This window comes from Tachyglossus aculeatus, chromosome 25, assembly GCF_015852505.1.
Source record: "Tachyglossus aculeatus isolate mTacAcu1 chromosome 25, mTacAcu1.pri, whole genome shotgun sequence".
In the NCBI taxonomy this organism is placed as follows: Eukaryota; Metazoa; Chordata; class Mammalia; order Monotremata; family Tachyglossidae; genus Tachyglossus; species Tachyglossus aculeatus.
In genome coordinates, this window is record NC_052090.1 from 25096173 (window position 1) to 25167932 (window position 71760).

Here is a 71760-nt window from a genome sequence, read left to right on the forward strand (position 1 = left end):
GTCCCAGCATGCACCGCCGCGCCCCGAGGAGGTGTACGGGGCGGGAACTACAAGTCCCGGCGTGCACCGCCGCTCCCCAAGGAGGTTTCCACGGCAGGAACTACAGGTCCCGGCGTGCACCGCAGCGGCCCCCCCAGGCGGGAACTACAAGTCCCGGCGTGCCTCGGGGGGTGGGAGGGGGCGTTTCCGGGGGCGTCCGCGGGTATAAATAGCGGTGGGGCGGGGAGCGGGCGGTCAGTCGGTGGCGGGGCGGGCCGGAGGAGGAGGTGGCGGAGGAGGAGGAGGAGCCGGAGCCGCCTTCGCCGCCCGAGCCCCGTCCCCCTCGGCCCCCCTCGGCCCCCTCGGCCCCCCGCCCCCCCCGGCGGGTCCGCCCCCGCGATGCACATCGCGCTGGAGCTGGTGTGGGTGGGCGTGAAGGTGCTGTGCTCGTTCGGCTGGTGCCTGTTCCGCTGGCTGTCGCGGGCCAAGGAGAAGAGCGTGGCGGGGGAGGTGTGCCTCATCACGGGCGCCGGCGGGGGCCTGGGCCGCCTCTTCGCGCTGGAGTTCGCGCGGCGCCGCGCCCTGCTCGTCCTCTGGGACATCAACAGCCGCAGCAACGAGGAGACGGCGGGGCTCGTCCGCCAGGTCTACCGGGACCTCGCGGGACCCGGGGCCCGGAGCCCAAACGGACGCGCGAGGGAAACCGCCGGTGAACCAGACCCGCAGGCGCGACCTCCTGCCCTCCTCCTCCCCCTCCTCCCCCTCCTCCCCCTCCTCCTCCTCCTCCCCCGGACCCCGACCGACCCCCTTCTCTCCTTTTCCTCCTTCTCCTCCGTCCTCTCCTCCCCCTCTTCTTTCTCGTCTTCCTCCTCCTCTCCCCCGCTCCTCCCCTTCTTCCTCCCCCTCCTCCTCCCCCGGACCCCCGACCCCCTTCTCTCCTTTTCCTCCTCTTCCTCCTCCTCCCTCTCTTTCTCCTCCTCCTCCTCCTCCTCTCTCTCGTCTTCCTCCTCCTCCCCCCTTGCACTCCCAAGTCCCCTTCTCCTCTTCCTCCTCCTCCTCCTCTTCCTCCCTCTCTTTCTTCTCCTCCTGCTCCTCCTCTTCTTTCTCGCCCTCCTTCTCCTCCTCCTCCCCCGGACCCCCGACCCCCTTCTCTCCTTTTCCTCCTCCTCCCTCCCTTTCTCCTCCTCCTCCCCCCTTGCACCCCCAAGCCCTCTTCTCCTCTTCCTCCTCCTCCTTCTCTTCCTATCTCTCTCTTTCTTCTCCTCCTGCTCCTCCTCTTCTTTCTCGCCTTCTTCCTCCTCCTCCTCCTCCTCCCCCGGACCCCCGACCCCCTTCTCTCCTTTTCCTCCTCCTCCCTCTCTTTCTCCTCCTCCTGCTCCTCCTCTTCTTTCTCGTCTTCCTCCTCCCCCTCTGCACCCCCAACCCCCCTTCTCCTCTTCCTCTCTTTCTTCTCCTCCTGCTCCTCTTCGTCTGTCTCACCTTCCTCCTCCTCCCCCGGACCCCCAAGCCCCCTTCTCTCCTCCTTCTCCTCTTTCCCTCCTCCTCCTCCTCCCTTTCTCCTCCTCCTCCTTTCTTGTCTTCCTGCACCCCCAGCCCCCCCATTCTCTCCTCTTCCTTCTCCTCCTCTTCCCTCTCTTTCTCCTCCTGCTCCTCCTCTTCTTTCTCGTCTCCCTCCTCCCCCCGGGCCCCCAAGCCCCCTTCTCGCCTCCTTTTCCTCCCCCTTCTTCCCCTCTTTCCCTCCTCCTCCTCCCTCTCCTCCTCCTCCTCCTCCTCCTCCTCTTTCTCGTCTTCCTCCTCCCCCCTGCACCCCACCCCCCCTTCTTTCCTCCTTTTCCTTCTCCTTCTCCTCTTCCTCCTCCTCCCTCGCTTTCTTCTCCTGCTCCTCCTCTTCTTTCTCGTCTTCCTCCTCCTCCTCCTCCCCCGGACCCCCAAGCCAAGCCCCCTTCTCTCCTTTTCCTCCTCCTTCTTCTCCTCTTTCCCTCCTCCTCTTCCCTCTGTTTCTCCTCCTGCTCCTCCTTTTTTCTCATCGTCCTCCTCCTCCCCAGACCCCCAAGCCCCCTTCTCTCCTCCTTTTCCTCCTCCTCTTTCCTTCCTCCCTCTCCTTCTTCTCCTCCTGTTCCTCCTCTTCTTTCCCGTCTTCCTCCTCCTCCTCCCACCCTGCACCCCCAACCCCCCATTCTCTCCTCCTTCTCCTCCTCCTCCTCTCCTCTTCCTCCGCCTCCTCTTCCCTCTCTTTCTCCTCCTGCTCCTCCTCTTCTTTCTCATCTTCCTCCTCCTCCTCCCCCGGACCCCCAAGCCCCCTTCTCTTTCTCCTCCTGCCCCTCCTTTTCCTCCTCCTCCTCCTCCCTCTCTTTCTCCTCCTGCTCCTCCTCTTCTTTCTCGTCTTCCTCCTCCTCCCCCGGACCCCCAAGCCCCCTTCTCCTCCTCTTCCTCCTCCCTCCCTTTTTCCTCCTGCTCCTCATCTTCCTCCTCCTCCGCCCCACCTGCACCCCCAAACCCCCTTCTCTCCTCCTTTCCTCTTCCTCCTCCTCCTCCTCCTCCTCCTCTCCCCCCCCGGACCCTCAAGCCCCTTTCTCTCCTCCTTCTCTCCTCCTTTTCCTCCTCTTTCTCCTCTTCCTCCTCCTCTCTCTCTTTCTCCTCTTTCTCGTCTTCCTCCTCCTCCCCACACCCTGCACCCTCAAGCCCCCTTCTCTCCCCCTTTCCTCCTCTTTCTCCTCTTCCTCCCCCGGACTCCCAAGCTACCTTCTCTTTCTCCTCCTCCCCCTCTCCTTCTCCTCCCCCCCCCTTTCTCATCCTGCTCTTCCTCTTCTTTCTCGTTTTCCTTATCCCCCTGCACCCCCAAGCTCCCTTCTCTCCTCCTTTCCTCCTCTTTCTCCTCCTCCTCCTCTCCCCCCCCACCCCCGGACCCTCAAGCCCCTTTCTCTCCTCCTTCTCTCCTCCTTTTCCTCTTCCTCCTCCGCCTCAACCGCCCCCCCCCTTATCCTTCCCCCACCATCCTTCTCCTCCTCCTCCTCCTCCTCCTCCTCCCCTGGACCCCCAAGCCCGTTCTCTTCCTCCTTTTCCTCCTCCTCCCTCCCTTTCTCCTCCTCCCTCTCCTCCTCCTCCGTTTTCCCTCCTCCTCCCTCTCTTCCTCCCCCTCCTTCTCCTCCCCCTCCTCCCCGTCTTCCTCCTCCTCCAGGCAGCTCCTCAACTCATCCCCTCTCACCCTGCCAGTTCTCCTCCTCCTCCTCATTCATTCAGTCGGATGTATTGAGCGCTTACCGTGTGCAGAGCACTGGACTAAGCGCTTGGGAAGTACAAATCGGCAACGGATAGAGACGGTCCCTACCCGACAACGGGCTCACAGTCTAGAAGGGGGAGACAGACAACAAAACGGAACACGTGGACGGGTGTCAGGTCATCAGAACAAACAGAAATAAAGCTAGATGCACCTCATTAGCAAATAGAGTAGTAAATCTGCACAAGCAAAATAGAGTAATAAATCTGTCCAAACGTATATACAGGTGCTGTGGGGAGGGGAAGGAGGTAGGGCGGGGGGATGGGGAGGAGGAGAGGAAAAAGGGGGCTCAGTGTGGGAAGGCCTCCTGGGGGAGGTGAGCTGGCAGCCCTCCTCCTTGCCCCCCCGGGGCTGTCTGCAGAACCCCCCCACCCCCGGAGTGGCCCCCCACTTTCCTCCAATAACCCGGAGCACCTTCATTCATTCTTTCACCCCACCGTATTTACGGAGCACTTCCGGTGTGCAGAGCACTGGACTATGCGCTGGGAAAGGACAATTCGGCAACAGAGACAGTCCCTGCCCAACAACGGGCTCCCTGGGCTGAACTGGGTGCCCTCCTGGCTGGGGGTGCTGAGCTGAGCGCCTCCCCGGGGCCCAGCTCTGAGCCGGCCCCCCCCCGCTGCCCTCCAGGAGCTTCCAGTCCAGTGGGTGCAGAGCACTGGGCTGAACATTCGGGAGAGGGCCTTAGAGCCGCTAGACGGGGTTCCTGCCAGAGGACCCCCTTCTTGGGGAGGCCTCCCTGCCTCAGTTTCTCCCCTGGTCACCGGTGGAGAATCTGCTCCTGAACCGACTTTGCAGCTCGGTGGGGGGAAGACTCAGGGATGAGGATGAGGTCCACTTGTTCTGTTTTGTCGTCTGTCTCCCCCCCCCCCCCCCCCCACTCCTAATAATAATAATAATGATGATGGCATTTGTTAAGCGCTTAGTACGTGCCAAACACTGTTCTAAGCACTAGAGGGGATACAAGGTGATCAGGTCGTCCCACGGGGGGGCTCACAGTCTTCATCCCCATTTGACAGATGAGGTCACTGAGGCCCAGAAAAGTGAAGTGACTTGCCCCAAGTCACCCAGCTGACAAGCGGCAGGGCCGGGATTAGAACCCACGGCCTCCGACTCCCAAGCCTGGGCTCCTTCCACCGGGCCACGCTGCTTCTAGACCGGGAGCCCGTTGTTGGGTTGGGACCGTCTCTGTATGGCGCCAAGCGCTCAGCCCAGTGCTCTGAGCTCAATAAATACGACGGAATGAACGAATGAAAGGTCAGCGCCGTCCGGGTGTCCATCCCGGCGCGCTCCTTCTGGGTCCGGCGGGATTCCCGCCGGGCGAGGGGGAAGGGGGCGGCCTCGGGAGGCATCTCCTTGGGGTCACTGACGTCCCCGTCCCCCCCACCCCGCTCCCCTCTCTTTCCTTCCCTTCGGCCGCGTCCGCAGACGGCGAGGAGGAGGGCTTGCCGCCGGGCGGCCTGCAGGTGTACACGTACACCTGCGACGTGGGCAAGAGGGAGAGCGTGTACCTGACGGCGGAGCGCGTGCGCCAGGAGGTGGGCGAGGTGTCGGTCCTGGTGAACAACGCCGGGGTGGTGTCCGGCCACCACCTGCTCGAGTGTCCCGACGAGCTCATCGAGAGGACCATGATGGTCAACTGCCACGCGCACTTCTGGGTGAGCCAGGCCGGCCGGCCGCGAGGGCCAGGGCGAGGCCGTCGCCCGCCGGAGGAACGGGGGTAGGAAGAAGGATGGCGAGCACGATAATAATCGCCGCGGTTTGGTAGGCGCTCACTACGCGCCCAGGCTGGGGTAATAATAATAATAATAATGATGATGATGGCATTTAGGAAGCGCTTACTCTGTGCCAAGCACCGTGCCAAGCGCTCATCGAGAGGACCACGATGGTCAACTGCCACGCGCACTTCTGGGTGAGCCTGGGCGGGCGAGGGCGAGGCTGTCGCCGGCCGGAGGAAGGGGGGTAGGAAGAAGAGTGGCGAGCACGATAATAATCGCGGCGGTTTGGTAGGCGCTCACTAAGCGCCCAGGCTGGGGTAATAATAATAATGATGATGATGGCATTTAGTAAGCGCTTACTCTGTGCCAAGCACCATGCTAAGCGCTCATCGAGGGGACCACGATGGTCAACTGCCACGCGCCCTTCTGGGTGAGCCAGGCCGGCCGGCAGGGCGAGGGCGAGACCTTCACCGGCCGGAGGAACGGGGGTGGGAAGAAGAGTGGTGAGCACGATAATAATCGCGGTGGTTTGGTAGGCGCTCACTACGCGCCCAGGCTGGGGTAATAATAATAATAATGAGGATGGCATTTAATAAGCGCTTACTCTGTGCCAAGCACCGTGCTAAGCGCTCGTCGAGAGGACCACGATGGTCAACTGCCACGCACACTTCTGGGTGAGCCAGGCCGGCCGGGAGGGCGAGGGCGAGACCTTCACCGGCTGGAGGAAGGGGGGTAGGAAGAAAAATGATGAGCATGATAATAATTGCGGTGGTTTGGTAAGCGCTCACTAAGCTCCCAGCGCCTTCCTGACGGCTGGGGTAATAATAATGATGGCATTTAGTAAGCGCTTACTCTGTGCCAAGCACCGTGCTAAGCGCTGGGGAGGTTACAAGGCGATCAGGTTGTCCCACGGGGGGCTCGCAGTTTTCATCCCCATTTTACAGATGAGGTCACTGAGGCCCGGAGAAGTGACTTGCCCCAAGTCACACAGCTGGCGGAGCCGGGATTTGAACCCGTGACCTCTGACTCCAAAGCCCGGGCTCTTTCCACTGAGCCACGCTGCTTCCGAACCCGGGCCCGGGAGGCCGAAGGTCCTGGGTTCTCATCCCGGCTCCGCCGCCTTTCTGCCGGGTGACCTTGGGCGAGCCGCTTTGCTTCTCCGGGCCTCAGTTCCCTCATCTGGAAAATGGGGATGGAGACCAGGAGCCCCACTGGGGACGGGGACTGTGTCCAACCCGGTTTGCTTGGCTCCACCCCAGCGCTTAGCACAGCGCCTGGCACATAGTAGGTTCTTAAATACCATTATTATTATTATTATCGTTAGAAGGTGATCGGGTCGGACGCAGTCCCTGTCCCACGTGGGGCTCACAGTCTTTATCCCCATTTGAAGGGTGAGGGAACCGAGGCCCAGAGAGTAATAATACATACATTCATTCATTCAGTTGTATTTATTGAGCACTTAACTGTGTGCAGAGCACTGTACTGAGCGCTTGGGAAGTACAAGTCGGCAACATCTAGAGACGGTCCCTAGCCGACAGCGGGCTCACAGTCTAGACGGGGGAGACGGACAACGAAACAAAACACGTAGACAGGTGATAATGATAATGATGGCATTTATTAAGCGCTTACTATGTGCCAAGCACTGTTCACAGTCTAGAAGGGGGAGACGGACAATGAAACAAAACACGTAGACAGGTGATAATGATAATGATGGCATTTATTAAGTGCTTACTATGTGCCAAGCACTGTTCTGAGCACTGGGGAGGTTAGAAGGTGATCGGGTTGTCCCACGGGGGGCTCACAGTCTTCATCCCCATTTTCCAGATGAGGTAGCAGGCCCAGAGAAGTGAAGTGACTTGCCCCAAATCACCCAGCTGACCATTGTGCCTCAGGTACCTCATCTGTAAAATGGGGATGAAGACTGTGAGCCCCCCGTGGGACAACCCGATCACCTGGTAACCTCCCCAGCGCTTACTTAAAACAGTACTTTGCACATAGGGAGCGCTTAACAAATGTCACCGTTTATTATTGCGTTGTAATAATAATCTTCATAAGGAGGGGATCTGTTAAGTACTTTGTGCCGCGGGATATCTGTCACTTCCTTTGTATCCATCTCTGCCTCCCGTCTAGACCGGGAGCTCGCTGTGGGCAGGGAACGTCACCGTTTATAATTGCATTGTAATAATAATCATCATAAGGAGGGGATCCGGTAAGCACTTACTCTGTGCCTCGAGGTATCTGTCACTTCCTTTGTATCCATCTCTGCCTCCCGTCTAGACCGGGAGCTCACTGTGGGCAGGGAATGTCACCGTTGATTATTGCATTGTAATAATAATCATCATAAGGAGGGGAATCTGTTAAGCACTTATTCTGTGCCGCGAGATATGTCACTTCCTTTGTATCCATCTCTGCCTCCCGTCTAGACCGGGAACTTGCTGTGGGCAGGGAATGGCACCGTTGATTATTGCGTTGTATTAATAATCGTCATAAGGAGGGGATCTGTTAAGCACTTATTCTGTGCCGCGGGATATCTGTCACTTCCCTTGTATCATCGATCTCTTCCTCCTCTCTAGACCGGGAGCTCACTGTGGGCAGGGAATGTCACCGTTGATTATTGCATTGTAATAATAATCATCATAAGGAGGGGAATCTGTTAAGCACTTATTCTGTGCCGCGAGATATGTCACTTCCTTTGTATCCATCACTGCCTCCCGTCTAGACTGGGAGCTTGCTGTGGGCAGGGAATGTCACCATTTATAATTGCATTGTAATAATAATCATCATAAGGAGGGGATCTGTTAAGCACTTACTCTGTGCCTCGAGGTATCTGTCACTTCCTTTGTATCATCGATCTCTGCCTCCCGTCTAGACCGGGAGCTCGCTGTGGGCAGGGAATGTCACCGGTGATTATTACGTTGTAATAATAATCTTCATAAGGAGGGGATCTGGTAAGCACTTTGTGCCGCGGGATATCTGTTACTTCCTCTGTACCATCCATCTCTGCCTCCCGTCTGGACCGGGAGCTCGCTGTGGGCAGGGAATGGCACCGTTGATTATTGCGTGGTAATAATAATCGTCATAAGGAGGGGATCTGGTGAGCACTTACTCTGTGCTAAGCGCTGGGATAGACAGAAGGTGATCAGGGCGGGGCTCGCAGCCCTCACCCCCGTTTTCCAGCTGAGGGAACCGAGAAATGAAGCGACTCGCCCAAGGTCACGCGGCAGACACGTGGCGGAGCCGGGGTTCGAACCCACGTCCTCCGACCCCCAAGCCTCCCGGGCTCTGGGGGAAGCTTGGGTCCGTGACGCTACCCGCTTGGAAAAATGGAACTGAGCTGGGAAACGGGATTTAGGCTTCAAGCGGGGGCACGTGGGCATTAGACAGTCGTAATAGTAGGAATAATAATGATAATGACGGTATTTGTGGCATTTGAAAACCCAACGGCACCCGGCCTTCTCCCCTCCATGGCCGCCGTCTCCCCCTTCTAGACTGTGAGCCCACTGTCGGGTAGGGACCGTCTCTGTATGTTGCCAACTTGGACTTCCCAAGCGCTTAGTCCAGGCTCTGAACACAGTAAGCGCTCAATAAATACGATTGATTGATTAATCTGCCTCACTCTCTCCAATCTCTCATCCCTCTCCTTCGTGCATTGGTAATAACGATAATCTTGGTATTTGTTAAGCGCTTACTATGTGCCAAGCACTGTTCTAAGCGCTGGGGAGGATACAAGGTGATAATAATATAATAATAGTAATTATAATAATAATCCCGGCTCCACCAGTTGTCAGCCTTGTGACTTTGGGCAAGTCACTTCACTTCTCTGGGCCTCGGTTCCCTCATCTGGAAAATGGGGATGAAGACGGGGAGCCCCCCCCCGTGGGACCACCTGATCACCTTGTAACCTCCCCAGTGCTTAGAACAGTGCTTGGCACATAGTAAGCGCTTAATAAATGCCATCATCATCAGTGTTGTTATTATTATTGTAATGATATTAAGCGCTTACTATGTGCCAAGCACTATTCTAAGCGCTGGAGGAGGAGGATGATGATGATGGCAGTTCTTGTACTTTCCAAACTGTTCTAAGCACTGGAGGATGATGATGGCATTTCTTGTACTTTCCAAGCGCTTAGTACAGTGCTTTGCACACAGTAAGCGGTCAGTAAATACGAAGGAATGAATAGGGACCGCCTCTATATGTTGCCAACTTGTACTTCCCAAGCGCTTAGTACAGTGCTCCGCACACAGTAAGTGGTCAATAAATACAATGGAATGAAGGAATGAATAGGGACCGTCTCTATATGTTGCCAACTTATACTTCCCAAGCGCTTAGTACAGTGCTCTGCACACAGTAAGCGCTCAATAAATACGATTGAATGAATGAATCTATTGAGCGCTTACTGTGTGCAGAGCACTGGACTAAGTGCTTGGGAAGTAACGACCGCCTGATGTGGTCAACTATCCCAGCGAGCGCTTAATGGACGCCCCAGTGAATTTTTCTGCCTTTAAATTGTTTGGCGGGGGGCTTCGGGGGAGGCGATCGGTGGGCCGGGCCCGCGGACAAATCCCCCTCTGAGAACGGGGGTCACACGGGGTTCCCGGGAGGCTCCCGGGAGCTCATCCCTTCCCGGAAAATCCCTTAATCCCCTCCCGGAAAATCCCTGATCCACTGCACGAGGCGGCCCCGTGGTACCCCTCTCCCCCGATCCCCGGGATGGGGGGCATCGGGGCGGGCAGGGAGCGCGTCTGCTTAGCGCTCTCCCAAGCGCTTAGTCCAGTGTTGTGCACACAGTAAGCGCTCCGGAAGTCCGGACGAGGCAACGCGGGGACGCGGGCCACCGGTTGCCCCTGGGGCGGGGGGCTGCCATCAGCCAGCCCTGCCCTGGAGGAGCTTCCATTTCGGGAAGCAGCGGGGCTCAGTGGAGAGAGCCCGGGCTTGGGAGTCAGAGGTCGTGGGTTCAAATCCCGCCCCGTCAATCAATCAATCGTATTTATTGAGCGCTTACTGTGTGCAGAGCACTGCACCACTTGTCAGCTGTGTGACTTTGGGCAAGTCGCTTCACTTCTCCGGGCCTCAGTTCCCTCATCTGGAAAATGGGGATGAAGACTGGGAGCCCCCCGTGGGACAACCTGATCACCCTGTGTCCTCCCCAGTGCTTAGAACAGTGCTTGGCACAGAGTAAGCGCTTAACAAATACCATCATTATTATTATTATTTGCTGCGTGGAGGGACTAGTTTTATTGTTCTCTCTCTCCCAAGTGCTTAGTCCAGTGCCCCGCGCACAGCGGTGCCCAAGAAGTACCACGGATTGATTGGTTGAGGGCAACCGAGTCAGCCCTCAAGGAGCATCCAGGCCACTGTGTGCGGGGCGCTGTACTGAGCGCTTGGGAGAGGAGAAGAGCAGCAGCAGATCTGGGCCTCAGTTCCCTCCTCTGTAAAATGGGGACTTGTACTTCCCAAGCGCTTAGTACAGTGCTCTGCACACAGTAAAAGCTCAATAATTACGATTGAATGAATGAATTGAGACTGTGAGCCCCACGTGGGACAGCCTTCATTCAGTCATTCATTCATTCAATTCAGTCGTATTTATTGAGCGCTTACTGTGTGCAGAACAGCGTACTAAGCGCTTGGAAAGTACAATTCGGCAACAGAGGGGGACAGTCCCTGCCCACAGTCTAGAAGGGGGGAGATGATCTTGCATCTCCCCCAGCGCTTAGAACAGTGCTTGGCACAGGGTAAGCGCTTCGCAAATACCATCATCATTATTATTATCTGTTCCTTGGGGGAGATTCCTTGATAACAACGATGGCATTTATTAAGCGCTTACTATGTGCAAAGCACTGTTCTAAGCGCTGGGGAGGATACAGGGTGATCAGGTTGTCCCGCAGGGGGCTCACAGTCTTCATCCCCATTTTCCAGATGAGGGAACTGAGGCCCAGAGAAGTGAAGTGACTTGCCCAGGGTCACACAGCTGACAGTTGGTGGAATCGGGATTTGAAATCATGGAAGGGGGTGGGGGGGTTACACAGTGACATGATGTTTGAGTTGGGGGAGGGGAGGGGGGGGTGATGGTGCTCAGGGGTGTGTGTGCGTTTATTAATAATAATAATAATAATAATGATGGTATTTGTTAAGCACTTACTATGTGCAAAGCACTGTTCTAAGTGCTGGGGAGATACAAGGTGATCAGGTTGTCCCACGGGGGGCTCACAGTCTTCATCCCCATTTTCCAGATGAGGGAACTGAGGCCCAGAGAAGTGAAGTGACTTGCCCAAAGTCACCCGGCTGACAGGTGGCAGAGCCGGAATTTGAACCCATGACCTCTGACTCCAAAGCCCGGGCTCTTTCCACTGAGCCACGCCGCTTCTTGTGTTTTTGTTCTCATGTGTTTGTGTGTGTCTCTGTGTGTTGTGGGGGACGGGTGGGGACTGGGGAAGTCCTGAGTTTGGACTCCGTCCCCACCCTCCCACCAGGAATGGACTGGACTGCCTCCTCCGCGTCCTCTCCCCACTGTAAACAACAGTAATGACGATGGCATTTGTTCAGCGCTCACTATGTGGCAGGCACTGTACTAAGCGCTGGGGTGGAAACGGGCCAGTCGAGTTGGACACAGCCCCCGTCCCACGTGGGGCTCAAGGCCTCCATCCCCATTTTCCAGTTGAGGCGGCCGAGGCCCGGAGAAGTGGAATGACCGGCCCGGGGGTCTCCCGGCAGGCCCGTGGCGGCGCCGGGATTAGAACCCACGACCTCCTGCTGCCCAGTGGGCTGGCCGCGTCAGACCCCCGGCTTGGTGCCGCCGCTGGAGCCGGGTTCCCTCGGCTCGGCTTGGCCTGACCTTTGGGCTGCCGTGGTTCCTGGGCGTGGGGAGGGTGCGCGTGCGCGGGCGCTCACTACAGCGTCCTCAGTGGCTCCGTTCGGGGCTAGTTGGGGGACTAGTGGGGGGGGGGGCGGGCGTCCAGCTGCACGGGAAGCAGCGTGGACTAGTGGGTAGAACCCGGGCTTGGGTTCCAATTCCACCTCTGCCACAGGTCTAGGCATGGCCTTGGGTATATATTTATATAAGGTGTGTGTATATATATATATAATATATATATAGTGTGTGTATATATATATATAATATATATATAGTGTGTGTATATATATATATATATATGGTATATATTAGGTGTGTATTTATGTGCGTTAGGTGTATATGTATATGTTAGGTGTGTGTATATGTATATATTAGGTGTATATATATATGTATTAGGTGTGTGTGTATATATATGTGTATGTATATATGTTAGGTGTATATGTATATTAGGTGTGTGTATATGTATATTAGGTGTGTATATGTATACTAGGTGTGTATATGTATATTAGGTGTGTATATATATATATATGTTAGGTGTATATGTATATTAGAGGTGTACATGTATATTAGGTGTGTAGATATAAGGTGTGTAGATATATATTAGGTGTGTAGATATATATTAGGTGTGTAGATATATATTAGGTGTGTGTGTATATATATATATATATATATTAGGTGTGTGTATATATATATATATATTAGGGGTGTGTGTGTGTATATATATATATATATATTAGGTGTTTGTATATATATATATATTAGGTGTGTGTGTATATATATATGTATATATATATATTAGGTGTGTGTATATATATATTAGGTGTGTGTATATATATTAAGTATATGTATATATATGTGTATATATATATATTAGGTGTATATATATCTATTAGGTGTGTGTATGTGTATATATATATATATATATATAAGGTGTTTGTGCATATATATATGTATATTAGGGATATATATGTATATTAGGTGTGTGTGTATATATATATGTATTAGGTGTGTGTATTTATATATTAGGGATATATATATATGTATATATTAGAGATATATATTAGGTGTGTGTAGATATATTAGGTATATATATATATATATGATGGCATTTACTAAGCGCTTACTATGTGCAAAGCACTGTTCTAAGCGCTGGGGAGGCTACAAGGTGACCAGGTTGTCCCAAAATCTTACCGTTTTACAGATGAAGGAACTGAGGCCCAGAGCAGTGAAGCGACTTGCCCAAAGTCACCCAGCTGACAAGTGTTGGAGCTGGGATTCGAACCCCTGACTCCAAGGCCCGGGCTCTTCCCACTGAGCCACGCTGCTTCTCTGGGCCTCGGTTCTCTCACCTGGAAAACGGGGATGGAGCCCGTGGGACAACCCGCCGACCTCGGATCTCCCCCTGCGCTTAGAACAGTGCCTGGCACAGAGTAAGCGCTTCACAGATCCCACGGTTTTCCTTATCAGTCTCCCGACCCCACTCGAAAGCGGGGCAGTCATCCACAAGTGAGTTGGGGGTGGAGGAGGGTGTTGTTTTTGACGTGGACGGGCAACCGGGTATTTATTGAGCGCCTACTGTGTGCGGAGCACTGGACTAGACGCTTGCCTGATGGCGTCAGCAGCCGCAACCCCCCACCTTAAGGCCAAGCTTACCTTCCCCTCAATCCTATTTCATTCGGTCGTATTTACTGAGCGCTCACCCCCAAAATTCCGGGTGACGTCCTGGTGCCGGCATGGCTCAGCGGATGGGGCACCTCAGCGGGATCCGGGTTCGGATCCTGGCCTCCGCCACACGTCCGCCGAGCAATTGTAACGTGATTTCTTGCACGAATGTGAATCTGAATACTTTGTAATTTAAACAAGCACGGTGCATAGGGACCGTCTCTACATGTTACCACCTTGTACTTCCCAAGCGCTTAGTACAGTGCTCTGCACACGGTAAGCGCTCAATAAATACGATTGATTGATTTCTTTGGAACCTGTCGAGCCCCACGAAATACCCTGGGAGATTCGTTTTTCAAAAATAAAAAGTGTCACCATCCTACAGTCTTTCAGGGTCATACTCTGGAAGTGACAACCGCAGTCGGGCCCCCTCTTGGGCTCTGGGACGAATAATTGCACCTGACAAAATTGGAAAGAGGTCACGGGTTCAAATCCCGGCTTCGCCACTCGTCAGCTGGGTGGCTTTGGGCCCGTCACTTCACTTCTCTGGGCCTCAGTGACCTCATCTGGAAAATGGGGATCAAGACCGCGAGCCCCCCCCCGGTGGGACAACCTGATCACCTTGTGACCTCCCCGGCGCTTAGAACAGTGCTTTGCACAGAGTAAGCGCTTAATAAATGCCATCATCATTATTGGACTTCCCAAGAGCTTAGTCCAGTGCTCTGCACACAGTAAGCGCTCAATAAATACGATTGAATGAATGAATTTATTTTACTTGTACATATTTACTATTCTATTTATTTTATTTTGTTAATATGTTTTGTTTAGTTGTCCATCTCCCCCTTCTAGACTGTGAGCCCGCTGTCGGGTAGGGACCGTATCTTTATGTTGCCAACTTGGACTTCCCAAGCGCTTAGTCCAGTGCTCTGCACACAGTAAGCGCTCAATAAATACCATTGAATGAATGAATGAATGATTATTATTATTAATGGTCTCGGTCTGTAATAATAGTAACTGGTTTTTGTTAAGTGCTTACTGGGTGCCAAGCGCTGGGGTAAATAGGTCCCACATGGGGCTCACAGTCTAAGTAGGAGTGAGAACAGGTATTAAATCTCCATTTTGCGGATGGAAAAACTGAGGCACAGAGAAGTTAAGTGACTTCGTTAGTAGCCGGTAGGACTCTAAACTCTTGGTGGGCAGGGATTGTGTTGCCAATTCTACTGCGTTGTATTTGGCCAAGCGCTTAGTATAGTGCTCTGCATAAAGTAAGTGATCAGTGAATGCCCCTTGTTGGGTAGGGACCCTCTCTATATGTCGCCGACTTGTACTTCCCAAGCGCTTAGTACAGTGCTCTGCATAAAGTAAGCGATCAGTAAATGCCCCTTGTTGGGTAGGGACCCTCTCTATATGTCGCCGACTTGTACTTCCCAAGCGCTTAGTACAGTGCTCTGCATAAAGTAAGCAATCAGTAAATGCCCCTTTTTGGGTAGGGACCCTCTCTATATGTCGCCAACTTGTACTTCCCAAGCGCTCAGTACAGTGCTCCGCACACAGTAAGCGCTCAGTAAATGCGATTGAATGAATGAGCGACCTCAGGTGAGTCACTTCCGCGCCCCACTTCCCTCCTCTGGGAAACGGGGATGAAGACGGTGAAGCCCCCCGTGGGACGGGGACCTTGCCCGCCCCGAATGACTTAGATTCGTTCATTCAGTCGTATTTATTGAGCGCTTACTGTGTGCAGAGCACTGGACTGAGCGCTTGGGAAGCACTTGTAGCTACATGAGAAGCGGCGTGGCTGAGTGGAAGCAGCCCGGGCTTTGGAGTCCGAGGTCGTGGGTTCAAATCCCGGCTCCGCCAGTTGTCAGCTGGGTGACTTTGGGCGAGGCACTTCACTTCTCTGGGCCTCAGCTCCCTCATCTGGAAAATGGGGATGAAGACTGGGAGCCCCCCCGTGGGACAACCTTTTAGACTGTGAGCCCACTGTTGGGTAGGGACTGTCTCTAGATGTTGCCAACTTGGACTTCCCAAGCGCTTAGTACAGTGCTCTGCACACAGTAAGCGCTCAATAAATACGAATGATGATGATGACAACCTGACCACTTTATATCTACCCTAGTGCTTAGAACAGTGCTTTGCACATAGTAAGCAATTAATAAATGCCATTATTATTATTATTATTATTATCACCCCAGCGCTTAGAACGGTGCTCAGTGAGCACTTAACGAGTACAGTGATAATAATAATAATTATCTGAGGACGGGGATCTGTCGGTGGCAAAGGCCAGGCGGCCCGGTCCTTCCTCTCTCCCACTTTTCTTTCCTTCCTTTCCTTCCTTTCCTTCCTTTCCTTCCTTTCCTTCCTTTCCTTCCTTTCCTTTCCTTCCTTCCCTCCCTCCCTCCTTCCTCCCCCCTCCATCCCCCCAAGGTTGCCCACCTGCCCCTGGGCCCCTGGCCACCAGAAACCCCGGTCAGCTCCACTGGCATCATCCAGTGGTCAACCAGCGCTTAGAACAGTGCTTTGCACATAGTAAGCGCTTAATAAATGCCATTATTATTATAACCTGACGGGAATCTCTGGGGCCTCACCCCCGGGCGCCCTCGCCCACTGAAGGGGGAGAGATGGGGCGACTTCTGGTCCTTCTAGACCGTGAGCCCGCTGTCGGGTAGGGACCGTCTCTAGATGTTGCCAACTTCGACTTCCCAAGCACTTAGTACAGTGCTCCGCACACAGTAAGCGCTCAATAAATACGGTTGAATGAATGAATGATCATTTTATAGACAGTGAGCCCGCTGTTGGGTAGGGACCGTCTGTAGATGTTGCCAACTTGGACTTCCCAAGAGCTTAGTCCAGTGCTCCGCACACAGTAAGCGCTCAATAAATACGGTTGAATGAATGAATTCTTATTTTCTAGACTGCGAGCCCGCTGTCGGGTAGGGACCGTCTCTATATGTTGCCAACCTGGACTTCCCAAGCGCTTGGTACAGTGCTCTGCACACAGTAAGCGCTCAATAAATACGATTGAATGAATGACGGCCCGGAGCCGGGGGGCCGCGCTGAGCCAGAGAGAGGCAGCGGGCTTTGGAGTCCAAGGTCGTGGGTTCAAATCCCGTCTCCGCCACTTGTCAGCTGGGTGACTTTGGGCAAGTCACCTCACTTTGCATGTAGTAAGCGCTTCATAAATGCCATCATTATTATTATTATTATTCTCTGGGCCTCAGTTCCCTCATCTGTCAAATGGGGATGAAGACTGGGAGCCCCCCGGGGGACAACCCGATCACCTTGTAACCTCCCCAGCACTTAAGAACAGTGCTTGGCATTCATTCATTCATTCAGTCGTATTTATTGAGCGCTTACTGTGTGCAGAGCACTGTACTAAGCACTTGGGAAGTCCAAGTTGGCAACATATAGTAGACGGTCCCTACCCAACAGTGGGCTCACAGTCTAGAACATATCTAGAACATATCTGGCACATAGTAAGCACTTCACAAATGCCATCATTATTATTATTCATTCATTCATTCAATCGTATTTATTGAGCGCTTCCTGTGTGCAGAGCACTGGACTAAGCACTTGGGAAGTCCAAGTCGGCAACATCGAGAGACGGTCCCTACCCAACAGTGGGCTTGCACTCTGGACCATATCTAGAACATACCTGGCACATAGTAAGCGTTTCACAAATGCCATCATTATTACTATTCATTCATTCATTCATTCAATTGTATTTATCGATGGAGAAGCAGCGTGGCTCAGTGGAAAGAGCCCGGGCTTTGGAGTCAGGGGTTGTGGGTTTGAATCCCGGCTCCACCAATTGTCAGCTGTGTGGCTTTGGGCAAGTCACTTCACTTCTCTGGGCCTCAGTTCCCTCATCTGGAAAATGGGGATTGAGTGTGAGCCCCCCGTGGGACAACCTGATCTCCTTGTAACCTCCCCAGTACTTAGAACAGTGCCTTGCACGTAGTAAGCGCTTAATAAATGCCACCATTATTATTATTATTATTATTATTCTCTGGGCCTCAGTGACCTCGTCTGTCAAATGGGGATGAAGACTGTGAGCCCCCCGTGGGACAACCTGATCACTTTGTAACCTCCCCAGCGCTTAGAACAGGGCTTGGCACGTAGTAAGCGCTTAATAAATGCCACCATTATTATTATTATTATTTTCTGGGCCTCAGTGACCTCGTCTGTCAAATGGGGATGAAGACTGTGAGCCCCCCGTGGGACAACCTGATCACCTTGTAACCTCCCCAGCGCTTAGAACAGGGCTTGGCACGTAGTAAGCGCTTAATAAATGCCATCATTATTATTATTATATTACCATCGACTAGTTGAAGGCGCGGAGGAAGTGTGGCCCGGCAGTCTAGGCCCTAGTGTGTTTCGTGGGGGCTGAGGTGCGGGCGGGCGGGCGGAGAGTAGAGGACGGGAGAAACCGAGCAGAGGCAGTGAAACGGCCTCTTGGGAAGAGCCCGGACCCGGGAGCTGAGTTCTAATCCTGCCTCCGCTGCTGGTCCGCCGGGCGAGATGCCTGACTTCTCTGCGCCTGCTGAGAGCTCACCTCCTCCAGGAGGCCTTCCCAGACTGAGCCCCCTCCTTCCTCTCCCCCTCTTCCCCCCTCCATCCTCCCCGCCTTACCTCCTTCCCTTCCCCACAGCACCTGTGTAGATGTATATATGTTTGTACAGATTTATTACTCTATTTATTTATTTTACTTGTACATATCTATTCTATTTATTTTATTTTGTTAGTATGTTTGGTTTTTTTTCTCTGTCTCCCCCTTTTAGACTGTGAGCCCAATGTTGGGTAGGGACTGTCTCTATATGTTGCCAATTTGTACTTCCCAAGCGCTTAGTACAGTGCTCTGCACACAGTAAGCGCTTAATAAATACGATTGATTGATTGATTGATTGCCCCTCGGCCACCCCGTCTACAAAATGGGAGTCGACGACGCCTCCCTCCAGTTTAGAGCGTGAGCCCCACGTCTCTGGCCAACTCGGTTGGCTTGCATCTCCCGCAGCGCTTAGTACAGAGTAAGTGTGACAAATCCACCTGCCCCCCCCTTAAAAAAGAAAATGGAGGTGGCCTTGGGCGAGTGCTTAATTTGATGGTGGCATTTTTAAGCGCTTACTATGTGCAGAGCACTGTTCTAAGCGCTGGGGAGGGGGAAACAAGGTGATCAAGTTGTCCCACGTGGGGCTCCCAGTCTTCATCCCCATTTTACAGATGAGGTAACGGGGGCTCAGAGAAGTTAAGTGACTTGCCCAAGGTCACACAGCAGACATGTGGCAGAGTCGGGATTCGAACCCATGACCTCGGACTCCAAAGCCCGGGCTCTTTCCACTGAGCCACGCTGCTTCTCCAACAAATTCCGTGCCCGGCCCCACGCGGGGCTTTCTCTCTCTCGGCGTAAGGAGGACAGAGACCAGCTGGGGAGTCCCGTGTCCCGTCCCCCCATTTGACAGCTGAGGAAACTGAGGCCCCGAGACACGAGGGGGGTTTGTCCAAGGTCACCCATCAGGGAAGTGGCAGAGCTGGGGACCTTCCTGCCTGCTGTGGGACTGTCCCTTCACTTCCCTGGGCCTCAGTCCCCTCATCTGGAAAATGGGGATGAAGACTGGGAGCCCCGCGGGGGGGACAACCTCACCACCTTGAATCTCCCCCGGCGGTTAGAACGGTGCTTGGCACATAGTAAGCGCTTAATAAACGCCCTCATTATTATAATAATAATCCTGGCTCCACTAATAATAATAATAAGGATGGCGTTTATTAAGCGCTTACTATGTGCCAAGCACTGTTCTAAGCGCTGGGGAGGTTACAAGGTGATCAGGTTGTCCCACGGGGGGCTCACAGTCTTCATCCCCATTTGACAGATGAGGTCACTGAGGCCCAGAGAATAATAATGTTGGTATTTGTTAGGCGCTTACTATGTGCAAAGCACTGTTCTAAGCGCTGGGGGATACAAGGCGATCAGGTTGTCCCACGTGGGGCTCACAGTCTTAATCCCCATTTTACAGATGAGGTAACTGAGGCACAAAGAAGTGAAGTGGCTCGCCCAAGGTCTACTTGCCTGCTGTAGGACCTTGGGCAGGTTGTTTCACTTCTCTGTGCCTCAGTTTCCTCACCTGTAAAGTGGAGATTTCCTCTCTGTTCTCCCTCTTTTTAGACCCTCCCGGCTCCGCCGCTTGCCTGCCTAGAACCTCGGGCAGGTCGTTTCACTGCTCCGTGCCTCAGTTTCCTCATCCGTGAAGTGGAGATTTCCTATCTGTTCTCCCTCGAGCCTCCTGGCTTCGCCGCGTGCCTGCCGTAGGACCTTGGGCAGGTCGTTTCACTTCCCTGTGCCTCAGTTTCCTCACCCGTAAAGTGGAGATTTCCTATCTGTTCTCCCTCTTTTTAGACCCTCCTGGCTCCGCCGCTTGCCTGCTGTAGGACCTCGGGCAGGTCGTTTCTCTGCTCCGTGCCTCAGTTTCCTCATCCGTAAAGTGGAGATTTCCTATCTGTTCTCCCTCGAGCCTCCTGGCTCCGCCGCTTGCCTGCCATAGGACCTTGGGCAGGTCGTTTCACTGCTCCGTGCCTCAGTTTCCTCATCTGTAAAGTGGAGATTTCCTATCATCTGTTCTCCCTCTTTTTAGACCATCCTGGCTCCACTACTTGCCTGCCGACCTTGGGCAGGTCCTTTCCTTCTCTGTGCCTCAGTTTCCTCATCCATAAAGTGGAGATTTCCTATCTGTTCTCCCTCTTTTTAGACCCTCCCGGCTCCGCCGCTTGCCTGCCGTAGGACCTTGGGCAGGTCGTTTCACTGCTCCGTGCCTCAGTTTCCTCATCTATAAAGTGGAGATTTCCTATCTGTTCTCCCTCTTTTTAGACCCTCCCGGCTCCGCCGCTTGCCTGCCGTAGGACCTCGGGCAGGTCGTTTCACTGCTCCGTGCCTCAGTTTCCTCATCCGTGAAGTGCAGATTTCCTATCTGTTCTCCCTCGAGCCTCCTGGCTCCGCCGCGTGCCTGCCGTAGGACCTTGGGCAGGTCGTTTCACTGCTCTGTGCCTCAGTTTCCTCATCCGTAAAGTGGAGACTTCCTATCTGTTCTCCCCCTTTTTAGACCTTCCTGGCTCTGCCACTTGCCTGCCGTAGGACCTCGGGCAGGTCGTTTCACTGCTCCGTGCCTCAGTTTCCTCATCCGTGAAGTGCAGATTTCCTATCTGTTCTCCCTCGAGCCTCCTGGCTCCGCCGCGTGCCTGCCGTAGGACCTCGGGCAGGTCGTTTCACTGCCCCGTGCCTCAGTTTCCTCATCCGTAAAGTGGAGATTTCCTATCTCTTCTCCCTCTTTTTAGAGCCGGAGCCCCAGGAGGGGCAGAGAGCGTATCCGGCCTGACCGCCTTGCGTCTCCCCCGGCGCTGAGACCGGGGCCGGGCACCGAGTGAGCGCTCAACAAGCACCGTCACCGTGACGGCCGCTCCGGGGGGCGCCTAACGGGTACCACCCTTCTTATTTCAGACCACTAAGGCCTTCCTGCCGTCCATGCTGAACACAAACCACGGCCACATCGTCACGGTGGCCAGCTCCTTGGGACTCTTCAGCACGGCCGGGGTCGAGGTACGGAGACGGCGGGGGGCCGGGGGGGGGGGGCCGCGTGTCGGGGTGTCGGCCTTTCCCCGCCCTCTCCCCCCTTCCCACCCATTTCTCCCGGCCCCCCCCAACCAGGATTACTGCGCCAGCAAATTTGGGGTGGTGGGCTTCCACGAGTCGCTGAGCCACGAACTCAAGGCGGCCGAGAAGGACGGCGTCAAGACGACCCTGGTGTGCCCCTACCTCGTGGACACGGGCATGTTCCGCGGCTGCCGGATCCGGTGAGGCCGCCCCCCTTCCGGGGCGGGGAAACTGAGGCCCGGGAGCGGGGTGGGAGGGGGGGATCGCGGGCCTGACCGTTGTGCGCGTCCCCCCCGGCTCCCCAGGAAAGAGATCGAGCCGTTCCTGCCGCCGCTGAAGCCCGACTACTGCGTCCAGCAGGCCATGCGGGCCATCCTCACGGACCAGCCCATGATCTGCACGCCCCGCCTCATGTACATCGTCACCTTCATGAAGAGGTAGGCCCCGCGCGCGCCCCGGCTCCTCATCATCATCATCATCGATCATATTTATTGAGCGCTTACTATGTGCAGAGCACTGGACTAAGCGCTTGGGAAGTCCAAGTTGGCGACATATACAGTCCCTACCCGACAGTGGGCTCACAGTCTAAAAGGGGGGAACAGAGAACAAAACCAAACATACTAACAAAATAAAATAAATAGAATAGATATGTACAAGTAAAATAAATAGAGTAATAAATATGTACAAACATATATACAGGTGCTGTGGGGAAGGGAAGGAGGTAAGATGGGGGGCTTCACGATAGAGAAGCAGCGTGGCTCAGTGGAAAGAGCCCGGGCTTTGGAGTCAGAGGTCAGGGGTTCAAATCCCGGCCCCGCCAATTGTCAGCTGTGTGACTTTGGGCAAGTCACTTAACATCTCTGTGCCTCAGTTACCTCCTCTGTAAAGTGGGGATTAAGACTGTGAGCCCCCCGTGGGACAACCTGATCACTCTGTAACCTCCCCAGCGCTTAGTACAGTGCTTTGCACATAGTAAGCGCTTAATAAATGCCATCATTAATTAATTAATTAATGGGGGGGGTGGAGAGGGGGACGAGGGGGAGAGGAAGGAAGGGTCGTCTCCCCCACGCGGCCCGGGAGGCGGGGGGCGGTCCCCCCCCCCCGCGCGGCCCTGACGGCCTCTTCCCGCCGCAGCATCCTGCCGTTCGAAGCGGTGGTGTGTATGTACCGCTTCCTGGGCGCCGACAAGTGCATGTACCCCTTCATCGCCCAGAGGCAGCAGGCCACCAACAACAACGAAGCCAAGGACGCCATCTGAGGGGGCCTCCGGAGCGGAGGCCGGGGACCCCGGGGGCGTCTCTTACCGTCCGACCCTCGCCCTAGGAACCGCGGATGATGACATTTTTACAGTATTTTTTGGTAAAGCCGACTATCTTGTGCCTTGAATTTGGTATCCGTGTAGTAGTGAGACATTGTCCGAGTGCACCTCTACCTCTGTAGCCAAGTGTTAGCCCCCCCCCCCGCCCCACTTACTTGTAAATGACTATAAACTATGTGATTTTTCCCCACCCCCCCACACACCCCCTTTTTTTTTTTTTCGTTGTTTTCAGGACGTCTTGTTGAAATAGTGACCAACGTCTGGCTATTAAAATGAGCCGCCTTTTAACTAGAGCCGTGGGGGGCCCGTGGTGGTCTTTCGTGCGAAGCGGCGGGGGCGGGCGGTCCTTGTCCCCCGGTCGGGAGTGGGGGGTGCCACGCAGCAGAAACAGGCGTGTGACTTTCTCCCCCGCACCCCTTGGGCGAATCGCCTCACTTCCCCCCGCCTCAGTTTCCCCGTCCCGTTAACGACGACGGCATTTAAGTGCTGACTATGGGCCGAGCGAGATTGGCCCGCGTGGGGCTCAGTCTTGATCCCCGTTTTCCAGAGGAGGGAATTGAGGCACAGAGAAGCGAGGTGACTTGCCCAAAGTCACACAGCTGATGAGCGGCGGAGCCGGGAGACCCCGGGATCCCCCCGGGGCCCCGCAGCTGTTTGTTTCTCTCCTTCCCCCATGTGGAGTTGGCGGTTGCGTGATGCAGTTTCCCAAACGAGAGACACCTGGGCGACCTTTCCCGGCTTTAACTTCCCAAATCCCTTTCCCGCAGGGCTTGGGAAAAGCGCGGGGAAAGGGAAAAGAAACCCTCCCCCGAGCTGGCCGGAGAGAGAACGGGGCTTGGGGGTCTCCTCCCAGCTGTGACCCTGGGCGAGTCACTTCTCTGGGCCTCAGTTCCCTCATCCGTAAAATGGGGATGGAGACCGGGAGCCCCGTGTGGGACGGGGACCGAGTCCGACTCGATTTGCTTGGCTCCATCTCAGTGCTTAGAACTGACCCACGGTAAGTGTTTTAAAAACCTTAAAGAAAAACCTCTCCCCAGCGTTTAGTGCAGTGCTTAGCGGAGAGAGAACGGGGCTTGGGGTCTCCTCCCAGCTGTGACCCTGGGCAAGTCACTTCTCTGGGCCTCGGTTTCCTCATCCGTAAAGTGGGGATGGAGACCGGGAGCCCCGTGTGGGACGGGGACCGAGTCCGACTCGATTTGCTTGGCCCCATCTCAGTGCTTAGAACTGACCCACAATAAGTGTTTTAAAAACCTTAAAGAAAAACCTCTCCCCAGCATTTAGTACAGTGCTTAGCAGACCTCTCCCCAGCGTTTAGTACAGTGCTTAGTGGGGAGAGAGAACGGGGCTTGGGGTCTCCTCCCAGCTCTGTGACCCTGGGCGAGTCACTTCTCTGGGCCTCAGTTCCCTCATCCGTAAAATGGGGATGGAGACTGGGAGCCCCGTGTAGGACGGGGAACGAGTCCGACTCGATTTGCTTGGCTCCATCTCAGTGCTTAGAACTGACCCACAGTAAGTGCTTTAAATACCTTAAGTGTTTAGTACAGTGCTTAGCGGAGAGAGAACGGGGCTTGGGGGTCTCCTCCCAGCTGTGACCCTGGGCGAGTCACTTCTCTGGGCCTCGGTTCCCTCATCCGTAAAATGGGGATGAAGACCGGGAGCCCCGCGTGGGACGGGGACCGAGTCCGACTCGATTTGCTTGGCTCCATCTCAGTGTTTAGACCACAGTAAGTGCTTTAAATACTTTAAAGAAAAACCTCTCCCCAGCGTTTAGTACAGCGCTCAGCACACAAGAAGGGCTGGATACGAGGTCGCTTGACACGCAGGGCCGGGTGCGTCTTGGGGGAGGACGGCGCAGGCTCACCCGGGCGTCCCGGAGATGGCGCGACGGAGGCGGTCGGACCCCCGTGCCCCCTTGGGCGACCTCCGCCCCTTCCTTCCCTCCTCTCCGCCCATCCCCGGCGCCCCTTCCCAAATGCCGCGAGGAACTGATGATTACCAGACGGACCGGGAATACGCCCGGAGCCCCGCTAGCGGGATGCCAGGCGGGCGCCTTCTTGCTTCTCCAAGGCAGAGATCTAGGAAAAAATCCAAAAGAGCCCTCAACTCCAAGCCCGTTGCCTCCAGGATTTCTTCCTTGACTCTCCGGGGCAAAAGAAGAGGGCACAGAGCCGCGGAGGGTACCCGGCTTGGCCTCGGTGCCCCGGATTCGGGGTTCGCGAGGGCGGAGACGGCATCTGTGACCCTAGATTGTCCAGTGTCACCTCCCCCAGGAAGCCCTCCCTGACTACTCTCCATCCCCGCCAACCTATTCTTCCCCCTGTGCACTTGAGTCCGCTGTGGCCTAGTGGGTAGAGCCCGGGCCCCGGGGTCAGAAGGTCATGGGTTCAAGTCGGCCACGTGACTCAGGTAAGTCATTCATTCATTCAGTCGTATTTATTGAGCGCTTACTGTGTGCAGAGCACTGGACTGAGCGCTCTGGGCCTCAGTTCCCTCAATAGTAGTGGCATTTGTTAAGCGCTTACTATGTGCAAAGCACTGTTCTAAATGCTGGGGAGGATACAAGGTGATGAGCAGCGTGGCTCAGGGGAAATCAATCAATCATATTTATTGAGCGCTTACTGTGTGCAGAGCACTGTACTAAGCGCTTGGGAAGTACAAGTTGGCAACATATAGAGACAGTCCCTCCCCAACAGTGGACTCTCAGTCTAAAAAGAGCCCGGGCTTTGGAGTCAGAGGTCATGGGTTCGAATCCCGGCTCTGCCACATGTCTGCTATGTGACTTTGGGCGAGTCACTTGAACTTCTCTGAGCCTCAGTTACTTCATCTGTAAAATGGGGAGGGAGACAGTGAGCCCCACGTGGGACAACCTGATCACCCTGTATCTCCCCCCGCAGCGCTCAGAACAGTGCTTTTCTTTCATTCATTCATTCGATCGTATTTATTGAGCGCTTACTGTGTGCAGAGTGCTGGACTAAGCGCTTGGGAAGTCCAAGTTGGCAACATAGAGAGACGGTCCCTACTCGACAGCGGGCTCACAGTCTAGAAGGGGGAGACAGACGACGAAACAAAACATATTAATAAAATAAATTCATTCAATTGTATTTATTGAGCGCTTACTGTGTGCAGAGCACTGGACTAAGTGCTTGGGAAGTCCAAGTTGGCAACATCTAGAGACGGTCCCTACCTGACAGCGGGCTCACAGTCTAGAAGGGGGAGACAGACGACAAAACAAAACATAATCACAAAATAACATAAGTAGAATAAATATATACAAATAAATTCATTCAATCGTATTTATTGAGCGCTTACTGTGTGCAGAGCACTGTACTAAGCACTTGGGAAGCCCAAGTTGGCAACATACAGAGACGGTCCCTACCCAACAGCGGGCTCACAGTCTAGAAGAGGGAGACAGATGACAAAAAACAAAACATATTCACAAAATAAAATAAATAGAATAAACATATGCAAATAAACTAAATAAGTTCATTCAATTGTATTTATTGAGCGGTTACTGTGTGCAGACTGTGAGCCCAATGTTGGGTAGGGACTGTCTCTATATGTTGCCAATTTGTACTTCCCAAATGCTTAGTACAGTGCTCTGCACACAGTAAGCGCTCAATAAATACGATTGATGATGATGACTAAGCCTTGGGAAGTCCAAGTTGGCAACATCTAGAGACGGTCCCTACCCGACAGCGGGCTCACAGGCTAGAAGGGGGGAGACGGACGACAAAACAGAACATAGTCACAAAATAAACAGAATAAATCTGCACAAATAAAATAAATAAATGAGTAATAAATCCGTCCAAACATATATCCATCTATACAGGTGCTTTGGGGAGGGGAAGGAGGTAAGGCGGCAGGGGGATGGGGAGAGGAAGGAGGGGGCTGAGTGTGGGAAGGCCTCAGAGGAAGCGCTTATCAAGAACCATAATTATTATATGGCACATAGTAAGTGCTTAACAAATACCAGAATTATTATTAATTATCATTATTAATTATCATTATTTTATATTATTTATGATATATTATATGTGATATAATATACCATATATAATATATAATATATTATTATAATATTATATATTATTATAATAATACTTATTATTAATTATTATTATTGTATGACTTTGGGCAAGTCACTTCACTTCTCTGGGCCTCAGTTACCTCATCTGTAAAATGGGGATTAAAACTGTGAGCCCCCCCGGTGGGACAACCTGATCACCTTGTAACCTCCCCAGCGCTTAGAACAGTGCTTTGCACATAGTAAGCGCTTAACAAATACCATCATTATTATTATTACTATTATTATTATTACCCCTAAACACTCAGCTACTCGGCTGCGACATCCACAGCCTCGCACTCCGCTACCTCTCCTGCCCGGAGCCCTTTCTGATCGCCATGTCGTTGTGTTAGATGGGGCGGCCATCACATCCACCCACCCTCCCAAGAGGAAGCCGCGTGGCCTATTGGGAAGGAGGACACGGAAAAACACGGCAGGGAACGTGTTAAGGACACGGAAAAACACGGCGGGGAACGTGTTTATCGTCCTACCGTCCTCTCCCCGGGCGCTTAGTACAGCGCTCTGCGCACAGTAAGCGCTCAACAAACACAACCGAGTGAGGAAATCTCCGCCGGAGCGCTAAAATCCGTCCTTTCCAGCCGAACTGCCACCAGCTAAGTCACTTGGCTTCTTCAGGCCTCAGTTACCTGTAAAATGGGGATGAAATCTCACTCGCCCTTAACTTGGACTGTGACCTCTCTGTGGGACAGGGACTAAACGGAATAACTTTTATCTTCCCCAGTGCTTGGCGCTTAACAAGTACTGTAATTATTGACCATCGTCAGAAGCGGCGTGGCTCGGTGGAAAGAGCCCGGGCTTTGGAGTCAGAGGTCGTGGGTTCAAATCCCAGCTCCGCCAACTGTCAGCTGGGTAATAATAATAATAATGATGGCATTTATTAAGCGCTTACTATGTGCAAAGCACTGTTCTAAGCGCTGGGGGGGTTTACAAGATCAGGTTGTCCTGCGGGGGGCTCACAATCTTAATCCCCATTTTCCAGATGAGGGAACTGAGGCCCAGAGAAGTGAAGTGACTTGCCCAAAGTCACACAGCTGACAAGCGGCGCTCTGCACATAGTAAGCGCTCAATAAATACGATTAATGAAGCGGTGGAGCTGGAATTTGAACCCGCGACCTTTGCCTCCAAAGCCCGGGCTCTTTCCACTGAGCTGGGTGGCTTTGGGCAAGTCACTTTCCTTCTCTGTGCCTCAGTTCCCTCATCTGTCAAATGGGGATGAAGACTGTGAGCCCCCCATGGGACAACCTGATCACCTTGTAACCACCCCAGTGCTTAGAACAGTGCTTTGCACATAGTAAGCGCTTAATAAATGCCATTATTATTATTATTGTTACAGTCCCTGACCCACACAGGGCAAGTCTCTTCCCTTCTCTGTGCCTCAGTTCCCTCATCTGTCAAATGGGGATGAAGACTGTGAGTCCTCACGGGACAACCTGATCACCTTGTAACCTCCCCAGCGCTTAGAACAGTGCTTGGCACATAGTAAGCGCTTAATAACTGCCATTATTATTATTGTTACAGTCCCTGACCCACACGGGGCTCCCAGTCTTCCTCCCCGTTTTCCAGGTGAGGCAAGTGAGGCCCAGAGAAGTGGAGCAACTTGCCCAAGGTCACCCAGAAGACAAGCGGCCTCCCCCTTCTAGACTGTGAGCCCACTGTTGGGTAGGGACCGCCTCTAGATGTTGCCAACTTGGACTTCCCAAGCGCTTAGTACAGTGCTCTGCACACAGTAAGCGCTCAATAAGTACGACTGATTGATTGATTGATTGACGGGTGGGCTCTCTGCCCGCAACCGGCCAACAAGGCTGCAATCCCAAGCGCTCAGCATGGTGCTCAGCGCTCAGGGAGTGCTCAATAAACGGCATTGATTGATGCAGTGCGAATGAGGGGGGGGATGCTCAGGCCCCCCCTCCGGCCTACTGCTTGGACTCCCAGCGGGGGGAAGTGGCCGGGACTCGGGCCATCGTCCAGTCCAAGCAGCCGGACCCCCGCAGGCGGTGGAGCCCCGGCCGGAACTGGTCCGATCGATCAATCGTATTTATTGAGCGCTTACTGTGTGCAGGGCACTGTACTAAGCGCTCGGGAAGTCCAAGTTGGCAACATCTAGAGACGGTCCCTACCCGACAGTGGGCTCCCAGTCTAGAGGACTGTGAAGGGGTCCACCCCGCGCCCAAACTATCCCCTCCCCACCAGAAGGAAAACCACCTCACAGAGGTCCAGGGAAAAAAAGAAATCACTGTCTCCCTCTCCACAAGCACACACAAACACACAAGTTGTGGGTCATGAGGGTGATCAAATAATAATTAAAATAATAATTTTGGTGGTGTTTGTTGGTATTTATTTATTTGGGATTAGAAGCAGCGTGGCTCAGTGGAAGGAGCCCGGGCTTTGGAGTCAGAGGTCACGGGTTCAAATTCCGGCTCCGCCACATGTCTGCTGGGGGACCTGGGGCAGGTCGCTTCACTTCTCAGAGCCTCGGTTCCCTCATCTGGAAAATGGGGATGAAGACTGAGAGCCCCCCCATGGGACAACCTGATTACCTTGTAACCTCCCCAGCGCTTAGAACAGTGCTTTGCACATAGTAAGCGCTTAATAAATGCCATTATAAAGCTTCTCTGGGCCTCAGTTCCCTCATCTGTAAAATGGGGATGAAGACTGTGAGCCCCCCGTGGGACAACTTGATCACCTTGTATCCCTCCCAGCGCTTAGAACGGTGCTTTGCACATAGTAAGCGCTTTAATAAATGCCATTATAAAGTCACTTCACTTCTCTATGCCTCAGTTCCCTCATCTGTAAAATGGGGATGAAGTCTGTGAGCCCCCAGTGGGACAACTTGATCACCTTGTATCCCTCCCAGCGCTTAGAACGGTGCTTTGCACATAGTAAGTGCTTAATAAATGCCGTTATAAAGTCACTTCCTTCTCAGAGCCTCAGTTCCCTCATCTGGAAAATGGGGATTAAGACTGTGAGCCCCCCGCGGGGCAACCTGATCACCTTGTATCCCTCCCAGCGCTTAGAACAGTGCTTTGCACATAGTAAGCGCTTAACAAATGCCATTATTATTATTATTATTATTATCTGTTAAACACTACGTGCAAAGCACTGTTTGAAGCACTAGGGAGGATACAAAGTTATGTTGCCAACTTGTACTTCCCAAGTGCTTAGTCCAGTGCTCTGCACACAGTAAGCGCTCAATTCATACGATTGAATGAATGAATGACGAGGTAATAAGCAGTACCAACACCTACAATCCTCCCCCGCGCTCTGACACCCCCAATAATAATAATAATGATGGTATTTGCTAAGCGCTTACTACGTGCAAAGCACTGTTCTAAGCGCTGGGGAGGTTACAAGGTGATCAGGTTGGCCCGGGAGGGCTCCCAGTCTTCATCCCCATTTTCCAGATTAGGGAACTGAGGCCCAGAGAAGTGACTGGCCCAAAGTCACCCAGCTGAGAAGCGGCGGAGGCGGGATTTGAACCCACGGCCTCTGACTCCCAAGCCCGGGCTCTTTCCACTGAGCCACCCTGCTTCTCTGATTCAAATTCTTGGGGGCTGGGAGCCCGCTGTTGGGTAGGGACCGCCTCTCTATGTTGCCCCCTTGGACTTCCCAGGCGTTTAGTCCAGTGGCTCTGCACACCGTAAGCGCTCAATAAATACGACTGAATGAATGAATGAATGGAAGAGACACCCCCCCCCCCCCCCAACTCCCTACTCGGGGCGGACTGGGGTGGTTAAGGTTCACTAGACATCAAATAGCTGCGGAATAATCAATCAATCAATCGTATTTATTGAGCGCTTACTGTGTGCAGAGCACTGGACTAAGCGCTTGGGAAGTACAAGTCGGCAACATACAGAGACGGTCCCTACCCAACAGTGGGCTCACAGTCTAGAAGTCTCAAATAGAGTAATAAATCCATACAAATATATATATATCTATATCTATATACAGGACATATATACATAAATACGGGGTATATATTATTATTCTTATCAGCGCTTAGAACGGTGCTTTGCACGTAGTAAGCGCTTAACAAATGCCATCAATATTCATTCATTCATTCATTCAATCGTATTTATTGAGCGCTTACTGTGTGCAAAGCACTGGACTAAGCGCTTGGGAAGTCCAAGTTGGCAACATATACAGACGGTCCCTACCCGACAGTGGGCTCACAGTCTAGAAGGGGGAGACAGACGACAAAACAAAAAATATTAAAATAAAATAAATAGAATAAATATGTACAAATAGAGTAATAAATACATACAAACATCTATACATATATACAGGACATATATACATATATACAGGGTATATATTATCATTATTATCAGCACTTAGAACGGTGCTTGGCACGTAGTAAGCGCTTAACAAATACCACCATTATCCTTATCAGCGCTTAGAACGGTGCTTGGCACGTAGTAAGCGCTTAACAAATACCATCATTATTATTATCAGCGGTTAAAACGGTGCTTTGCACCTAGTAAGCGCTTAACAAATACCATTATTCTTATCAGCGCTCAGAACGGTGCTTTGCACGTAGTAGGCGCTTAACAAATACCATCATTATTATTATCAGCGCTTAGAACGGTGCTTTGCACGTACTAAGCGCTTAACAAATCCCATCATTATCCTTATCAGCGCTTAGCACGGTGCTTTGCACGTAGTGAGCGCTTAACAAATAAATACCATCATTATCCTTATCAGCGCTTAGAACGGTGCTTTACACGTAGTAAGCACTTAACAAATACCATCATTATCCTTATCAGAGCTTAGAACGGGCTTTGCACATAGTAAGCGCTTAACAAATACCATCATTATTATTATCAGCGGTTAGAACGGTGCTTTGCACCTAGTAAGCGCTTAACAAATACCATCATTATTCTTATCAGCGCTTAGAACGGTGCTTTGCACATATTAAGCACTTAACAAATACCATCATTATCCTTATCAGCGCTTAGAACGGTGCTTTGCACGTAGTAAGCGCTTAACAAATACCGTCATTATCCTTATCAGCGCTTAGGCGGGTGCTTTGCACGTAGTAAGCGCTTAACAAACACCACCATTATCCTCATCAGCGCTCAGAACGGTGCTCTGCACGTAGTAAGCGCTTAACAAACACCACCATTATCCTTATCAGCGCTTAGAATGGTGCTTTGCACGTAGTAAGCGCTTAACAACAAACACCACCATTATCCTTATCAGCCCTTAGAGCGGTGCTTTGCACGTAGTAAGCGCTTAACATATACCATCATTATTCTTATCAGCGCTTAGAACAGGCTTTGCACATAGTAAGCGCTTAACAAATACCACCATTATTCTTATCAGCGCTTAGAACGGTGCTTTGCACGTAGTAAGCGCCTAACAAATACCATCATTATCCTTATCAGCGCTTAGAACGCTGCTTTGCACGTAGTAAGCGCCTAACAAATACCATCATTATTCTTATCAGCGCTTAGAACGGTGCTTTGCACGTAGTAAGCGCCTAACAAATACCATCATTATTATTATCAGCGCTTAGGACCGTAGTAAGCGCTTAACAAACACCATCATTATCCTTATCAGCGCTTAGAACGGTGCTTTGCACGTAGTAAGCGCTTAACAAATACCATCATTATTCTTATCAGCGCTTAGGACGGTGCTTTAAACATTGAGCTTAACAAATACCATCATTATCAGCGCTTAGAACAATCCTTTGCACGTAGTAAGCGCTTAAATACCATCATTATTATTATCAGCGCTTAGTACGGTGCTCTGCACACGGTGTGCGCTCAATAAGTAGGATTGAATGAATGAATGAATGAATTTAATACCCCAAGTGTTACTATTATTCTCAAAAAATAGAATTCCACCAAACCAGGATCCTTTCCATTTCAACTTGGACTTCCCAAGCGCTTAGTACAGTGCTCTGCACACAGTAAGCGCTCAATAAATACGATTGATTGATTGATTTCCTTTCCCTCAGGTGATTCCCGAGTCCCCTCAGGGTCTCCAACTCCCCACGGGCCTTGTTTATGTCTCGACCCTGCTTGCCGAGGACTTACCTACAAGGACTTAGAGAATCAGCGGGGCTCAGTGGAAAGAGCCCGGGCTTTGGAGTCCGAGGTCATGGGTTCAAATCCCGGCTCCGCCCCTTGTCAGCTGGGTGACTTGGGGCGAGTCGATTCCCTTCTCTGGGCCTCAGTTCCCTCATCTGCAAAATGGGGATTAAGACTGTGAGCCCCCCCCATGGGACAACCTGATCACCTTGTAACCTCCCCAGCGCTTAGAACGGTGCTTTGCACATAGTAAACACTTAATAAATGCCATTATCATCATTATTATTATTCTTCTCTGGGCCTCAGTTCCCTCATCTGTAAAATGGGGATTAAGACTGTGAGCCGCCCCATGGGACAACCTGATCACCTTGTAACCTCCCCAGCGCTTAGAACAGTGCTTTGCACATAGTAAACACTTAATAAATGTCATTATTATTATTATTATTATTCTCTGGGCCTCAGTTCCCTCATCTGTAAAACGGGGACGAAGACTGTGAGCCCCCCGTGGGACAAACCTGATCACCTTATATCTACCCTAGTGCTTAGAACAGTGCTTTGCACATAGTAAGCACGTAATAAATGCCATCATTATTATTATTATTATTCTCTGGACCTCAGTTCCCTCATCTGTAAAATGGGGATGAAGACTGGGAGCCCCCCGTGGGACAACCTGATTACCTTATATCTACCCTAGTGCTTAGAACAGTGCTTTGCACATAGTAAGCACGTAAATAAATGCCATCATTATTATTATTATTATTCTCTGGACCTCAGTTCCCTCATCTGTAAAATGGGGATTAAGACTGTGAGCCCCCCGTGGGACAACCTCATCACCTTATATCTACCCTAGTGCTTAGAACAGTGCTTTGCACATAGTAAGCCTTTAATAAATGCCATCATTATTATTATTATTCTTTGGGCCTCAGTTCCCTCATCTGGAAAACGGGGATTAAGACTGTGAGCCCCCCGGTGGGACAACCTGATCACCTTGTAACCTCCCCAGCGCTAAGAAGAGTGCTTTGCACATAGTAAGCGCTTAATAAACACCATCATTATTATTATTCGTAGTAGAAGTAAGCACTTAATAAATGCCATCATCATTATTATTATTATTATTCTCTGGGCCTCAGTTCCCTCATCTGTAAAATGGGGATTAAGACTGTGAGCCCCCCCATGGGACAACCTGATCTCCTTGTAACCTCCCCAGTGCTTAGAACAGTGCTTTGCACATAGTAAGTGCTTAATAAACACCATCATTATTAATAGTAGTAGTAGTAAGCACTTAATAAATGCCATCATTATTATTATTATTATTCTCTAGGCCTCAGTTCCCTCATCTGTAAAATGGGGATGAAGACTGTGTGCCCCCCGTGGGACAACCTGATAAACTTATATCTACCCTAGCGCTTAGAACAGTGCTTTGCACATAGTAAACGCTTAATAAACACCATCATTATTAGTAGTAGTAGTAGTAAGCACTTAATAAATGCCATCATCATTGTTATTATTATTATTCTCCAGGCCTCAGTTCCTTCATCTGTAAAATGGGGATGAAGACTGTGTGCCCCCCCCCGTGGGACAACCTGATAAACTTATATCTACCCTAGTGCTTAGAACGGTGCTTTGCACATAGTAAGCGTTTAATAAACACCATCATTATTAGTAGTAGTAGTAGTAAGCACTTAATAAATGCCATCATCATTATTATTGATTCTCTGGGCCTCAGTTCCCTCATCTGTAAAATGGGGATGAAGACTGTGTGCCCCCCGTGGGACAACCTGATAAACTTCTATCTACCCTAGTGCTTTGTACATAGTAAGCACTTAATAAATGCCATCGTTATGATTATTCTCTGGGCCTCAGTTCCCTCATCTGGAAAATGGGGATGAAGACTGTGAGCCCCCTGTGGGACAACCTGATCGCCTTATATCTATGCTAGTGCTTAGAACAGTGCTGTGCACATAGTAAGCGCTTCTTAACGAATACCATCATTATTCCCTCTCCCGGCCCCCCATCTTTCCCTCCTCTCCATCTTCCTTTCGGGGACTTCCTTGGTGTTGGTCTCCCCAGACCGTAAGCTCCTCGAGGGCCGGGACCAGAGGTGGGCACCCAATCAATCAATCAATCGTACTTATTGAGCGCTTACTGGGTGCAGAGCACTGTACTAAGCGCTTGGGAAGTCCAAGTTGGCAACATACAGAGACGGTCCCTACCCAAGAGCGGGCTCACAGTCTAGGAGTGGGAAGGCACCGTGGGTGCCGGAATCCCTCCCACCTGTGAGCAGGTGGTTGTCATGGAAACCAGCCTATTAGCTAGATGCCTCCCACCTGGTGCTCGGCTTCGGCCTCCCACCTGTGAGGCAGCAGGGAGTTGGGGAAGGGGAACCCAAGAAACCATCTCTTCAACATGGAGAGACCTGGGGTCCCACTCAGCGGAGCACTGTACTAGGTGCTCCATTCCTTCCATCGTATTTATTGAGTGCTTACTGTGTGCAGGGCACTGGACTAAGCGCTCGGGAAGTCCAAGTTGGCAACATTCATTCATTCCATCGTATTTATTGGGCACTTACTGTGTGCAGAGCGCTGTACTAAGCGTTTGGGAAGTCCAAGCTGGCGACATATAGAGATGGTCCCTACCCAACAACGGGCTCACGGGCTAGAAGACCGTTATCATTCATTCATTCAATAATATTTATTGAGCGCTTACTGTGTGCACAGCACTGTACTAAGCGCTTGGGAAGTCCAAGTTGGCAACATCTAGAGATGGTCCCTACCCGACGGCGGGCTCACCGTCTAGAAGGGGGAGACAGATGACAAAACAAAACATATTAACAAAATAAAATAGAGTAAATCTGTACAAATAAAATAGAGTAATAAATACGTACAGACATACACCTGGGCAAGTCACTTCACTTCTCTGTGCCTCAGTTCCCTCGTCTGTCAAATGGGGATGAAGACTGTGAGCCCCCCGGGGGGACAACCTCATCACCTTGTAACCTCCCCAGCGAAGCGGCGTGGCTCAGTGGAAAGAGGCCGGGCTTTGGAGTCCGGGGTCATGGGTTCAAATTCCGACTCCGCCAATTGTCAGCTGGGTGACTTTGGGCAAGTCACTTCACTTCTCTGGGCCTCAGTGACCTCAACTGGAAAATGGGGATGAAGACTGTGAGCCCCCCCGGGACAACCTGATCACCTTGTAATCTCCCCGATGCTTAGTACGGTGCTTTGCCCATAGTAAGTGCTTAATAAATGCCATTATTATTAGAATGGTGCTTTGCACATAGTAAGCGCTTAATAAATGCCATTATTATTATTATTATTATCAGAACGGTGCTTTGCACATAGTAAGCGCTTAATAAATGCCAGTATTATTATTATTATTATTAGAATGGTGCTTTGCACATAGTAAGGGCTTCATAAATGCCATCGTTATTACCTGTGAGCCGGTGGTTGTCGTGGAAACCGGCCAAGTAGATGCCTCCCACCTGGGAACCGGTGGTTGTCCCGGCGACGAGCCGATCCGCATCCCCCTTTCCCGCCACCCCCGGGAAAATGTGGCTGGTGGGCGGGCGGGCCCTTGACCCCATTTCTGATGCTTCAGATTCTTTCTCCATTTATTCAATCGTATTTATTGAGCGCTTCCTGTGTGCAGAGCACTGTACTAAGCGCTTGGGAAGTCCAAGTCGGCCACATCTAGAGACGGTCCCTACCCACAACGGGCTCACAGTCTAGCAACGCGGCCTAATGGAAAGAGCCGGACCCTTGGGGGTCAGAAGGCCTGGTTTCTAATCCTGTCTCTACCCTTTGTCATCCATTCAATCGGATTTATTGAGCGCTTACTGTGGGCACAGCACCGGACTAAGCGCTTGGGAAGTACAAGTACACACTTGCCTGCAGTGTGGCCTTGGGCAAGTCACTTGGATTCCCTGGGCCTCCGTTTTCTCATCTGTAAAATGGAGATCCGCTACCTGTCCTCCCTCCTACTTAGACTCAATAAATAAATAATAATAATAATGATGATGGTATTTGTTAAGCGCTTTACTATGTGCAAAGCACTGTTCTAAGTGCTGCGGGGGTTACAAGGTGATCAGGTTGTCCCATGAGGGGGGCTCACAGTTTCAATCCCCATTTTCCAGATGAGGGAACTGAGGCACAGAGAAGTGAAGTGACTTACCCAAAGTCACACAGCCGACAGTTGGTGGAGCCGGGATTTGAACCCATGACGTGTGACTCCAAAGCCCGGGCTCTTTCCACTGAGCCACACTGCTTCTCAATAAATAATACTAATATGACCGTTGTGGTATCTGTTAAGAGCTTACTATGTGCCAGGCACCGTACTGAGCGCTGGGGTGAACAGAAGAAAATAATAATAATGATAGCATTTATTAAGCGCTTACTATGTGCAAAGCATTGATCTAACCACTGGGGAGGTTACCAGGTGATCAGGTTGTCCCATGGGGGCTCACAGTCTTCATCCCCATTTTCCAGATGAGGGTACTGAGGCACAGAGAATAATAATAATAGTAATAATGATGGCATTTGTTGAGTGCTTACTATGTGCACAGCACTGTTCTAAGCCCTGGTGGGGGGGGTTACAAGGTGATCAGGTTGTCCCACGGGGGGCTCACAGTCTTCATCCCCATTTTCCAGATGAGGGTACTGAGGCACAGAGAATAATAATAATAATAATAATGATGGCATTTGTTAAGCCCTTACTATGTGCAGAGCACTGTTCTAAGCGCTGGGGAGGTTACAAGATGATCAGGTTGTCCCACGGGGGGCTCACAGTCTTCATCCCCATTTTACAGATGAGGTCACTGAGGCCCAGAGAAGTGAAGTGACTTGCCCAAAGTCACACAGCTGGCAATTGGTGGAGCCGTGATTTGAACCCATGACCTCGGACTCCCAAGCCCGGGCTCTTTCCACTGAGCCACGCTGCTTCTCTGCAAATCAGACTGGGCATGGCCCCTGTCCCCCATGGGGCTCCCAGTCTCCATCCCCATTTGACAGATGAGGAAACTGAGGCCCAGAGAAGTGAAGTGACTTGCCCAAAGTCACGCAGCAGACGAGTGGCAGAGCCAGGATGAGAACCCGGGTTCATTCATTCATTCATTCCATCGTACTTATTGAGCGCTTACTGTGTGCAGAGCACTGTACTAAGCGCTTGCGAAGTACAAGTTGGCAACATCTAGAGACGGTCCCTACCCGACAACGGGTTCACGGTCTAGAAGGGGGAGACGGACGACAAAGCAAAACACGTGGACAGGTGTCATTCATTCCATCGTATTTATTGAGCGCTTACTGTGTGCAAAGCACTGTACTAAGCGCTTGGGAAGTACAAGGTGGCAACATCGAGAGACAGTCCCGACCCGACAATGGGCTCACAGTCTAGAAAGGGGAGACGGATGACAAAACAAAACATATTAACAAAATAAAATAAATAGAATAAATATGGACAAGTAAAATAAATAGAGTAATAAATACAAACATATATACATATATACTCTGCACACAGTAAGCGCTCAATAAATACAACTGAATGAATGAATGAGTGAATGAATGAAGATTGTGAGCCCTATGTGGGACAACCTGGTTACCTTGTATCTACCCCAGCGCTTAGAACATTAAGCACCTAGTAAGCACTTAATAAATACCATTAAAAAAAAATCCTATTCCTATCTAGACTGTGAACCCCACGTGGGACAGGGATTTCATTCACCCTGACAAGGTTGTGTCCACCCTGGAGCTTAGTACAGCGCTTGGGACATAGTAATCCCCTAATAATAGTAATAATAATGATGGCATTTATTAAGCGCTTTCTATGTGCCTAATAATAATAATAATAATGATGGCATTTATTAAGCGCTTTCTATGTGCAAAGCACTGTTCATTCATTCATTCATTCAATCGTATTTATTGAGCGCTTGCTGTGTGCAGAGCACTGGACTACGCGCTTGGGAAGTACAATACCACTGAATACCATTGTCATTATTATTATTATCCTTATTAATAAAATGATTAGTTGTCTTTCTAGACTGTGAGCCCACCGTCGGATAGGGACCGTCTCTATACGTTGCCGACTTGGACTTCCCAAGCGCTTAGTACAGTGCTCTGCACGCAGTACGCGCTCAATAAATACGATTGAATGATTGAAGTACAATGAAGTACAATACCATTGAATACCATTGTCATTATTATTATTATCCTTACTAATAAAATGATTAGTCACCTTTCTAGACTGTGAGCCCACTGTTGGGTAGGGACCGTCTCTATACGTTGCAACTTGGACTTCCCAAGCGCTTAGTACAGTGCTCTGCACGCAGTAAGCACTCAATAAATACAATTGAATGATTGAAGTACACTGAAGTACAATACCATTGAATACCATTGTCATTATTATTATTATTATTATCCTTACTAATAAAATGATTAGTCGCCTTTCTAGACTGTAAGCCTACCGTTGGGTAGGGACCGTCTCTACACGTTGCCGACTTGGACTTCCGAAGCACTTAGTCCAGTGCTCTGCACACAGTAAGCGCTCAATAAATACGATTGAATGAATGAATGAATTACATTGAAGTACAATACCATTGAATACCATTGTCATTATTATTATTATTATTATTATCCTTATTAATAAAATGATTAGTCGCCTTTCTAGACTGTGAGCCCACCGTTGGATAGGGACCGTCTCTACACATTGCCAACTTGGACTTTCCAAGCGCTTAGTACAGTGCTCTGCACGCAGTAAGCGCTCAATAAATACGATTGAATGATTGAAGTACAATACCATTGAATCCATTGTCATTATTATTATTATTATCCTTACTAATAAAATGATTAGTTGTCTTTCTAGACTGTGAGCCCACCGTTGGGTAGGGACCGTCTCAACACGTTGCCGACTTAGACTTCCCAAGCGCTTAGTACAGTGCTCTGCATGCAGTAAGCACTCAATAAATACAACTGAATGATTGAAGTACACTGAAGTACAATACCATTGAATACCATTGTCATTATTATTATTATTATTATCCTTACTAATAAAATGATTAGTCGCCTTTCTAGACTGTGAGCCCACTGTTGGGTAGGGACCATCTCTATATGTTGCCGACCTGTACTTCCCAAGCGCTTAGTACAGTGCTCTGCACACAGTAAGCGCCCAATAAATACGATTGAATGATTGAAGTACAATGAAGTACAATACCATTGAATACCATTGTCATTATTATTATCCTTACTAATTAAATGATTAGTCGCCTTTCTAGACTGTGAGCCCACCGTTGGGTAGGGACTGTCTCTACACGTTGCCGACTTGGACTTCCCAAGCGCTTAGTACAGTGCTCTGCACACAGTAGGCACTCAATAAATAGGATTTGAATGAATTACACAGCTGAAGATTAGTCATCTTCAGGCAGGAGCAAGTCAACTCACCCAGTGGCTTTGAGGCCGACGGATGGCAGTTCACCCCTTCCTTCCTCCTTGTCTTCCTCCTCGTCGTCCTTCTTTCTCGTCGGGCGATGCGGTCGGAGTCCGTGTTCCGGTTCCAGGCTCGGGAGGTTGCAACCCTGGCCGACCCGAGCCCCGAAATGTCAGCCCGGGCCCCCTCCTCCATTGGGGAAGGGGAGACATGAGGGGAAAATCCTACCACTTCCTCCTAGACGTGAGCGGCGAGAACCACCATTTTGGGTTCGACATGAGGGGAAAGACTTTGCGCTTCCTGTTCGAGGTGAGCGGAGAGGCCTAGCACGTCCTGTTAGAGGCCTAGGGGAGGGGGAGAGACCCGACCCGTTAGACGTGAGGGGAGAGGAGACCCACCATTTTGTTTGAGGTGAGGGGAGAGACCCACCATTTTGTTAGAGGGTGAGGGGAGAGACCCACCATTTTGCTCGAGGTGAGGGGAGAGACCCACCATTTTGTTAGAGGTGAGGGGAGAGACCCACCATTTTGTTAGAGGGTGAGGGGAGAGACCCACCATTTTGTTGGAGGTGAGGGGAGAGACCCACCATTTTGTTAGAGGTGAGGGGAGAGACCCACTATTTTGTTAGAGGTGAGGGGAGAGACCCACCATTTTGTTAGAGGGTGAGGGGAGAGGCCCACCATTTTGTTAGAGGTGAGGGGAGAGGCCCACCATTTTGCTAGAGGTGAGGGGAGAGACCCACCACTTTGTTAGAGGGTGAGGGGAGAGGCCTACCATTTAGTTCGAGGTGAGGGGAGAGACCCACCATTTTGTTAGAGGGTGAGGGGAGAGACCCACCACTTTGTTAGAGGGTGAGGGGAGAGACCCACCATTTTGTTCGAGGTGAGGGGAGAGACCCACCATTTTGTTAGAGGGTGAGGGGAGAGACCCACCATTTTGTTAGAGGGTGAGGGGAGAGACCCACTATTTTGTTAGAGGGTGAGGGGAGAGGCCCACCATTTTGTTAGAGGGTGAGGGGAGAGGCCCACCATTTTGTTCGGGGTGAGGGGAGAGACTGAGCACTTCCTGTTAGAGGCCTGGGCCAGGGGGAGACACCTAGCACTTCCTCTTAGAGGCTGGGCCGGGGGGAGGCCCAGCACTTCCTTATTAGAGGCTGGGAGGGGTGAAGACCTAGCACTTCCTGTTAGAGATGGGGGGAGAGACCCTCCATTTTGTTAGAGGTGAGGGGAGAGACCGAGCACTTCCTGTTAGAGGCCTGGGCCAGGGGGAGACACCTAGCACTTCCTGCTAGAGATGAGGGGAGAGACCCACCATTTTGTTTGGGGGGAGGGGAGAGACTGAGCACTTCCTGCTAGAGGCTGGGAGGAGGGAAAACCTAGCACTTCCTGTTAGAGATAAGGGGAGAGACCCACCATTTTGTCAGGGGGGAGGGGAGAGGTGGGGCACTTCTTGTTAGAGGCCTGGGCCAGGGGGAGACACCTAGCACTTCCTGTTAGAGATGAGGGGAGAGACCCACCATTTTGTTAGAGGTGAGGGGAGAGACCGAGCACTTCCTGTTAGAGGCTGGGAGGGGGGAAAACCTAGCACTTCCTGTTAGAGATAATAATAATAATGATGATGGTATTTGTTAAGCGCTTACTGTGTGCCAAGCACTGTTCTAAGCTCTGGGGGCATACAAGGTGATGGGGTTGTCCCATGTTGGGCCCACAGTCTCCGTTCTCATTTTCCAGATGAGGGAACTGAGGCCCAGAGAAGTTAAATGACTTGCCCAAAGTCACACAGCTGACAAGTGGCAGAGCGGGATTAGAACCCATGACCTCTGACTCCCAAAAGGGGAGAGAGAAGGGAGAAAAAGGAGAGAGAAGAGAGGAGAGAGGAGAGGGGAGAGAGGAGAGAAGGGGGGAAAGGGGAGAGAGGAGGGGAGAGAGGAGAGTGAGGGGGAAAAGAGAGAGAGGAAAGAAGGGAGAAAAGGAGAGAGAACAGGGGAAAGAGAAGAGAGGGGAGAGAGAAAAGGGGAGAGGGGAGTTGGGGGGAAAAGAGAGAGGCAAGAAGGGAGAAAAAGGAGAGAGAACAGAGACCCTCCACTTTGTTCAGGGGGAGGGGAGAGACTGAGCACTTCCTGTTAGAAGCCTGGGCCAGGGGGAGAGATCGAGCACTTCATTCATTCATTCATTCGCATTTATTGAGCGCTTACTGTGCGCAGAGCACTGTACTAAGCGCTTCTGGGAGGGGGGAAGACCCAGCACTTCCTGTTAGAGATGAGGGGAGAGACCCCCCATTTTGGAGCTGCTTCTTAGTAAGCGCTTCAAACCCCCCACAAATTATTATTATTATTAGTGCTGTGCACACAGTAAGAGCTCAGTAAGCTCAGAAGCAGCGTGGCTCAGTGGAAAGAGCCCGGGCTTTGGAGTCCGAGGTCATGGGTTCAAATCCCGGCTCCGCCCCTTGTCAGCTGGGTGACTTTGGGCGCGTTACTTCACTTCTCCGGGCCTCAGTGACCTCATCTGGAAAATGGGGAGGGAGACTGTTGAGACCCCCGTGGGGCAACCCGATCACCTTGTAACCTCCCCAGCGCTTAGTACAGTGCTTGGCACATAGTAAGTGCTTAATAAATGCCATCATTATTATTATTCTTTGTGCCTCAGTTTCCTTATCTGGAAAATGGGAATTAAGACTGTGAGCCCCCCGTGGGACAACCCGATCACCTTGTAACCTCCCCAGCGCTTAGAACGGTGCTTTGCACATAGTAAGTGCTTAATAAATGTCATCATTATTATTATTCTCTGTGCCTCAGTTCCCTCCGCTGTAAAATGGCGATGAAGACTGTGAGACCCCCCGTGGGACAACCTGATCACCTTGTAACCTCCCCAGCGCTTAGAACAGGGCTTGGCACATAGTAAACATTTAATCAATGCCATTATTATTATTAATAATAAATAATTGATCGACAACCACTGCCGACTTGGACTTCCCAAGCGCTTAGTCCAGTGCTCTGCACACAGTAAGCGCTCCATAAATACGATTGAATGAATGAATGAATGAATGAGAAATACTATTGAATGAATGAATGAATCCCCTAGGAAACGCATCTTCTAGACTGTGAGCCCGCTGTCGGGTAGGGACCGTCTCTAGATGTTGCCGACTTGGACTTTCCAAGCGCTTAGTACAGCGCTCTGCACACAGTAAGCGCTCCATAAATACGATCGAATGAATGAATGATAAATACGATTGAATGAATGAATGAATCCCCTAGTAAACGCATCTTCTAGACTGTGCGCCTGCTGTCGGGTAAGGACCCTCTCTATATGTTGCCGACTTGGACTTCCCAAGCGCTTAGTCCAGTGCTCTGCACACAGTAAGTGCTCAATAAATACGATTGAATGAATGAATGAAGGAATGAATGAACCGTCACCATTTTATTTCTTTCAATCAATCATTCATTCATTCAATCGTATTTATTGAGCGATCAATCAATCAATCGTATTTATAAGTATTTATAAGTATAAATAAACTTATTTATTGAAAGGATTTACCGTTTTACCGTTTTATTTATTTCAATAAACACGACCGGGTGACTGAATGACTGGAATTTCTACCGACGTCTGCCTCTCCCTCTTGGACTGCCGGCTCCCGGAGGGCAGGGGTCGCGTCTACCCGCAGGGTCGCCGTTTCCCAAGCGCTCAGCACGCTCCACACCGATTACCCGGTAACGGAAACTGAAAAATGCCAGGAATGCCCCCAATCCCTCTGCCCATCCGCCAAGCTCGCTCTCTTCCTCCCTTCAAGGCTCACCTCCTCCAGGAGGCCTTCCCAGACTGAGCCCCTTCCATCCTCTCCCCCTCGTCCCCCTCTCCATCCCCCCATCTTACCTCCTTCCCTTCCCCACAGCACCTGTATAGATGTATATGTTTGTACATATTTATTACTCTATTTATTTTACTTGTACATATCTATTCTATTTATTTTATTTTGTTAGTACGTTTGGTTTTGTCTCCCCCTTTTAGACTGTGAGCCCACTGTTGGGTAGGGACTGTCTCTATATGTTGCCAACTTGGACTTCCCAAGCACTTAGTCCGGTGCTCTGCACACAGTAAGCGCTCAATAAATACGATTGATGATGATGAAAAAGGCGGGCGAGGCGGGGAAGGGGGCCGTTGACCTCGCCGACCTCGGGGTCCCTCCCTGGGGTGGTCGCCGCGTCCCGGCCCACCGTCCGGCCCGCGCGCCCCCAAGAAAGACCAGTAGACGCTCGGGCCTGTGAACTGAGGTGGGTTTTTTTTTTTTTTACTGCATTTGACCACACACGCTTAAATTCCAACATGCTGATGCAGAGGGCCGCCTCCAGAAGACGTCCACCCCAGCCCCCGCGGCCGCCGGGGCTGGGGGAGGCTCCCCTCCTCCCTCTCGCCTTCCGGCCGACCCCGGGGCGGCGAGGGGCCGGGTGGACGGACGCTCGCCCCCGTTTCCAACTCCCCTCTTCCTAAAAGTCCCGACAAGTCATACATTATTCAAAGGGAACGAAGAGCGCGCCGTGGCTCGCCTAAAAAGCTGCGTGACTACACATGAAGACACTTACAAGTCTCACAGTACTGTCATCGGTTAATTTTAAAACAGTCAAGCATGATTATTATTATTATTATTACCGTTATTATGAGGACGGTCCTTTTTTTTAAAAAAAAAAAAGAGTAAAAGGGAACCAAACTACGCTAACGGAGAAGTCGGCCCAACCCGAACCGGATGCGGAATCGATCCTCGTCTCCCGTTTTTGGGTTTCCCTCCCCCCCCCACGAATCCACGGTGACGTCCGGGAAGCGGGATGGGGGTGAGTCGGTCATCCCGCTCTCACAGGCCGAGTTCCCGGGATGAACCGACAGTACCGTGCGCGTCATCCCTCCTCCTGGTGGCATCGTGCGTGTCGTTTTCCCGTGAGCTTCGGAAAATGGCGCGCGTCTCCCCCAACGCCCCCGTCGCGTGTCGACGGCTTTTAGGAGGGCGAGGTGGCCGCGACGGGCTTGGGATCCTTCCGGGGCTGGGCGACGGGGCCCGGGTTCGGCGCCTTCCCCTCCGCCTTCTCTCCCGGACGCTTGGCCGCTCTGAAAGATTCATCAGGTCGCCGACTTGGACTTCCCGAGCGCTTAGTCCAATCAATCAATCAATCGTATTTATTGAGCGCTTACTATGTGCAGAGCACTGTACTTAGCGCTTGAAGCACTAAGCGCTAGTCCAGTGCTCCGCGCACTGGAAGCGCTCAATAAAGATGATGGAATGAATGAATGAATCATCATCATCATCATCAATCGCATTTATTGAGCGCTTACTGTGTGCAGAGCACTGTATTAAGCGCTTGGGAAGTCCAAGTGGGCAACATAGAGAGACAGTCCCTACCCAACAGTGGGCTCACAGTCTAAAAGGGGGAGACAGAGAACAAAACCAAACATACTAACAAAATAAAAGAAATAGGATAGATATGGACAAGTAAAATAGAGTAATAAATATGTACAAACATATATACAGGTGCTGTGGGGAAGGGAAGGAGGTAAGACGAATGCGTACATTCAGTCCATCGTGTTTTATTGAGCGTTTCCTGTGCGCGGAGCACTGGACTAAGCGCTCGGGAAGCCCGGGTCGGCGACATCTAGCCCGACAACGGGCTCACGGTCCAGGACGGGGGAGATGGACGACAAAACCAAACACGTGGGTAGGGACCGTCTCTAGATGTCGCCGACCTGTACTTCCCAAGCGCTTAGTACAGTGCTCTGCACGCAGCAGGCGCTCAATAAATACGGTGGAATGAATGAACCCACGACCTCTGTCTCCCAAGCCTGATCTTTCCACTAAGACGCGCTGCTTCTCCATATCATCTGATATCGTCCTCTCCCAGGCTCTCTGCACGCGGTAAGCGCTCAGTACATAGGCCGGATCGGCGACCTGACTCGATTAAGGGATGAGGCGTCGGGGAGGTGAGGGGCATGAACGTGGAAGCGAGTTGTGGGGGGACGAAACGGGATCCCTCTGCCCGGAAACGGCTCGAACGATGCTTACTTTTCCAGGGATCCGTTCCCCATCTTCGGAGCCCCTTCGACCGGATCCAATCCCTGTTCCGAGAACTGCTTCAAGGCACTTAGGGCGGCCTGGAAAACAAAGATCAAGTCTACTTGCTTTGTTGTCTTGTCTCCCCCTTTCTAATAATAATAATAATAATAATAATAGTAATAATAATAATAATTAGTCTTCATCCCCACTTTCCAGATGAGGTCACTGAGGCCCAGAGAACAACAATAATGGCATTTGTTAAGCGCTTACTATGTGCAAAGTACTGTTCTAAGCGCTGGAAGTGAGCAGAAGCGCAGAGAAGTGAGGTGACTTGCCCCAAGTCACACAGCTGACAAGTGGTGGAGCTGGGATTAGAATAATAATGATAATAATAATAATAATAATAATGGCATTTATTAAGTGCTTACTATGTGCCAAGCACTGTTCTAAGCGCTGGGGAGGATGCAAGGCGATCAGGTTGTCCCCCGGGGGGCTCCCAGTCTTCATCCCCATTTTCCAGATGAGGTCACTGAGGCCCAGAAAAGTGAGGTGACTTGCCCCAAGTCACACAGCTGACAAGTGGTGGAGCCGGGATTAGAATAATAATAATAATAATAATAATAATAATAATAATAGTGGCATTTATTAAGTGCTTACTATGTGCCAAGCACTGTTCTAAGCACTGGGGAAGATACAAGGCAATCAGGTTGTCCCACGGGGGGCTCCCAGTCTTCATCCCCATTTTCCAGATGAGGTCACTGAGGCCCAGAGAAGTGAGGTGACTTGCCCCAAGTCACCCAGCTGACAAGCGGCGGAGCCGGGATTTGAACCCATGACCTCCGACTCCAAAGCCCGGGCTCCTTCCGCTGAGCCACGCTGCTTCTCTTAGATTCATCCATTCATTCAGTCGTATTTATTGAGCGCTTACTGTGTGCAGAGCACTGGACTAAGCGCTTGGGAAGTCCAAGTTGGAGAGAAGCAGGTTTAGAGGTTGGGTGGGGACCGTCTCTAGATGTTGCCAACGTGGACTTCCCAAGCGCTTAGTACAGTGCTCTGCGCACAGTAAGCGCTCCAGAAACACGACTGAATGAAGGAAGGAACGAGCGACGTGTGCGAAACCTGGAGAGGGGCCAAGGCGGGGAGGGAAGATCACGACAAAGCTGGCGAAATGGGTCCCCCGAGGATCGGCTGAGTGGATTCGGGGCGGATTCGTGTGTCACTGAGGCAGCGGGGGTCCATCAAGTAGCTGTCGTTTCGAAATGTCAAAGCACCCGAGATGTCGTCAGCAAGTCGCTTTCCCGCCTGGGGGGAAGACTTTTCCTCCTCTAAAGCCGCGGGAGGAAGACTGGGAAGGAAGCAGCGTGGCTCAGTGGAAAGAGCTCGGGATTTGGAGTCAGAGGTCGTGGGTTCGAATCCCGGGCCCACCACCTGTCTGCTGTGTGACCTGGGGCAAGTCACTTCGCTTCTCTGTGCCTCAGTTCCCTCATCTGGAAAATGGGGATTAAGACTGTGAGCCCCCCATGGGACAACTTGATCAGCTTGTATCCCCCCCTCAGCGCTCTGCACATAGTAAGCGCTTAACAAACGCCATCATTATTATTATTATTATTATTATCTGTGCAAGTCTGATTTAACAGGTGCTATCTGTTAAACGCTTACTAGGTGCTGAGCATTGTTGTAAGCGCTGAGAAATCGCCCTGACCAAACTCCTTAAAATCAGCCTATTTCCCGAGCGCTTTCGTAAATCCGTAAAGTCAGCTATTTACTGAGCGCTCCTAAATCCCTAAGATCCTCCTGTTTACTGACCGCTTTCGGCAATCTGTCAAGCCGTCCTATTTACTGAGCGCTCAAAAATCCCTAAAACCGTAGTGACTGAGCGCTTTCGTGACTTTTTAAAACCAGCCCATTTACTGAGCGGTCTCGTAAATCCCTAAAAGCAGCCTATGTACTGAGCGGTCTCGTAAATCCCTAAAAGCAGCCTATTTACTGAACGCTTTCACAAATCCGTCAAATCGTCCTATTTACTGAGCGCTCTTGTAAATGTTTTGTTGTCTGTCTCCCTCTCCTAGACCGTGAGCCCATTGTTGGGTAGGGACTGTCCCTATATGTTGCCGACTTGGACTTCCCGAGCGCTTAGTCCAGTGCTCTGCACACAGTAAGCGCTCAATAAATGCGATTGAATGAATGAATGAATGAATTTATGGCATCTTTTCTTCCTTAACAATAAATAATAATGATAATGATGGCATTTATTAAGCGCTTACTATGTGCAAAGCACTGTTCTAAGCGCCGGGGAGGTTCCGAGGTGATCGGGTTGTGGCTCCCAGTCTTCATCCCCCTTTTAGACTGTGAGCCCACTGTTGGGTAGGGACCGTCTCTAGATGTTGCCAACTTGGACTTCCCAAGCGCTTAGTACAGTGCTCTGCACACAGTAAGTGCTCAATAAATACGATTGATTGATTGATTGATTGACATGAGGGAACTGAGGCCCAGAGAAGCCACCCAGCTGATAATTGGCGGAGCTTGGATCTTTCTCAGGGAGAATGCGGCTCTCTTCCGACCGCTCCATCGGTGATGTGCAGCGAGAGCTTACTGAGTGCCCGGCACTGAGCTGAGCGCCTAGGGGAGGCCGACGCGGCGGAGGCGGGGGACACGTTCCCGCGGGGAGCCTACTCTCTAGAAGGGGAGGACGGATGACTGTGAGCCCACTGTCGGGTAGGGACCGTCTCTCTATGTTGCCAACTTGGACTTCCCAAGCGCTTAGTCCAGTGCTCTGCACACAGTAAGCGCTCAATAAATACGATTGAATGAATGAATGACTATTAATTTATTTTACTTGTACATATTTATTCTATTTATTTTATTTTGTGAATATGCTTTGTTTTGTCGTCCGTCTCCCCCTTCTAGACTGTGAGCCCGCTGTCGGGTAGGGACCATCTCTAGATGTTGCCGACTTGGACTTCCCAAGCGTTTAGTCCAGTGCTCTGCACACAGTGAGCGCTCAATAAATATGACTGAATGAATACTCTATTTTACTTGCACACATTTATTCTATTTATTTTATTTTGTGAATATGTTTTGTTTTGTCATCCGTCTCCCCCTTCTAGACTGTGAGCCCGCTGTCGGGTAGGGACCGGCTCTAGATGTTGCTGACTTGGACTTCCCAAGCGCTTAGTCCAGTGCTCTGCACACAGTGAGCGCTCAATAAATACGATTGAATGAATGAATGAATGAGTGAATACTATTCTATTTATTTTATTTAGTTAATATGTTTTCCTTTGTGGTCTGTCTTCCCCCTTCTAGACTGTGAGCCCGCTGTCGGGTTGGGACCGTCTCTAGATGCTGCCGACTTGTAATTCCCAAGCGCTTAGTCCAGTGCTCTGCACACAGTGAGTGCTCAATAAATACGATTGAATGAATGAATGAATGAGTGAATACCATTCTATTTATTTTATTTTGTTAATATGTTTTCCTCTGTGGTCTGTCTTCCCCCTTCTAGACTGTGAGCCCGCTGTCGGGTTGGGACCGTCTCTAGATGCTGCCGACTTGTAATTCCCAAGCACTTAGTCCAGTGCTCTGCACACAGTGAGTGCTCAATAAATACAATTGAATGAATGAATGAATGAATGAATGAATGAGTGAATACCATTCTATTTATTTTATTTTGTTAATATGTTTTCCTCTGTGGTCTGTCTTCCCCCTTCTAGACTGTGAGCCTGCTGTCGGGCAGGGACCGTCTCTAGATGTTGCCGACTTGGACTTCCCAAGCGCTTAGTCCAGTGCTCTGCACACAGTAAGCGCTCAATAAATACGACTGAATGAACGAACGAACGACTACTATTCTATTTATTTTATTTTGTGAATATGTTTTGTTTTGTTGTCTGTCTCCGCCTTCTCGACTGTGAGCCCGCCGTCGGGCAGGGACCGTCTCTCGATGTTGCCGACCTGGACTTCCCAAGCGCTTAGTCCAGTGCTCCGCACACAGCGAGCGCTCAATAAATACGACTGAATGAATGAACGATTAACCCCATCCCCTCCCCGGCCGGAGGAAGGCCGGAAGGCCGCTTCGAACCCAACCTTTACCCGGCTGTCGAAACCTCGGCTTGGAAAAACAAACCCGTGGAGATGGATCTGCCGGGCCTCTCTGAAGTTCCCAAATTCCAAACGTTCCCGTACGTTTCAGAAGGCCAAGGGGGGGGATGAGGGAAACGCTTCCCGCCTCCGTTTTTAACGACGGTTTGGGAAGTTGGCATCTTTACGGCGTGCGGGGCCGTGCTTTCGGATTTCGTTTCCCTGGAGTGTGGTTCTAATTTTCCTTGTCATTCCTCGAGGAGGGAGTTTGAAAAGTTTGCAGGGGATTTCTTTTTTTTTTTCCTTTTTGGCTCCCCGCAGCAGGGGGGGAAGAGGGGGAGGAGAAAAACACACTTTGATTGAAGCCTGAAATTAGCGATACCTTCAGGAGGAGGCATTAAAAAAAGAAATCCTTTCAGGTTCACTGTTTTCCAAAAATGTTAACGTCGAAGGAGCTGACAAGTCTTGCCGCAAGGATCTGTTTTTCCCTTTTCCTCCCCGAATCACGGGGTGGATCTCCTTCCCGATCAAGTTTTCGGCCTGGTTATCGGCGTTGGTCCAGAATCCGGGCGCTCAGTACAGCGGTTTTGTTCTCCGTCTCCCCCTTTTAGACTGTGAGCCCACTGTTGGGTAGGGACCGTCTCGATATGTCGCCAACTTGGACTTCCCAAGCGCTTAGTACAGTGCTCTGCACACAGTAAGCGCTCAATAAATACGATTGATGATGATGACGATGAGTGGCGAGACTCGGGGGCCGTGGGTTCCCACCCCGGCTCCGCCGCTTGACTGCGGGGGTGGGGGTGGGGGACCTTGGGCGCGCCACTTCACTTCTCGGGGCCTCAGTGACCTCGTCTGGAAAATGGGAATTAAAAGCGTGAGCCCCCCGTGGGACAGCCTGATAACCCCGCATAATAATGATGATGGCATTTATTAAGCTCTCCCTATGTGCTAAGCGCTGGGGAGGTTACAAGGTGATCAGGTTGTCCCCCGGGGGGCTCCCAGTCTTCATCCCCATTTTCCAGATGAGGCAACTGAGGCCCAGAGAAGTGAAGTGACTGGCCCAAAGTCCCCCAGCTGACAATTGGCGGAGCCAGGATTTGAACCCATGACCTCTGACTCCAAAGCCCGGGCTCTTTCCACTGAGCCACGCTGCTTCTCATTCTTTCATTCAATCGTATTTATTGAGCGCTTACTGTGTGCAGAGCACTGGACTAAGCGCTGATGGCATTTAATCTAATCTAATGATGGCATTTATTAAACGCTTACTATGTGCAAAGCACCGCTCTAAGTGCTGGGGAGGTTACAAGGTGATCAGTTTGTCCCACGGGGGGCTCACAGTCTTCATCCCCATTTGACAGATGAGGCAACTGAGGCCCAGAGAAGTGAAGTGACTCGCCCGAAGTCACTCAGCTGACAATTGGCGGAGCCAGGATTTGAACCCATGACCTCTGACTCCAAAGCCCGGGCTCTTTCCACTGAGCCACGCTGCTTCTCGTAGGAAGCGCTTAACAAATACCACAGTTATTATTATTATTATTATTATTATTATTATTGCTTCTGCCTCGAGTTCCTCAAGGGGAGGGGAGGGAGAGCCCTGGGAAAGGGCAGGGTTGGGAAAAGGGACCCGCGAATAATAATAGTACTTCCCAAGCGCTTAGTACAGTGTTCTGCACACAGTAAGCGCTCAATAAATACGACTGAATGCATGCATGAATGAATAGTACTGATCTGCTGTGTGACCTTGGACGAGTCACTTCACTTCTCTGGGCCTCAGTTCCCTCATCTGTAAAATGGGGATTGAGACTGTGAGCCCCACGTGGGAGAGGGACTGCGTCCGGCCCGACTTGCCCGTATCCACTTCAGCGCTTAGTACAGTGCCTGGCGCATAGCAAAAGTTTAATAATAATAATTAAAAAGGCCTGTTTTCCCTCAAGAATTCCTTCTCCCGCTTCCTCTGGTAAACAGAGACAGGAATGGGGGCTTCCCGGGAGAGAAGACACCTCATCTGGAAAACAGGGATGAAAACCGTGAGCCCCACGTAGGATGGAGTCTGCGTCCGATCTGATGATCTTGTAACCACCCCAGCGCTTAGTACAGTGCCTGGAACGTAGTAAGTGCTTTTTTGCGGGGGAAAAAAAGGCCTGTTTTCCCTCAAGAATTCCTTCTCCCACTTCCTCTGGTAAACAGACAGGGATGGGGACTTCCCGGGAGAAAAGACACCTCATCTGGAAAACAGGGATGATAACCGTGAGCCCCACGTAGGACGGAGTCTGCGTCCGACCTGATGATCTCGTAACCGCCCCAGCGCTTAGTACAGTGCCTGGAACATAGTAAGTGCTTTTTTGGGGGGAAAAAAAGGCCTGTTTTCCCTCAAGAATTCCTTCTCCCACTTCCTCTGGTAAACAGAGAAAAAAAGGCCTGTTTTCCCTCAAGAATTCCTTCTCCCGCTTCCTCTGGTAAACAGAGACAGGGATGGGGGCTTCCCGGGAGAAAAGACACCTCATCTGGAAAACGGGGATGAAAACCGTGAGCCCCACGTAGGACGGAGTCTTGCGTCCGACCTGATGATCTCGTAACTGCCCCAGCGTTTAGTACAGTGCCTGGAACTCAGTAAGTGCTTTTTTGTGGGGGGAAAAAAGGCCTGTTTTCCCTCAAGAATGCCTTCTCCCACTTCCTCTGGTAAACAGAGACAGGGATGGGGGCTTCCCGGGAGAAAAGACACCTCATCTGGAAAACAGGGATGAAAACCGTGAGCCCCACATAGGACGGAGTCTGCGTCCGACCTGATGATCTCGTAACCGCCCCAGCGTTTAGTACAGCGCCTGGAACTTAGTAAGTGCTTTTTTGTGGGGGAAAAAAAGGCCTGTTTTCCCCCAAGAATTCCTTCTCCGGCTTCTTCTGGTAAACAGAGACAGGAATCGGGGCTTCCCGGGAGAGCAGACACCTCATCTGGAAAACAGGGATGAAAACCGTGAGCCCCAAGTAGGACTGAGTCTGCGTCCGACCTGATGATGTCGTAACCACCCCAGCGCTTAGTACAGTGCCTGGAACGTAGTAAGTGCTTTTTTTGGGGGGAAAAAAAGGCCTGTTTTCCCTCAAGAATTCCTTCTCCCACTTCCTCTGGTAAACAGACAGGGATCGGGGCTTCCCGGGAGAAAAGACACTTCATCTGGAAAACGGGGATGAAAACCGTAAGCCCCATGTAGGACGGAGTCTGTGTCCGACCTGATGATCTTGTAACCGCCCCAGCGCTTAGTACAGTGCCTGGAACGTAGTAAGTGCTTTTCTGTGGGGGGGAAAAAAGGCCTGTTTTCCCTCAAGAATTCCTTCTCCCGCTTCCTCTGGTAAACAGAAACAGGGATTGGGGCTTCCCGGGAGAGCAGACACCTCATCTGGAAAACAGAGATGAAAACCGTGAGCCCCACGTAGGACGGAGTCTGCGTCCGACCTGATGATCTTGTAACCGCCCCAGCGCTTAGTACAGTGCCTGGAACGTAGTAAGTGCTTTTTTGTGGGGGAAAAAAAGGCCTGTTTTCCCTCAAGAATTCCTTCTCCCGCTTCCTCTGGTAAACAGAGACAGGGATGGGGGCTTCCCGGGAGAAAAGACATCTCATCTGGAAAACAGGGATGAAAACCGTGAGCCCCATGTAGGACGGAGTCTGCATCTGACCTGATGATCTCGTAACTGCCCCAGTGCTTAGTACAGTGCCTGGAACTCAGTGCTTTATTGCGGGGGAAAAAAAGGCCTGTTTTCCCTCAAGAATTCCTTCTCCCGCTTCCTCTGGTAAACAGAGACAGGGATGGGGGCTTCCCGGGAGAAAAGACACCTCATCTGGAAAACAGGGATGAAAACTGTGAGCCCCACGTAGGACGGAGTCTGCGTCCGACCTGATGATCTTGTAACCGCCCCAGCGCTTAGTACAGTGCCTGGAACGTACTAAGTGCTTTTTTGTGGGGGGAAAAAAAGGCCTGTTTTCCCTCAAGAATTCCTTCTCCGGCTTCCTCTGGTAAACAGAGACAGGGATCGGGGCTTCCCAGGGGGGAAGACAGGGCAGGAATCTGGCAGATCAGGCGCCCGAGCCCGCAACCCGACACCTCGGATGAAGTGCGACGCGGCGAAGATCCCATTTTGAACTTTCGTGCCACTCGGGCCGGCGCAGGGTGCAAATTCACCCCCGGAAAAATGACATTCCCCCCCCTCCAAAATGGTGGCCACAGCTAGTACACAACCCGAAGAGGGCCCACTGTTGGGGAGGGAGCGTCTCTCTATGTTGCCAACCTGTACTTCCCAAGCGCTTAGTACAGTGCTCCGCGCACAGTAAGCGCTCAATAAATACGACGGAATGAATGAATGCGAGGCGGCATGGCCTAGTGGTAAGATCCCGGGCTCTGCCGCTTGTCAGCTGTGTGACTTTGGCCGAGTCACTTCCCTTCTCGGGGCCTCGGTTCCCTCATCTGGAAAATGGGGATGAAGACCGTGAGCCCCCCGTGGGACCACCTGATTACCTTGTATCTCCCCCAGCGCTTAAAACAGTGCTTGGCACATAGTAAGAGCTTAACAAATACCATCATTATTATTATTGGGAGACAGAGGAAGTGGGTTCTAATCCGCCTCCGCCTCTCATCCGCTGTGTGATCCTGGGCCAGTCACTTCCCTTCTCCGGGCCTCAGTTCCCTCATCTGTAGAACGGGGATGAAGGCCGTGAGCCCCACCCAGGACAACCTGATGACCCTGCATCTCCCCCGGCACTTAGTCCAGTGCTCTGCACACAGTAAGCACTCAATAAATACGACTGAATGAATGAATGAATGTTGCCCACTTGGACTTCCCAAGCGCTTAGTCCAGTGCTCTGCACACAGTAAGCGCTACATAAATACAATTGAATGAATGAATGAATGCTGCCAACGTGTACTTCCCGAACGCTTAGTCCAGTGCTCTGCACACAGTAAGCGCTCAATAAATACCATTGAATGAATGCATGAATGTTGCCCACTTGTACTTCCCAAGTGCTTAGTCCAGCGCTCTGCACACAGTAAGTGCTCAATAAAGACGATTGAATGAATGAATGAATGGATGTTGCCAACTTGTACTTCCCAAGTGCTTAGTACAGTGCTCTGCACACAGTAAGCGCTCAATAAATACGATTGAATGAATGAATGAATGAATGTTGCCAACTTGTACTTCCCAAGCGTTTAGTCCAGTGTTCTACACACAGTAAGCGCTCAATAAATACAACTGAATGAATGAATGAATGTTGCCAACTTGTACTTCCCGAGCGCTTAGTCCAGCGCTCTTCACACAGTAAGTGCTCTATAAATCCGATTGAATGAATGAATACTCTATAATCTATATATAATCTATATATCAATCAATCAATCATATTTATTGAGCGCTATAAATATATAGATATTTATATATCTCTCTCTCTATATATATACTCTATAATCTATTATTATAAACAGTAAGCACTCTATAAATCCGATTGAATGAATAAATACTCTATAGTCTATACATAATCTATATATCAATCAATCAATCACATTTATAACAGTAAGCACTCTATAAATCCGACTGAATGAATGAATACTCTATAATCTATATATAATCTATATATAAATCAATCAATCGTATTTATTGAGTGCTATAAATATATAGATATTTATCTATCTATCTATCTATATATACTCTGTAATCTATTATTATTATTAGCAGTGTGGCTCAGTGGAAGGAGCCCGGGCTTTGGAGTCAGCGGTCCTGGGTTTGAATCCCGGCTCTGCCACCTGTCTGCTGTGTGACCTCGGGCAAGTCTCTTCCCTTCTCTGAGCCTCAGTTCCCTCATCTGTAAAATGGGGATTAAGACTGTGAGCCCCACGTGGGACAACCTGATCACGTTATATCCCCCCCAGCGCTCAGGGAAGCGGCGTGGCTCAGTGGGAAGAGCCCGGGCTTTGGAGTCAGAGGTCATGGGTTCGAATCCCAGCTCCGCCACATGTCTGCCGTGTGACCTCGGGCAAGTCGCTTCCCTTCTCTGAGCCTCAGTTCCCTCATCTGGAAAATGGGGATGAAGACTGTGAGCCCCACGTGGGACAACCTGATCACTTTGTATCCCCCCAAGCGTTTAGAACAGTGCTTTGCACATAGTAAGCGCTTAACAAATGCCATCATTATTATTATTACTATTAGAGCGGTGCTTTGCACATAGTAAGCGCTTAACCAATGCCATCATTATTATTATTATTATTGTTATTATTAGAAAGTGAAGGAGGCCCAGACAGGGATCCCGTCTCTTGAGGAGGGGGCGGTTTCTCTCGGCGGGACGGGGTCGGGGGGCGTTCAGAACAGAGCCAGGACGGCGCGGTCTACCTGGTTGCGGCTGGCTTCGGCGGAGCTTCCGACACCGTGGAAGGTCATCTGGACGGGGGATAAAGTCATACACGTATGACACTCCTTGCCATTCTGCCTGTCACTGTAGTGAACCTACAACAGAACAAACACGTCACCCGCCTGGCCGCGCTTACAACAGTGCTTTGCACATAGTGAGCGCTTAATAAACGCCATTATTATTATTATTATTATTTGGAAAGAGCCCGGGCTTTGGAGTCCGAGGTCGGGGGTTCAAACCCCATCTCCGCCAATTGTCAGCTGGGGGACTTGGGGTAAGTCGCTTCACTTCTCTGGGCCTCGGTGACCTCATCTGGAAAATGGGGATGAAGACCGTGAGCCCCCCCGTGGGACAACCTGATCACCTTGGAACCTCCCCAGCGCTTAGAACGGTGCTTTGCACATAGTAAGCGCTTAATAAATTCCATTATTATTATTATTATTATTCTTGGGCCTCAGTTGCCTCATATGGAAAATGGGGATGAAGACTGGGAGCCCCCCCGCCCCGAGGGACAACATGATCACCTTGTAATCTCCCCAGCGCTTAGAGCAGTGCTTTGCACATAGTAAGCGCTTAATAAACGCCATTATTATTATTATTATCTGGAAAGAGCCCGGGCTTTGGAGTCAGAGGTCATGGGTTCAAATCCCGACTCTGCCAATTGTCAGCCAGGTGACTTTGGGCAAGTCGCTTCACTTCTCTGGGCCTCAGTTCCCTCATCTGGAAAATGGGGATCAAGACTGGGAGCCCCCCAGAGGGACAACCTGATCACCTTGTATCCTCCCCAGCGCTTAGAACAGTGCTTTGCACATAGTAAGTGCTTAATAAATGCCATTATTATTATTACAATTGTTATTATTATTATTATTATTCTCTGGGCAGCAGTTGCCTCATCTGGAAAATGGGGATGAAGACTGTGAGCCCCCCGAGGGACAACCTGATCACCTCGTAACCTCCCCTGCGCTTAGAACAGTGCTTTGCACATAGTAAGTGCTTAATAAATAATAATAATGCCATTATTATTATTATCATCTGGAAAGAGCCCGGGCTTTGGAGTCAGAGGTCATGGGTTCAAACTCCGGCTCCGCCAATAGTCAGCTGGGTGGCCTTGGGTGAGTCGCTTCAATCAATCAATCGTATTTATTAATCAATCGTATTTATTGAGTGCTTACTATGTGCAGAGCACTGTACTAAGCGCTTCACTTCTCCGGGCCTCAGTTCCCTCATCTGGAAAATGGGGATGAAGACTGGGAGCCCCCCGGGGGACAACCTGATCACCTTATACCCTCCCCAGCGGTTAGAACAGTGCTTGGCACATAGTAAGCGCTTAATAAATGCCATCATTATTATTATTATTATCATCATCTGGAAAGAGCCCGGGCTTTGGAGTCAGAGGTCATGGGTTCAAACCACAGCTCCGCCACTTGTCAGCTGTGTGACTTTGGGCAAGTCACTTCACTTCTCTGGGCCTCAGTTCCCTCATCTGGAAAATGGGGATGAAGCCTGTGAGCCCCCCGTGAGACAACCTGATCACTTTGCATCTCCCCCAGCGCTTAGAACAGTGCTTTGCACATAGTAAGCACTTAACAAATACCATCACTATTATTATTATCATTATTATTATCTCCGGATTCTGCCCTGAAACCGTCACGACCACAGCCGAACGGGAGAATTAGGATTCATTCATTCAGTCGTATTTATTGAGTGCTTACTGTGTGCAGAGCACTATACTAAGCGCTTGTTAGGATGAGCTAGACTGTGAGCCCACTGTCGGGTAGGGACCGTCTCTAGATGTCACCAACTTGGACTTCCCAAGCGCTTAGTACAGTGCTCTGCACACAGGAAGCGCTCAATAAATACAGAGGCAGCGTGGCTCAGTGGAAAGAGCCTGGGCTTTGGAGTCAGAGGTCATGGGTTCAAATCCCGGCTCCGCCAAATGTCTGCTTTGTGACCTTAGGCAAGTCACTTCACTTCTCTGTGCCTCAGTTCCCTCATCTGTAAAACGGGGATGAAGACTGTGAGCCCCCCGGGGGGACAACCTGATCACCTTGGAACCCCCCCAGTGCTTAGAATGGTGCTTGGCACATAGTAAGCGCTTAATAAATGCCATTAAAAAATAAATAAATAAATACGATTGAATGAATGAGTCGGGGGAGTATCTAAGGGGCGAGGGGGTGGGTGTTTGTGAAGCACTTACTATGTGCCAGGCACTGTGATAAGCGCTGGGGTAGATCCTTTTAGACTGTGAGCCCACTGTTGGGTAGGGACTGTCTCTAGACGTTGACAACTTGTACTTCCCAAGCGCTTAGTACAGTGCTCTGCACACAGGAAGCGCTCAATAATAATAATAATAATAATAATAATAATAATAATAATAATAATAATAATAATAATAATAATTATGGTATTTGTTAAGCGCTTACTATGTGCAAAGCACCGTTCTAAGTGCTGGGGAGGTTCCAAGGTGATCAGGTTGTCCCACGGGGGGCTCACAGTCTTCATCCCCATTTGACAGATGAGGGAACTGAGGCCCAGAGAATAATAATAATAACGATAATAATGGCATTTGTTAAGCACTTACTATGTGCAAAGCACCGTTCTAAGCGCTGGGGAGGTTACACGGTGATCAGGTTGTCCCATGGGGGGGCTCACAGTCTTAATCCCCATTTTACAGATGAGGGAACTGAGGCCCAGAGAATAATAATAATGGCGTTTATTAAGCGCTTACTATGCGCCAAGCACTGTTCCAAGCGCTGGGGAGGTTACAAGGTGATCAGGTTGTCCCACGGGGGGCTCCCAGTCTTCATCCCCATTTGACAGATGAGGGAACTGAGGCCCAGAGAATAATAATAATGATGGTATTTGTTAAGCGCTTCCTATGTGCAAAGCACCGCTCTAAGCGCTGGGGAGGTTCCAAGGTGATCGGGTGGTCCCACGGGGGGCTCCCAGTCTTCATCCCCATTTTCCAGATGAGATCACTGAGCAATAAATACGAACGAACGAATGGATGGACTAGGATGAATTAGGATGAACAGGGATTTCTCTCTCCGGTAAAAAGGAGAATTTCACAACTGGAAAAACTCCAGTTTAAATAAAGGAAGGCCGGCCAGCCGGTATTTCCAAACAAGATTTCAACATCGGTCTGAAGAGCAGGAAATGAGGCTACTTACCCCCCGCCGCCGCGAAAGAAAATGAAAGAAAAAAGAAAACAAATCGGCCCAGTAAAGAACCTCCTAATTGAAATCTGGGAGGGGTGGAAGGGGCTTGGCTCGGCGGAAAGAGCCCGGGCTTTGGAGTCACAGGTCACGGGTTCGAATTCCGACTTCTATTTATTTTATTTTGTTTCCATTTATTTTATTCGGTTAATGTGTTTTGCTTCGTTCTCTGTCTCCCCCTTCTAGACTGTGAGCCCGCTGTTGGGTAGGGACCGGCTCTAGATGTTGCCGACTTGGACTTCCCAAGCGCTCTGCACACAGTAAGCGCTCAATAAATACGATTGAATGAATGAATCCCGACCTCTATTTATTCTATTTTGTTTCTATTGATTTTATTTGGTTAATATGTTTTGTTTTGTCATCCGTCTCCCCCTTCTAGATGTGAGCCTGCTGTCGGGTAGGGACCGTCTCTAGATGTTGCCGACTTGGACTTCCCAAGCGCTCTGCACACAGTAAGCGCTCAATAAATACGATTGAATGAATGAATCCCGACCTCTATTTATTCTATTTTGTTTCTATTGATTTTATTTGGTTAATATGTTTTGTTTTGTCATCCGTCTCCCCCTTCTAGATGTGAGCCTGCTGTCGGGTAGGGACCGTCTCTAGATGTTGCCGACTTGGACTTCCCAAGCGCTCTGCACACAGTAAGCGCTCAATAAATACGATTGAATGAATGAATCCCGACTTCTATTTATTTTATTTTGTTTCTATTGATTTTATTTGGTTAATATGTTTTGTTTCGCTGTCCGTCTCCCCCTTCTAGACTGTGAGCCCACTGTTGGGTAGGGACCGGCTCTAGATGTTGCCGACTTGGACTTCCCAAGCGCTCTGCACACAGTAAGCGCTCAATAAATACGATTGAATGAATGAATCCCGACTTCTATTTATTCTATTTTGTTTCTATTGATTTTATTTGGTTTAATATGTTTTGTTTTGCTGTCCGTCTCCCCCTTCTAGACTGTGAGCCCGCTGTTGGGTAGGGACCGTCTCTTGATGTTGCCGACTTGGACTTCCCAAGCGCTCTGCACACAGTCAGCGCTCAATAAATACGATTGAATGAATGAATCCCGACTTCTATTTATTCTATTTTGTTTCTATTGATTTTATTTGGTTAATATGTTTTGTTTTGTCGTCCGTCTCCCCCTTCTAGACTGTGAGCCCGCTGTTGGGTAGGAACCGGCTCTCAATGTTGCTAACTTGGACTTCCCAAGCGCTCTGCACACAGTAAGCACTCAATAAATACGATCGAATGAATGAATCCCGACTTCCATTTATTTTATTTTGCTTCTATTGATTTTATTTGGTTTAATATGTTTTGTTTTGTTGTCCGTCTCCCCCTTCTAGACTGTGAGCCCGCTGTCAGGTAGGGACCGTCTCTAGATGTTGCCAACTTGGACTTCCCAAGCGCTTAGTACAGTGCTCTGCACACAGTAAGTGCTCAATAAATATGACTGAATGAATGTGCAATAATAATAGTAATGATGATGGTATTTGTTAAGCGCTTCCTCTGTGAGCCCACTGTTGGGTAGGGACCGTCTCTAGATGTTGCCAACTTGGACTTCCCAAGCGCTTAGTCCAGTGCTCTGCACACAGTAAGCGCTCAACAAATACAACTGAATGAATGAATCCCAACTCCTATTTATTTTATCTTGTTTCTATTTATTTTATTTGGTTAATATGTTTTGCTTTGTTCTCTGTCTCCCCCTTCTAGTCTGTGAGCCCACTGTTGGGTAGGGACCGTCTCTAGATGTTGCCAACTTGGACTTCCCAAGCGCTTAGTACAGTGCTCTGCACACAGTAAGCGCTCAATAAATATGATTGAATGAATGAATGAATGAATCCCGACTTCTATTTATTTTATTTTGTTTCTATTTATTTTATTTGGTTAATATGTTTTGCTTTGTTCTCTGTCTCCCCTTTCTAGACTGTGAGCCCGCTGTTGGGTAGGGACCATCTCTACAGGTTGTCAACTTGGACTTCCCAAGCGCTTAGTCCAGTGCTCTGCACACGGTAAGCGCTCAATAAATACGACTGAATGAATGAATCCCAACCTCTATTTATTTTGTTTTTTTTCTATTTATTTTATTTGGTTAATATGTTTTGCTTTGTTCTCTGTCTCCCCCTTCTAGTCTGTGAGCCCGCTGTTGGGTAGGGACCATCTCTACATGTTGCCAAAAAGCGCTTAGTACAGTGCTCAACACACAGTAAGCGCTCAATAAATACGATTGAATGAATGAATGAATGAATGAATGAATGACAGCCCACTAGCCCCAAGTCCAAAGTGAGGAGCCCTGTTGGGTAGGGACCGTCTCTAGATGCTGCCAACTTTGACTTCCCAAGCGCTTAGTCCAGTGCTCTGCACACAGTAAGCGCTCAATAAATACGACTGAATGAATGAATCCCAACCTCTATTTATTTTATTTTTTTTCTATTTATTTTATTTGGTTAATATGTTTTGCTTTATTCTCTGTTTCCCCCTTCTAGTCTGTGAGCCCGCTGTTGGGTAGGGACCATCTCTATATGTTGCCAAAAAGCGCTTAGTACAGTGCTCTACATACAGTAAGCGCTCAATAAATACGATTGAATGAATGAATGAATGAATGAATGAATGACAGCCCACTAGCCCCAAGTCCAAAGTGAGGAGCCCTGTCGGGTAGGGACCGTCTCTACATGTTGCCAACTTGGACTTCCCAAGCGCTTAGTACAGTGCTCTGCACACAGTAAGCGCTCAACAAATACGATTGAATGAATGAATGACTCCGCCACATGTCTGCTGTGTGACCTTGGGCAAGTCACTTCACTTCTCTGGGCCTCAGTGACCTCATCTGGAAAATGGGGATTAAGACTGTGAGCCCCCCGTGGGACAACCTGATCACCTTGTATCCCCCCCAGTGCTTAGAACAGTGCTCTGCACATAGTAAGCGCTTAACAAAGGCCATCATTATTCTTCTTATTATTATTAATAATGCTTTTGTCATTCCCACCACCCCCACGTAAACAAATCTCCGGTTCCAATTCCTAATAAACAAGTTTGTTCGGTTCTTCGGCCTCAGAATGAACGGAAACAAAATGTTACGGCGGGTTCTCCCGGCTTTAATGGGAAAACGGTATCGGATGAACGAGGGAGGAGAGTAAATCATTTGCTTTTATTAGGCACGAATAAATCGGGATCGCGTTTCGGAGCCGAAGTCCGTTTTCCAGCTTTGCCCTGCCCCAAGTCCTGGGGGTTGCAGAAGATTGGCGGGATCGGGGGGAATTAGAATCAATCAATCAATCAATCAATCGTATTTATTGAGCGCTTACTGTGTGCAGAGCACTGTACTAAGAGCTTGGGAAGTATAAGTTGGCAACATCTAGAGACAGTCCCTACCCAACAGTGGGCTCACAAAGATGGGGAGGACGCCGCCGTTGGATCGGGGAAACTTCTAGAAGATCAATCAATCAATCAATCGTATTTATTGAGCGCTTGCTGTGGGCAGAGCACTGTACTAAGCGCTTGGGAAGTCCAAGTTGGCAACATCTAGAGACGGTCCCTACCCGACAGTGGGCTCACAGTCTAGAAGGGAGAGACAGAGAACAAAGCAAAACATATATTAATAAAATAAAATAAATAGAAACAAAATAAATAGAAGTCGGGATTCATTCATTCATTCATTCAATCGTATTTATTGAGTGCTTACTGTGTGCAGAGCACTGTACTGAGCGCTTGGGAAGTCCAAGTTGGCAACATTTAGAGACGGTCCCTACCCGACAGCGGGCTCACAGTCTAGAAGGGGGAGACAGAGAACAAAGCAAAACATGTTAATAAAATAAAATAGAAACAAAATAAATAGAAGTCGGGATTCATTCACTCATTCATTCAATCGTATTTATTGAGCGCTTACTGTGTGCAGAGCACTGGACTAAGCGCTTGGGAAGTCCAAGTTGGCAACATCTACAGATGGTCCCTACCCGACAGTGGGTTCACAGTCTAGAAGGGGGAGACAGAGAACAAAGCAAAACATATTAATAAAATAAAATAAATAGAAACAAAATAAAATAAATAGAAGGCAATCAATCAATCAATCAATCATATTTATTGAGCGCTTACTGTGTGCAGAGCACTGGACTAAGCGCTTGGGAAGTCCAAGTTGGCAACATCTAGAGACGGTCCCTACCCGACAGCGGGCTCACAGTCTAGGAGATGGAGAAGCAGTGTGGTTCGGTAGAAAGAGCCCGGGCCTGCGACTCGGAAGGTCTGGGTTCAAATCCCGGCTCCGCCGCCTGTCTGCCGCGTGACCTTGGACCAGTCACTTCCCTGGGCCGCGGTGATTTTGTCTGCAAAATGGGGATGGAGACCGGGAGCCCCACCTGGGGCGGGGGCCGCGTCCAACCCGACTGGCAGGGATCCCACCCCAGCGCTTAGTACGGTGCCTGGCGCGTAGTAAGCGCTTAACAAAACACTGCATTATCGTCATTATATGATTGAATGAAAAGTTATTATTATATGTATATATGTCTGTACATATTTATTGCTCTATTAATATATGTATATATCTATATTAACAAAACACCTCATTATCGTTATTATTATATGTGTATATGTTTGTACATATTTATTACTCTATTTATTTATTATTATATGCATATATGTATATATGTTTGTCATGGATCCCACCCCAGCGCTTAGTACGGTGCCTGGCGCGTAGTAAGCGCTTAACAAAACACCTCATTATTGTTACTATACGATTGAATGAAGCGTTATTATTATATGTATATATGTTTGCACATATTTATTACTCTATTCATTATTATATGCATATTAACAAAACACCTCATTATCATTGTTATTATATGTGTATATGTTTGTACATATTTATTACTCTATTTATTCATTATTATATGTATATAGTCCTGTGGTGTGCCATGATCGTATAGTGGATAGTACTCTGCGTTGCGGCCGCAGCAACCTCGGTTTGAATCCGAGTCATGGCAGAACGGGAGGTAAAGTGTTTTTTTAAGCGCTTAGTACAGTGCTCTGCACAGGATAAGTGCTCAATAAATACGATTGATTGATTGATATATGCTTGTTGTGGATCCCACCCCAGCGCTTACTACGGTGCCTGGCGCATAGTAAGCGCTTAACAGAACACCTCATTATCGTTATTATACGATCGAATGAAAAGTTATTATTATATGTATATATGTCTGTACATATTTATTACTCTATTATTATATGTATATATATATATTAACAAAACACCTCATTATCATTATTATTATATGTGCATATGTTTTTACATATTTATTACTCTATTTATTTATTATTATATGTATATATGTATATATGTTTGTCATGGATCCCATCCCAGCGCTTAGTACCGTGCCTGGCGCATAGTAAGCACTTAACAAAACACCTAATTATCGTTATTATACGACTGAATGAAAAGTTATTATTATATGTATATATGTTTGTACATATTTATTACTCTATTTATTATTATATGTATATATGTATATTAACAAAACACCTCATTATCATTATAATTATATGTACATATGTTTGTACATATTTATTACTCTATTTACTTATTAGTATATGTATATATGTTTGTCGTGGATCCCACCCTAGCGCTTAGTATGGTGCCTGGCGCATAGTAAGTGCTTAACAAAACACCTCATTATTGTTATTATACGATTGAGTGAAAAGTTAATATTATATGTATATTTGTGCATATTTATTACTCTATTTATTATTATATGTATATATAAACAAAACACCTCATTATCATTATTATATGTGTATATGTTTGTACATACCTATTACTTTATTTATTTATTATTATATGTATATATGTACATATGTTTGTCATGGATCCCACCCCAGCGCTTAGTACGCTGCCTGGCGCATAGTAAGCGCTTAACAAAACACCTCATTATCGTTATTATAAGATTGAATGAAAAGTTATTCCTATATGTATATATGTCTGTACATATTTATTACTCTATTTATTATTATATGTATATATGTATATTAACAAAACACCTCATTATCATTATTATTATATGTACATATGTTTGTACATATTTATTACTCTATTTACTTATTATTATATGTATATATGTATATATGTTTGTCGTGGATCCCACCCCAGTGCTTAGTACGGTGCCTGGTGCATAGTAAGCGCCTATTCAATATATTAATTGAATGAATGGATGAATGAACAGTAAGCGCTCAATAAATACGATTGAATGAATGGATGAATGAACAGTAAGTGCTCAATAAATACGACTGAATGAATGAACAGTAAGCGCTCAATAACTACGATTGAATGAATGGATGAATGAACAGTAAGCGCTCAATAAATACAAATGAATGAATGAATGAACAGTAAGCGCTCAATAAATACAATTGAATGAATGAATGAACAGTAAGCGCTCAATAAATACTATTGAATGAATGGATGAACAGTAAGCGCTCAATAAATACGATTGAATGAATGGATGAATGAACAGTAAGCGCTCAATAAATACGATTGAATGAATGGATGAATGAACAGTAAGCACTCAATAAATACGAATGAATGAATGAATGAATGAACAGTAAGTGCTCAATAAATACGAATGAATGAATGAACAGTAAGCGCTCAATAAATACAATTGAATGAATGAATGAACAGTAAGTGCTCAATAAATATGAATGAATGAACAGTAAGTGCTCAATAAATACAATTGAATGAATGAATGAATGAACAGTAAGCGCGCAATATGATTGAATGAATGAATGAACAGTAAGCGCTCAATAAATACAATTGAATGAATGAATGAACAGTAAGCGCTCAATAAATACTATTGAATGAATGGATGAACAGTAAGCGCTCAATAAATACGATTGAATGAATGGATGAATGAACAGTAAGCACTCAATAAATACGAATGAATGAATGAATGAATGAACAGTAAGTGCTCAATAAATATGAATGAATGAACAGTAAGTGCTCAATAAATACAATTGAATGAATGAATGAATGAACAGTAGGCGCGCAATATGATTGAATAAATGAATGAATAGTAAGCGCTCAATAAATACAAATGAATGAATGAACAGTAAGCGCTCAATAAATACAATTGAATGAATGAATGAATGAACAGTAAGCGCTCAATAAATACAATTGAATGAATGAATGAACAGTAAGCGCTCCATAAATACGATTGAATGAATGAACGAGCAGAGACGGTTGAAGAGCCACGGGAAAGGGAGAGGGGTGGTGGGAAAACGCCAGAGTTTCCACCCCAAATGGCCACACGCGCCATATTGGTTCCGTTCGTCCCCCGTATGCCTCATGCCGCTCCATATTGGTCCCACTCGTTCCCCAAATAGCCCCGCGTCCCATAGGGTGGCCATTCGTTTCTCAAATGGGCCGCCGGGCCGTAAGGGCTCCAATCGTTCCCCAAACGGCCACAGGCGCCATATTGGTTCCGTTCGTCCCCCAATTGGCCACCCGCGCCATATTGGCTCCCATCGCGCCCAGTAGGCCTCGTGCGCCATATTGGTTCCACTTGTTCCCCAAATGGGCACACGCGCCATATTGGTTCCGTTCGTCCCCCAGTTGGCCACAGGCGCCATATTGGTTCCGTTCGTCCCCCAGTTGGCCACCCGCGCCATATTGGTTCCGTTCGTCCCCCGTATTCCTCGTGCGCCATATTGGTTCCACTCGTTCCCCAAATAGCCCCGCGTCCCACATGGGTGCGATTCGTTTCTCAAATGGGCCGCCGGGCCGTACTGGCTCCAATCGTTCCCCAAATGGCCGCACGCGCCATATTGGTTCCGTTCGTCCCCCGTACGCCTCGTGCCGCGCCATATTGGTTCATTCGTTCATTCATTCAATCGTATTTACTGAGCGCTTACTTTGTGGAGAGCACTGTACTAAGCGCTTGGCAAGCAAGTTGGCAACATATAATAATGATGATGGCATTTGTTAAGCGCTTACTATGTGCAAAGCACCGTTCTAAGCGCTGGGGGGGTTACAAGGTGATCAGGTTGTCCCACGGGGGGCTCACAGTCTTCATCCCCATTTCACAGATGAGGTCACTGAGGCTCAGAGAAGTGAAGTGACTTGCCCAAGGTCGAGACAGTCCCTACCCAACAACGGGCTCACGGTCGAGAAGATACAAATTCATCAGGTCTGACACAGCCCCTGTCCCCCATGGGAAGGTGGGCATCCAGGTTGTACTTCCCAAGCGCTTAGTACAGTGCTCTGCACATAGTAAGCGCTCAATAAATATGATTGAATGAATGAATGAATCAGAGGGGCCGTACTGGTTTCCTTCGTTCCCCGAACGTCTCCGCCCATCAAGCGGCGCTCAGAACAGTGCTTCGCGCACAGTAAGTGCTCAATGGATTGGAGAAGCAGCGTGGCTCAGTGGAAAGAGCCCAGGCTTTGGAGTCTGAGGTCATGGGTTCAAATCCCGGCTCCGCCAACTGTCAGCTGGGTGACTTTGGGCCAGTCACTTAGCGTGGCTCAGAGGAAAGAGCCCGGGCTCTGGAGTCCGAGGTCATGGGTTCAAATCCCAGCTCCGCCACTTGTCAGCTGTGTGACTTTGGGCAAGTCACTTCACTTCTCTGGGCCTCAGTTCCCTCATCTGTCAAATGGGGATGAAGCCTGTGAGCCCCCTGTGGGACAACCTGATCACCTTGTAATCTCCCCAGTGCTTACAACAGTGCTTTGCCCATAGTAAGCGCTTAACAAATACCACCATTATTATTATTATTCCCCAGGCCTCAGTGACCTCATCTGTCAAATGGGGATGAAGCCTGTGAGCCCCCCGTGGGCCAACCTGATCCCCTTGTAACCTCCCCAGCGCTTAGAACAGTGCTTTGCACATAGTAAGCGCTTAACCAATACCACCGTTATTATTATTATTCCCCCGGCCTCGGTGACCTCATCTGTCAAATGGGGATGAAGCCTGTGAGCCCGACAACCTGATCACCTTGTAACCTCCCCAGCGCTTAGAACAGTGCTCGGCACACGGTAAGCGCTTCATAAACAGAGAAGCAGCGTGGCTCAGTGGACAAAGCCCGGGCTTTGGAGTCAGAGGAAATGGGTTCAAATCCCGGCTCCGCCACTTGCCAACCAGTGCGACTTCGGGCGAGTCACTTCTCCGGGCCTCAGTTCCCTCATCTGGCAAATGGGGATGAAGACTGGGAGCCCCCCGTGGGACAACCTGATCACCTTGTAAATTCCCCAGCGCTTGGAACAGTGCTCTGCACATAGTAAGCGCTTACTAAATGCCATCTTTATTATTATTATTATTATAATAAATGCCATTGAAAAACCAAGCGGAGCCCCTCACTGCCGTTCCGGGGCGGCTCCGTTCCCGGCCGTACCTGGAAACCCTGGATGCCGGCGAGGTACTCGAGCTGTTTGGCCGGCTGCAGGGCCGGGCCGCTGGGAGAGGAGCCGTTGAGGAGCAGTTCCCGGGTCCGGGGGCAGCCCGGGAAGCCCGGGAAGCCCGGAGAGCCCGGCCCGGCCTTGTGGCGGCTGGCCTCCATCTCTTGGTACACGTCGGGCGACAGGTGCAGGATGCCCTTCGGAGCTGCAAACGGAAGCGAGGACCTTGCTTAAGAACAGTAACCATGGCATTTCTTATTATTATTAACATTATTAATAATAATAATGGCATTTATTAAGCGCTCACTATGGGCCAAGCACTGTTCTAAGCGCTGGGGAGGTTACAGGGTGATCGGGTTGGCCCACGGGGGGCTCACAATCTTCATCCCCATTTTAATAATAATAATAATAATGATGGCATTTAGCACTTACTATGGGCAACGCACTGTTCTAAGCACTGGGGAGGTTACAAGGTGATCGGGTTGGCCCACGGGGGGTTCACAATCTTCATCCCCATTTTAATAATAATAATAATGATGGCGTTTATTCAGCGCTCACTATGGGCAACGCACTGTTCTAAGTGCTGGGGAGGTTACAAGGTGATCGGGTTGGCCCACAGGGGGGCTCACAGTCTTCACCCCCATTTTACAGATGAGGGAACTGAGGCCCAGAGAATAATAATAGTAATAATGGCATTTATTCAGTGCTTACTATGTGCAACGCACCATTCTAAGCGCAGGGGAGGTTACAAGGTGATCGGGTTGGCCCACGGGGGGCTCACAGACTTCATCCCCATTTTAATAATAATAATAATGATGATGGCATTTATTCAGCGCTTACTATGGGCAACGCACTGTTCTAAGCACTGGGGAGGTTACAAGGTGATCAGGTTGGCCCACGGGGGGCTCACAATCTTCATCCCCATTTTAATAATAATAATAATGATGGCATTTATTCAGCGCTTACTATGGGCAACGCACTGTTCTAAGCGCTGGGGAGGTTACAAGGTGATCAGGTGGCCCCACGGGGGGCTCACAATCTTCACCCCCATTTTAATAATAATAATAATAATGATGGCATTTATTAAGCGCTTACTCTGGGCAATGCTCCGTTCTAAGCGCTGGGGAGGTTACAAGGTGATCAGGTTGCCCCACGGGGGGCTCACAGTCTTCATTCCCATTTGACAGATGGGGAACTGAAGCACAGAAAATAATAATAGTAATAATGGCATTTATTCATGCATTCATTCATTCATTCAATCATATTTATTGAGAGCTTACTGTGTGCAGAGCACTGTTCTAAGCGCTGGGGAGGTTACAAGGTGATCAGGTTGGCTCACGGGGGGCTCACAGTCTTCATCCCCATTTTAATAATAATAATAATGATGATGGCATTTATTAAGCGCTTACTATGTGCAAAGCACTGTTCTAAGTGCTGGGGAGGTTACAAGGTGATCGGGTTGGCCCACGGGGGGCTCACAGTCTTCATCCCCATTTTAATAATAATAATGATAATGATGGCATTTGTTAAGCACTTACTATGTGCAAAGCACTGTTCTAAGCGCTAGTGGGGAAGATACAAGGTGATCAGGTTGTCCCACGGGGGGCTCACAGTCTTAATCCCCATTTGACAGATGGGGAACTGAAGCACAGCAAATAATAATAGTAATAATGGCATTTATTCATGCATTCATTCATTCATTCAATCGTATTTACCGAGCGCTTACTATGTGCAAAGCACTGTTCTAAGTGCTGGGGAGGTTCCAAGGTGATCGGGTTGGCCCACGGGGGGCTCACAGTCTTAATCACTATTTCACAGATGAGGGAACTGAGGCACAGTGAATAATGATAAGTAATAATGGCATTTATTCATTCTTTCATTCATTCAATCATATTTATTGAGCGCTTACTGTGTGCAGAGCACTGTTCTAAGCGCTGGGGAGGTTACAAGGTGATCAGGTTGGCCCACGGGGGTCACAATCTTCATCCCCATTTTAATAATAATAATAATAATGATGGCATTTATTCAGCGCTTACTATGGGCAACGCACTGTTCTAAGCGCTGGGGAGGTTACAAGGTGATCAGGTTGGCCCACGGGGGGCTCACAATCTTAATCCCCATTTTAATAATAATAATAATAATAATAATAATAATAATAATAATAATAATAATGGCATTTATTCAGCACTTACTATGGGCAACGCACTGTTCTAAGTGCTAGGGAGGTTACCGGGAGAGGGCAAGGCAACGGAATCGTATCGCTTCCCTGCGCGTGACTCAAAGAAAACCATATAATAATAATAATTTAATCCATCCATCATGGGTATTCATTGAGCGCTTGCAATGTGCAGAGCACTGTGCTAAGTGCTACAGAGAGGGCAAGGCAACAGAATCGTATCGCTTCCCTGCGCGTGATGCAAAGAAAACGGTATTCCTGTCGAGCAAGGTAGGGCGGCATTTGGAAGGAAACCAATCCACTGGAAATGCTGTGGTGACGGTGAGGGTGCAAAGCACTGTTAATAATAATAATAATAATAATTTAATCCATAGATCAAAGGTATTTATTGAGCGCTCGTGATGTGCAGAGCAAGGTAGGGCGGCATTTGGAAGGAAACCAATCCGCTGGAAGTGCCATGGTGACGGCAAGGGTGTAAAGCACTGTTAATAATAATAATAATGATTTAATCCATCGATCAAGGGTATTTATTGAGCTCTCG

The 71760-nt window shown here is 49.6% G+C and overlaps 2 protein-coding genes across 3 annotated transcripts in view; one reads left to right on the forward strand and one right to left on the reverse strand.

The window, feature by feature from the left end:
* Positions 1-350: 350 nt before the first annotated feature.
* RDH10 (retinol dehydrogenase 10) lies at positions 351-22631 on the forward strand. The gene is made up of 6 exons (XM_038766620.1): positions 351-688; positions 4685-4914; positions 20971-21069; positions 21178-21323; positions 21429-21560; positions 22258-22631. The coding sequence occupies exons 1-6, from the start codon at positions 379-381 to the stop codon at positions 22379-22381; spliced, it is 1041 nt and encodes a 346-aa protein (XP_038622548.1). The 5' UTR covers positions 351-378; the 3' UTR covers positions 22382-22631.
* A 21597-nt stretch (positions 22632-44228) lies between these two features.
* STAU2 (staufen double-stranded RNA binding protein 2) overlaps positions 44229-71760 on the reverse strand; it is a 104611-nt gene continuing 77079 nt past the window's right edge. Inside the window, exons 11-14 of one of the 2 annotated variants that reach the window (XM_038766719.1) lie at positions 69040-69248; positions 56439-56552; positions 46013-46101; positions 44229-45063 (exon numbers count right to left, since the gene is read on the reverse strand). In XM_038766719.1, coding sequence (XP_038622647.1) covers positions 44955-45063; positions 46013-46101; positions 56439-56552; positions 69040-69248 — 521 coding nt within the window. In that variant the 3' untranslated portion in view covers positions 44229-44954. The remainder of the gene's footprint in view (positions 45064-46012; positions 46102-56438; positions 56553-69039; positions 69249-71760) is intronic. The other variant, XM_038766720.1, reaches the window with a different exon arrangement.

Excerpts from the sequence above, each read along its gene's own strand:
- RDH10 (XM_038766620.1), top strand. The coding sequence starts at position 379 with ATGCACATCGCGCTGGAGCTGGTGTGGGTGGGCGTGAAGGTGCTGTGC. Across the intron at positions 4,915-20,970 it reads ACTGCCACGCGCACTTCTGG|ACCACTAAGGCCTTCCTGCC; the intron begins GTGAGCCAGGCC and ends TTCTTATTTCAG. Across the intron at positions 21,561-22,257 it reads ATCGTCACCTTCATGAAGAG|CATCCTGCCGTTCGAAGCGG; the intron begins GTAGGCCCCGCG and ends TTCCCGCCGCAG.